The sequence below is a fragment of the Mesoplodon densirostris genome, chromosome 2 (genome assembly GCF_025265405.1).
Source record: "Mesoplodon densirostris isolate mMesDen1 chromosome 2, mMesDen1 primary haplotype, whole genome shotgun sequence".
Classification (NCBI taxonomy): domain Eukaryota; kingdom Metazoa; phylum Chordata; class Mammalia; order Artiodactyla; family Ziphiidae; genus Mesoplodon; species Mesoplodon densirostris.
This window is the reverse complement of record NC_082662.1, coordinates 143,111,140-143,181,004: the sequence shown is the minus strand read 5'-3', so window position 1 is coordinate 143,181,004 and position 69,865 is coordinate 143,111,140. Positions and strand designations below refer to the sequence as shown.

The window sequence follows — 69,865 nt, the reverse complement described above, 5'->3', positions numbered from 1 at the left end:
TTAATCTACCCACAGTCACACCCTGCTAAGTGGCAGACCCCAAGTGAAATCCCAGATCTCCGAATCTGGGCCCAGGTCTTCTTGCTCTGCTGTAAGAAGCAAACATAAAGACAATCTTGTGACTTTTTAATAAAGCCAAATTAATTCAATCTAAAGGATTGTCCTTCAGTCTGACATTCTGTCCTCTCTCTTCTTCTCTCCTTTAGTGTTAGAATGTCCTTCATCTTAAGAAATTATTGTTGTATTTTTTTATCCTCACTTGAAAAGAAGCCAGCTACACACACTATTACAAAACTGCCTCAAATATGCCATGTAGGCAGCCCCTCACTCCCCTCTGGCAGAGGCGTTCGATGGGGCTGAAAGGGATAGTTTGGTTGGAGGGAGGGGGGTTAGGAATTGAGTCGAAGCTCGTTGCTATTAACTGTGGTTTGGAAAGATTAACGGAGATTTCAAGAAGTTAGAGTCCCACCCCAGCCACCCTCTGTGACTGCGGTGTCATGCTTACACAGGCACAGACTCTTCTGAGAAGGAGCACCAAGCTGCTTGGATGTGCTGCACCCTCCCTGTAGTCCTCCTTCCCTGGCTGGTCCTAGAATGGTCTCTTCCTTTTTCCTCTGAATGTTTTCCAGCCTGTCCCATGGGGAAAATTTTGGATTTGGATGAGGAGCATAAAAATGGAGTCAGCATATTGGCCCTGGTATTTTATTTTCTTTATTCCAAGCAACTGACCCCCGGAGGTGACTGACAAGTTGGGCAAAGTGCACGGAAAGCCCGGTCTCTGTGAGCCCATAACTCCTGAGCCGCACAGACCCCTGAGGACCCCACAAGACGGCAGAGAGCCATAAATCCAGCAAGCTGCAGGCTGGGAGCTCACTGATTGCACTGGGGAAAAAGCAGCCCTATCTGATTGCTACGTGAGCTGGAGAGAGAAAAGGTGGTAACTGGAGTGCTGGAAATACAACCCCTTTGGAACAAAATGAAGCAACAGAGGGATGGCAGGGGGGACTGTGGTTTTTTCATCTGCACAACAAAGGGGCTGCATTAGACTACATCTAAGGCACCTTCATCACAGAAATTCTGGGTCCCACTTTGTAACCAAGGTCAAGTGTGATCAAGCAGATGTAGGAGAGGTCAGGGCAGGAAAGCAGGATTGGGGGACCCAGAGAGGCCAGAAGGAGGCAAGGAGGAAGAGGAGACATTGTTAACCAATTGCTATCACTTTTAATCCCCCAGATAACAAAGAAGTTAGATACAGTTATCCCCACTTTGCAGGGAAGAACCCTGAGGCACAGAGGCTTAATTAATTTTCCAGGGTCACATTGCCAAGTGCTCGGGCTGGGATTCTAGCCCAGCCAGTCTGACCCAGAGCCTCTCCTCTTGGGCATGGAGCTGTCTTGCCCGAGTATGTGGTGTGACCAGGAGAACACTGGAAGAAGCGTGTCATAACCCCTGCTTCTCCACTCTGCAAAAGAGGAATGGAAAACAGATGGCCATCAAGGAGTGGACTGTCCAAAATGTGTGCTTGTCTTCTAGAGGACAGGAGTGTGAACGTGTGTGTGTGTGTCTGTCTATTTGTCTATGAGGGATATGGCAGATAGAACCACAAATGATACAGGTGAAAATATTCAATAGGGATGAATGTAAACTTCTGTCCCTGGGCACAGAATCCCGATTCTATAAGAATAGGATGGGGACGTTAGGACCAAAAAACATCAAGTTAGGGGTTTCACCTGGCAGTGATCTCAAAATGAGTCACCAGTGTGGTAATGCTTCCAGAAAAGCCTACCATAGGGCTGCATCAACAGGACAGTGTCTTGAACCAGAGAGGTGAGAGCCCCCGTGCTGGGCTGAGTCCCAGACCCCTTGCTGTAAGAAGGGCGGGGATGGGCTGTGGAGGATGCAGAAAAGAGCAACGGGGACCAAGATGGATGCCTAAGGAAGTGGTAAAACACCCACCAGTTGAAAGAGCTAAGTGACCTTGTGCAAGTTATGCAATATATAACAGTCCCAGTTTTCTTTTTTTTTTAATTTATTTATTTTATTTATATTTATTTTTGGCTGCATTAGGTCTTCGTTGCTGCGCGTGGGCTTTCTCTAGTTGCGGTGAGCGGGGCCTACGCTTTGTTGCGGTGCGTGGGCTTCTCATTGCGGTGGCTTCTCTTGTTGTGGAGCACAGGCTCTAGGTGCACAGGCTTCAGTAGTTATGGCACACGGGCTTAGTTGCTCCGCGGCATGTGGGATCTTCCTGGACCAGGGCTTGAACCCGTGTCCCCTGCACTGGCAGGTGGATTCTTAACCACTGCACCACCATGGAAGCGCAGTCCCAGTTTTCTTATCTGTAAAGGGGTTTAAGAGTAGGAGTGGCATAAAGAATAAGTGAGGTAATACATGTAAAGTGCTTAGCTCAGGGCCTGACACAATAAACGTTAGCTGCAGGAGCTGTTACTAAACACTGGACATGCTCATCTCAGACAAGGGGAACCATCAGAGACAGGCTGGAGGGTCAAGGACAGGGGTCTCCATGTCATCAGTGAGTTCAGAGACACTAGCTTTGTGGAGTAGATGAGGCTATCCAAAGGCCTGGGGTCTTGTTGCTCATCCTCTGACATTAGCCCTGTTAAACCTCAACAGCCCATTCTTCTTTGTGGCCTGGTGAGCCCTCGTGGTGATTAAAGCAGAGAGGTGTCTAGGTAGCAGTGTTCCCTGTTTCCAGGCAGCCTGTTTGGGTGGGAAGGGCAGTGGGAGGGCATGAGACCAGCAGGCAGCCAGTTACTTCCAGGGTCTGAGTGCACCTCCTGTTTGCCCACTCAGCCCTTCCCACCCTGGTCTCTCCCCATCCCCAGCCCACTGCCCCATCTCATCCTCAACCCCGCCCTCCCCACTTTCTTGCTGGCAGCAAGGACAATGTTGCTAGTCTACTCTTTGGCTAGTCCCCTGAGCCCTGGCTGAGCTTCAAGTCTCCTACATTGGCAAGAGCGAGGCACACAGTAGGCTCATAATGGCTAGGAAGATAAAGACTGAATGCTTAGGAGATGGAGATGTATGTCACAGGCTGTCACATTGGAAACACCTATGGGATCACCTAGTTTCCTCCTTAGTCTGGATGGTTTTCTAACTTTACAGAGCATAGGATTCTTTGAAAATATTGTTAAAATGCAGATGCATGGCCCCCACCTGCCTCCTCTACTGAAATACAATCTCTTGGGTGGCTACCTGGGAAGGTCATTTGTAACCAGCTCCAGCAGGAGGTAGTCCGTGCAGGTGGTCTGGGTGGATACTCTGAGAATCACTGCTCTGATTCATGACTCCTCTCTGTATTTCTACTACATACCTGGACCCATGGGGAAACCATAGCAGCTACAAAAGGCACCAGCCCCAAATGGTTCACAGTCCAGCTGGATAAAGAAGACAGCCACAGGAGCAATCAGTGCTAAGGTCCTGACTGATGGCAACTGCTGTGAGAGTTTAGAGGAGGCAAGGTTTGAGTGGGGCAAGGACAACCAGGTACAGTTTCCTTCCCCAAGCAGCTAAGATGTGTTCCACCGTGGAGGTGCTCAGCTAGCCACACTCATGAATTCCGTATATCTAGCCTGACTTCCATGGGCTTCCCCTCCTCCCTTCAGATGGGACCCGCTGCTCCTTGGGACATAATTACAACATCCAGCCTGTTTTCTTCAGGTCTTTTGGTTTTTTTCAGGCCGCACCTTGGGGCATGTGGGATCTTTGTTCCCCCTGACCAGGGATGGAACCCGCGCCCCCTGCCTTGGAAGCACAGAGCCTTAACTACTGGACTGCCAGGGAATTCCCTATCTGGCCTGTTTTAATGAAAGCAAACATATTCAGTATCTGTATGTGGCTTCTCCTGTGTTGGAGAGGGTGGGAGGGGGCGGGGCAGGCAGTTCTTTGGGAGAACGAGAGACTGATAACCCCACCTGACACTTCCATCAAGCATCTCAGTTCACGAGCCCCATTCACATATATCTTCTTCTTTTTTCTTTTTTTAACTTTTCATTTTGAAATAATCATGGATTACAGAAAAGTTGTAAAAATAGTACAGAGAGTTCCTGCATAATCTTCACTCAGCTTCCCCTACTGCTAATAAATTACATCACTACAGTATAATTATCAAAACCCAGAATTTAACATTGGTGCAATAACTAAAAAGCTATAGACTTATGGAGAATTTTACTAGTTTTCCCACAAATGTCTTCCTGTCTTGGGATTCAATCTAGCACCCCACATTGCATTTAGTAGCCATATCTCCTTAGTCTCCTCCATCTGTGACATTTCCTCAATCTTTTCTTGTTTTTCATGATCTTGATACTTTTGAAAAATAACAGCAAGTTGTTTTGTGAAATGTCCCACTGTTTTCTTTCTTTTTTTTTAACATCTTTTTTGGAGTATAATTGCTTTACAATGTTATGTTAGTTTCTGCTGTATGACAAAGTGAATCAGTTATGGATATATGTGAATCAGCTATGTATACATACAGCTGCTTCATATATATCTTCTCATCCACTCCCCCACCCTATCACTGTGGCCAACCATTTTAGAGCCATTTATGCCAGCAACATGTGCCCACATGGTTTTTACAATGATGTCGAAGTTATGTCAGTTGAAGTAAATCAGTATTTCCATCTCAATTAACTTTTTTAGCTGGGAGTTCACATACCAGGACATGGGTTAACTCACATGACCCCACCATCAAAAATAAGTCATTGGGCTTCCCTGGTGACGCAGTGGTTGAGAGTCCGCCTGCCGATGCAGGGGACACGGGTTCATGTCCCAGTGCCCCGGTCCGGGAAGATCCCACATGCCGCGGAGTGGCTGGGCCCGTGAGCCATGGCCGCTGAGCCTGCGTGTCTGGAGCCTGTGCTCCGCAACGGGAGAGGCCACAGCAGTGAGAGGCCCGCGTACCGCAAAAAAAAAAAAAAAAAAAAAAAAGTCATTAAGGAGTCTGTTTTGTTTTTGTTTTTTTTGGCTGTGTTGGGTCTTTGTTGCTGTGTGTGGGTTTTCTCTAGTTGCAGTGAGCGGGGCTACTCTTGGTTGCGGTGTGCGGGCTTCTCATTGCGGTGACTTCTCTTGCTGCAGAGCACGGGCTCTAGGCGCCCGGGCTTCAGGAGTTGTGACTCGCAGGCTCTGGAGTGCAGGCTCAGTAGTTGTGGCACACGAGCTTAGTTGTTCAGCGGCATGTGGGATCTTCCTGGAAGGAAGGGCTCAAACCCGTGTCCTCTGCATTGGCAGGCGGATTCTTAACCACGGTGCCACCAGGGAAGCCCAAGGAGTCTGTTTTTACTTCTCTTATTGTTCATAGTGATATTCACCAACCTCTGCCTAGCATACTATGCAAACCTTGGACCACTGATTGTAATGAACACAATTATTTTACAAACCACCAAGAAAATAAATAGCACTGCCAATTACTACACAACTACTGGTTGTATGGTGCGTGTTGATCTCAAAGATACTAAAATCTGAAAAATAATGAATGTTAAGACCAGTGAAATGGAATGAATGACAGAGAACACAACAGTATACATCAGTCCATCCAGCCTTGGCATATAGAGATTTTTATTGACCATGTATCCCAAATTCAATAGCAAATGGGTAATGGGTACAGGAAGAGAGAAATGAGAGGCGGTGCTTCCCTGGTGACACAGTGGTTAAGAATCTCCCTGCCAATGCAGGGAACAAGGTTTTGAGCCCTGGCCCAGGAAGATCCCACATGCCGCGTGCTCCGCAACAAAAGAAGCCACAATAATGAGAAGCCCGCGCACCGCAAAAAAAGACCCCACACAGTCAAAAATAAATAAATAAATAAATTTATAAAAACAAGAAAAAAGAAATGAGAGGCAGTTTCCGATTTTTCAAGCTAAAGGACCAGCTCATTTTTCTTATCCTCTGAAAGGGCATGAGAGATTTAAATATTTACAGTTCCATTTTACAGGTGAAATTGTCAGGCTCAAAGACATTCCATGGCTGCTTAAGGCCACACAGGTAGGAGTGGTGTGGGACTCAGTGCAAGGGCTTCTGCTTCAAAATTCAGTGCCTAAACAACCCGTGTCCATCAGCTGATAAACAAAATGTGGTATAACCATATGGTGGAATATTATTTAGCCAGAAAAAAGAATGATGCACTGTTACATGCTCAACATGGATGAACCTTGAAAATATGCTAAGTGAAAGAAGTCAGATACAAAAAGGCACATATTGTACGATTTTATTCATATGAAATGTCCAGAATAGCAAATCTATAGACACAGAAACCAGATTAATCATTGCCGGGGGCTGGGGGGAGGGCAGAGAGACTGTTAATGAGTAACTAGTGGTGATGGTGCACAATCTTGTGAATGTACTAAAGGTCTCTAATGACAAATTTTTATGTTATGTGTATTTTACCACATTAAGAAAGAAAGAGAGAGAGGGAGGGAGGGAGGGAGGAAGAAAGAGGTACAATCAGGCAAAAAAAAAAAATATCCGTTCCCTTTCTTCCCTGGAACTGCTGTAGCCACAGTCTATAGGCTGACATGGCTAGTGCCTAGCACATAGTGGGCACTCAGTAAATTGTGATAAAATGGGGAGAGGGGGTGGCTTCTATTTAGAGAGTTGCCAGGGGACAGGAAACCCCAGAGAGAGAACCGCACGCTGTTCTGGAAGCCACAGTCGGAGAGGCTGGGGATGGAGGAGGCAAAGAAAGAGAGAAGGGAGAAGGAAGAGCTGCAGAGAGATGAGCAAAGGGAGAAAAGGGGAAGAGAGAGGAAGGAAAAGTGGAGGAAGGGGAAAGGGACTTGTCCCAAGAGTAAGGAGGGGGCAGGAAGGAGAGGAAGAAGGACTAAGGTGAGAGGAGGGCAGGGACAGGGGGATGGCAGAGAAGGAGAGAGGATGGGGTGCTACGGGCTAGCCACAGCACCAGAGCAGAGCGTCTCCCCCGCTCTCCCCAGGGCACTTGGCAAGCCCTCCCACCCCCTTCCCCCCACCTGGTTGTAACTCTCCCTCCTCCAGCAGGAAGATGAGCTGAGCTGGCCTGGGATCATCTGTCTTCATTACACCATCCCCACCAGCTCCATCACTTCTTGCCAGAAAGCTCATCAATATTCCCTTGTGGCTTGGCAGACTCAGCCCCCTCCTCTCCTGCCCCGACTCTGGTTCCTCCTCCCCCTCCCAGGCTGTGTGTCTGGACCAGCTGAGGAGCACACCCCAGTCTTCCACTCTGGGGTCCCTCTGCCTCCTCGGAGATCCAGCTGTGCCCTCCCTCCAGCTGCGAGGTCCCTGGATACATTCTCTGGAGGCGGGGAGGGGGGTTCCGGGAGCCAGGCTGAGAAAGCTGTCTCAGTGTTATCAGCCCCTTCAGAAGCCATACTGACCCTTCTACTTGAAATATCTAAGCCCCCCAGCACTCTGTATTCCTTGTGTCCACTTTTCCCCGTAGTCTAAAACCTTGATCATTTTCTAATGTTATATGTTTATAACTTATAGTACATATTTATGTTGTTTACTTGTCTCCTCCTATTAGAATGTATGCTTCGTGAGGGCAGAGCTTAGGTCAGATGTTCACTGATGCATACTCAGCGCCTAGACCAATGCCAGGAACTAATAAGTGAATGAATGAATGTTTGGGGACTGGGTTTGAATGCCCAGCAGTAGGTGTTAGCACCTCTGGGAGCCTAACAGGCTCACTAAATGTTGGGTTACGCAGTTTCAATACTTCTGGAACCCAATGGCTTTGATAGAAAGAAACAAGTGTAAATTAGATCAGAATTCTCCTGCTCTCACCCATTCAGTGGCCTCCGTTAAGCCTTAGGACAAAATCCAAAATTCTTTTCCAGTTTGGCCCCCGGCTGTATTTCTGTTTTTTCCTACTGCTCTCTGTCTGCCTCGTTCACTCTGAATCTCTTGCTGTTCCTCCAGCACGTCAAGATTATTCCCCGCTCAGGGGTTGAACACTTGTTGATCCCACAGTCCAGATTCCAATGCTCTTTCCACCAGACATTTAACTGGCCTCCAGATAGCCTGTCCCTTGCTTCATTCAGGTGTCAGCTGAAATCTCTTCTCCTCTGAGATGTCTGTCCTGACCACCTGAGCTGACACAGCTATCTTCATCCCCCTCCATCCCCTTACCCTGCTTTATTCCCCTTATGGTGCTACCTGGGTACTACATATATCTGTTAATATCTCTCTCATTGAAGGGTAAGCTCCGTGAGGGCCGGAACTTTGGTTCGCCCAAGGGGCAGGTGTTGTCGATGCCCCTTCTTCCCTACCACCGTCACTGGCCAACAGGCTTGACTCCAGCTGCCAGCATCTGCATTTCTTTGCTTTCTCCTGCTGCACTTGCTTTGCTTGCTTCTGCATCGAGCAAAGGGGAATTGACAGGAAATTCACACACACACACACACACACACACACACACACACACACACACTCAACCAAGGCTGCTGGGAAGTGGTGTATACATACCCTTTCCCCCTTGCTCCTCAGGTGGGATGACTCTAAAGTGCTAGTTCTGTACTGACTCCCAGACTTACTTGAAATGGTCTTAAGCTTCAATTACTCTCAGTGGTAATTTGCTTTATAATGATCCTTTATTGGCTGCCTTCCTTCCTTTTTTTCTCCCTTCCCTTTTTTCCTACTGGTGTTTCCTGGGACCACTTTCCAAATAAAATCTTATCTCAGGTTGGAATGCTCATGCATTGATGTTGGGGGTGTAAAATGGTACAGCTGCTTTAGAAAACAGTTTAGCAGTTTCTCAAAATGTTGAACATGGAGTTACCATATAACCCAGAAATTCCATTCCTAGGTAGATACCTAAAAGAACTGAAAACGTGTCCACACAAAAACTTGTACACAAATGTTCATAGCAGCATAATATGTAATAGCCAAAAAGTGGAAACAACCTAAATGACCATCAACTGACGAATGGACAAGGAAAATGTGGTCTATCCATACAAAAGAATGGTATTCAGCCACAAAAAGGAATGAAATGCTGACATATGCTACAACATGGGTGAACCTTGAAAACATTATGCTAAGTGAAAGAAACCAGTCTCAGGACTTCCCTGGTGGTTCAGCGGTAAAAAATCCGCCTTCCAATGCAGGGGACGTGGGTTTGATCCCTGGTCGGGGAACTATGATCCCACATGCCACGGGATAAGTAAGCCCATGCACCATAACTAGAGAGAGAGAAAACCTGCATGCCACAACTAGAGAGAAGCTCGAGTGGACCACGTGCTGTAATGAAAAGATCCCACCTGCCTCAACAAAGGTCCTGTGTGCTTCCGCTAAGACAAAACACAGTCAAAAAAAAAAAAAAAGGAAAATAAATTTTTTTTAAAAAAAGCCAGTCTCAAAATACCACATACTGTATGATTCCATTTATATGAAATATCCAGAATAGGTAAATCTATAGACAAAAAGTAGATTCATGGCTGCCATGGAGCAGGGAAAGAGGAAAATGGGGAATGACTGCTGATTGGTATAGGGTTTCTTTATGGGGTGATGAAAATGTTCAAAAATTGATTGTGGTGATAGTTGCACAACTCTGTGAATACACTAAAAATCACCAAATTATTCCCTTTAAATGGATGAGTTGTATGGTATGTTAATGATATCTCAATAAAGCATTTTTATTTTTTAAAGCCCTTGTCTCAATATCTACCTCTTGGGACAACCAGCTGAGGTCCCCAGAACGTAGAATTGTGCCTAGTACATAGTAGGCATTCAGTCAATATGGAAATACATATTGAGTGATTAAATGAATGGAAAACAATTGCAAACACAGGCTGGATGATAGTCACACAAACAACTTCAAACAGAACTACAGCCACCATTCCCTCAAGCTTGTCCTCGGCTATCACTTCATTCCCCACTGGAAACAAGCTCAAATCTCAAAGGCATGTCTGGAATTGTCTCAGCATGTGAAGGGGGCAGAGTGGTGTGTGTATGTGTGTCCACGAGACGGTGAGGGTGGGAAAGGGGTGTGTGTGCATGCGTTTGTGTATGTGAGTGGAGGTGTGTGCGTGTATGTGCATATGTGACTGTGTAAGTGTGTGTGTGTGAGAGTGTGTGTGTTTGCATTACAGTGTGGGGGGGTGTTTATGTGTGTATCTGTGTGTACGTGCATGTGTGTGGTGATGCAGGAGTAGTCATCGTAGCGTAGAAGTTGCCAACAGAACCATGGATGGTGGTGAAGGAAATCTCTGAGCGGCAGGAGACCACTTCCTGATGCCTTAAAGTCAGCCAGTGCCCTCCAAGCCCCCTTCTTGTCTCCCTCTGACCCATGAATTGCCTCCTATTGGAGTCCCTGCCCACTGGGGTGTTCAGCAGGTCACTGTCACTTCTGCAGGATGTTCCCAGCCAAACAGGGGCTTAGCCAACATTCCCAGCTGTTCATTGCTTGGCTGGTCCCATCTATAAGGGTCGAGGACTAAGACGAGAAAAAGGATCCCAACTCTGAGCAGGTTTAGTGAGCAGAGGGACACCCCCGCTCCACCCAGAACCCAACACTTCAGGCCTTTTCTTGCCCACTAGCAATAAAACTAGTTCTTAATCGATTAAGAACATAATCTCCATTAGAATGTGCTTCCGATTATCTGTGACTCATCATCCCACTCAGCTGAGTGAGGCTGTCAGGGTCCCCTGCTCCACCTGTCCAGGGCTCTGCTGAGCTTCAAGGGCTAAGGTCCAAGAGGCCCGTGTGCATTCTGCAAGGCTGTGAGGTGGGTTGGAGCACACCAGTGACCGGAGTGTGAGCCCTGGCCCTGCACTGAGCCCTGGGAGGCACGGAGCTGCCCCCAGTTTCCCTACAGTGTGGTCAGGGCATGGGGCTGGGCATCTGCTGACCATTCCTGTCTGACACAGGACAGCTCTCCCTTCCATCTTGGTGGCAGACAAATAGCACACATCAAGGTAAAAGCAAAGATAATGCTCCTAAAACACGGAGAGCTTAGCAGGTGCAATCACTGTTTGTTTTTCTGTGATTACAGTTTTAAGCACTTTACATGGCGGTGGTCTTTCCTCACACCCTTGGCCACTTCAGGGGTGCCCCATCCATTCTGCAGGGCCACGTGGACTCCCTCTAACTGTCCTTGGTCCAGGAGCTCAGTGGCAGAAGTGTCAATCCTCTAGGCTGGCTCCAGACTCGACCTCCCTGGGCACCTGCCCTTCCTGCCCCCAGCAGATGGTCACAGCACCCTTGGGAGCTGCGAGCAGGAAAAGAAGAATCATAGCACCCGGACCAGGCGTCCCCTGACGTTGCCTCCTGTGACTCCAGCAACTTCCCTCAGGCCCCTCCCCAGACAGAGAGCCCCGCCCCTTCCTGGCAGCTTAGTCTCTCTACTCAGCCCGTCCCAGCACTCCTACTGACCTTTTAGTCAGTCGTCACTCTACAAATATTTTTGGCCTGTCTGTTCTGAGCCAGGCGCTGTGCCAGGTCCTGGGGATACCAGGATGAATGAGGAAGTCAGAGGCTCCCTGCCCTCAAAGGCTTCGGGAGAGGCAGACAAATAGCACACATCATGGTAAAAGCAAAGATAATGCTCATAAAACATGGAGAGCTTATCAGGTGCAATCATTGTTTGTTTGTTTTTCTGTGAGTACAGTTTTAAGCACTTTACATATATTGTCATGTCATCTTACATGTGTGGATGTTACAAATACAAAAGCTGAGGCTCAGAGAGGTTAGGTAACTTATCCAAGGTCACCCAGCTCGTAGTAAAGTGGGTGAGGAGGGATTCAAACCCAGGCAATCCAGCTCCAGAGTGGAGCTTTTGAACAATGCTAGATTGCTTCTGGACGAGTCCAGAATGGAGAAGCACAGGACCCGGGGTGTCCCAGCTGCCTGGAGGGGTAGTGAAGGATTGTGGATGGTCTACCTTCTCTTCCAGCCATCTTGAACTACCTTAAACTCGGGTCTAAACACAAGGGCCTGGAAGGAGACTTTGAGCTTCACAATGTTAAGTCCTAAAAGGTCAAAGCTCTTTCATGCCCTGAAGGGCAGCAATGTCAGTCCTTGGCATGGGAGGGCAGGGAGGCAGTAGGATTATCGTGCCAGAAGCCTGTGACCACAAGAGACCACAAGACCCCATGTCTCTGGCACTGGTTACCACCAAGTGAGCAGAGCAGTCCGGGGGGCCCTAACGAGGCCTGCCCCCATTTATTTCATTCCTTCCTGTTATACTCTATTTCTCAGTCATAACTCGCCGCACTTCAACTTCGTGGTTTCACCGTCTGTTTCATAACTCTCCAAGTTCCCCGGGAGCAGGAACTGCGCGTGTCTTAAGCAAGGTTGCGTCCCCCACAACCAGTGCCATGCCTGGCATGGAAAATATTTATTAAAGTTATTGAATGGCTGGCTGGCTGGCTGGCTGGCTGGCTGAATAATAGGTGAGTGGATGAATCTGAGCCATTCGATAGGGGGAAGGTGGAGTAGGTATTATTATCCCCATTTTATGGGGTTCAGGGCAGTGGCATGGCAGAGCCATGGGACCATCTCCTTGATCTGACTCCAGGAAAGGGAACTTCGTTGGGTCACACTAGGGGCAGGTCCCCAGGGTCACAAGAATCCCTGAAGACCCAAGGAAAGTTGGGGGGCAGCAGACTTCTCGCCACCTCATGTCCTGTTATCCTTTTTCTTTGCCTCTTCCCTCCGCTGGTCCCCTCCAGCAGCACATCTGTAGACCCCAGAAGGTTCCAGGCCCTTCCCCGGGCTTGGACCATCGTTGTGTTTTTGATGCCCATTACTGTGTAGTAGACGTGCCTGAGGGAGGGACACAGATATTGAGGTGTATCTCTGGGACCATGGTGAAGTCGCCATATCCCCCTACCTGAGCACCCCTCACTGCGATGAATACCCAGCACTCTAGGGGCGAACGTTTCATTCATTCAGTCAACACACGTTCCTTGGGGGCATGCTGGGTGCCATGCAGAGTTCTAGGCACCAGGGACCCAGGCCTGCCCTCAAGGGGCTCTCGGTGCAGCTGGGGAGACAGACAGGATATCAGGCAAACAAGCCAGCGAGACAAGCAACAGGCACGGTGGGCGCACTGAGGTGGGGAAGAGGAAGTCACCTGTTTGAAGTGCCCAGACGCTGAGATGAGAAATAGCAAGATTTGCTGGCGGAATTCTCGTAACTCATTCTACAAGAGCCCAGCTGCCAAAGCGAATGTGTGAGGCAGGGAAGGGCAGAGAGGAAGGCGGAGGAGGAGGTGGTAACCATCCCAGCTCTAACTGCTTTGCACAGAGAAATGCACTTCATCCTCACAAGTCTGTGAGGCGGGTACTCTTCACATTCTGATTTCATAGATAAGGAAATGGTGGCACACAGAAGTTTAGTAACTTGCCCTTGGTCACACAGCTAGAAAGTAGCAGGCAGGATTTGAACCCAGGAAGTCAGACTCTAGCAGCTGTGTTTCTGCACTGCTTTGGCAAGATGGAGTCAAACCACCTCCATCATTTTAGTCATGCTGAAGAGCCCAAGATGATCTCTCAGGGGATGGGGAGACCCTGGAGATTTAAATGGAAAAACTGCTCAGCCTGGCCCTTTAGGGGGACGGGCATGGAGGCCACATGGAGGATGGATTTTAGGGACGAGGCAGAGAGAGCTGTTAGGAGACTGTTACTTTGATCAGGTGAGAAGAGAGCAGAGGGGGCTGGTTGGAGAGCAGGGGGTGCTTTTGAGAAAAACCAAGAAGGCAAAAACGTGGTGACTGGCAGGAAGTGAAGAATTGGGAAGAGGGAGGCGTGAAGGCGGACCTCTTGATTTCTGGCTAGATACCTGGGGTGGTGCTTCACTGGCCAGGATACAGAGCCCAGGAGGAAGGTTGTCAGGGTGATGAGTGGGCTGGGACAAGTTACCTTTGACGTGACTGTGGGACACCCAGGTGGAGATGCACAGCAGTTACTTAAGAGCCCCACAGCCCTCTGCCTGCCTCTCAGGCGCCACTTCTCCCATCCACCCTGCCCTCTCCCCCTGCCGCCCACCGCCCAGCGCTGTCTTCCTCAACCACCTAGAGCCACCGGCTTGCTGGAAAGCCCCAGTGCTTACTCTGGGTTCCCAGGGCCCCCTCCCTGCGGCACAGACACTCCCCCATTTCCGGGGGCCCTCAGAGACTGGGATGGGACTTTTCCACTCTGGTTTCCCCTGGCAGCTGTGAACGTTACCTGCCTCCATGTGACATGACCATGGCCTGTGACTCCACCCCTATAAGTGAACCGGCGCCAAATTGAGAAAGACCCTGTGCCGGTCTACACCTGGGAGCTGCCAGTCACCCATCAGGGTTCCCAGAGGGCAGCCCCTAGGTCTGCAGTGGGAGATGGAGGAGAACTGAGTGTGAGGGGCAATGCTTGGGGTGGAAGGACCCCAAGGTGCACAGGAGTGAGCACTCACTGGGGGTCAGGAGACCTAGTGCTAATCCTGACCCTGCTACAGACCTGCCGTGAGACCTTGGGCCACTGACTCACTTGCATGGGGCTCCTCCTTACTATTTAGGCTGAAGGACAAAAGCTTCCAGCTGTGCACTTCGGCTCTCACCCTCCTGAAGGGCCGCCTCTCCCACCTTTAGGAGGAGAAAGCCCTCTGGCCCCAGAGTGCGGTTCTGGAGGGGAAGGGGCACGGGCAGAAAACTCTGCAAGGTGTTTATGTAACAAGCAGGACAATGGAGCGGCTTAGCGCTGGGAGCTTATTCTGCTTATTTTCCCGTCTGTGTGTCAGGACACGCCAGGGCTGGGTGTCTACATTTCGGTAAGCCCCTCGTTACAGTAGCAGTCTCGGCAGCTTCAGTCACTTAGACTGCAACGGTAATCCGCTCAGGAAGAGCCTGGCCCTGCCACAGGGGCCCCAGTGGGTGTTTGGGGCAGGGTGCCCTCCTTCCCCTGCAGCCACTCCTGCCTGCCTGCCTCCTCTCTCCCCGAGCCCTGTGTGTCACCTTCAGATGCCCTACAGATCCACCAACAAGCCCTGGTCAGTGGGAGGGCTGACGGGTCCTTCTCAACGGAAAGGAATTGACTTAGACACCAGGAAGAACTGTCCCAGTGTTGGCGTGGTTGAGTTAGGAGCCATGTGGTCTTTCTTTGTCTAAAGAGAGTTTAGAAAATATGAGATATTTTCTTGTCTGAGGTCAACGTTAGATGAATAGAGGTTTGGCATGAGGGCAGGGAAATGGCCATTAAATCTCCAGAACTTTCTGGAAAGGAGTGGGAGCTGGGGGGACTACACCAAAGCCATGGGTGGGGAAGACCCCTTGGAATAGCTCTCCAAGACATAGCTCCCCTTTCCCTCTTGAGGTAATGAATTGTGAAACCTGAGTCCTGGGTGTGGGTCTGACTACAGGAACCTCTGTGACCCACTGTTTCCTCTTCTGTCACACAGTTTTGGGTCAGTAAGACAACTCTGACCTGACACTCTCAGCATGTGATACTATTCACTTCTCCCTCCATTTTGAGGTCTTCTCCCTCAATTACCAAAAAGTGACTTTCTTCAGGTTTTCCTTCTTCCTTGGTAGGAGTTAGGAGTATTCCATTTGCAGGAAACAGAAAACTCCACCTCACAGAACAAAGGGCAGTTATTTGTTCACCCATGGTTCAGGCGAGGACTGATGGAGCAACTCAGGGATGTCACCCAGGGCTAAGTTTTTTTCCATCTCTGCCTCTGTCTTCCTCAGCCTAAGGCTGGCTCCTCTTGGGGACACAGAAACTGCTTCCTTGTTCATGTACTGATGGAAAGAGGTTTTTGTCCATCACATCCATCAAAAGTGCTGTAATTCTCTGACTGGCCTGAATTTAGGACAAATGTCCCCCCTCCACCACCCAATCTTGGTTGCTAGAGGGGTGCCACATGCTCCACTCCAGAGCCTCTGGGATGGGATAGGGGGTGCCCCAACATACACTCTTCCCCTGGGCCACCTCTTCTAGTTCCTCTCCCTCCCCGGCTGCCTCAGCCTCTCTTCAGCTGCTCACCTGGCACCCAGAGTCCCTCTCACGGCTTCAGAGATCATGTCCATGGGACTGATTCCCTCCTTTGCTGCGTCTTGAGCTCTGACTCTCTTCTAATATCTCATGCTGTATCCTGATGCATTCACAGAGCATTTCTACTTGATGTCCTCAAATTCATCCTCATAGCAAAAGAGTTAGCCATTTTTCCCTACCGTCACCCACTCTCACACATACACACCTTAAATCTCCAGTTACTGCCATCTTGGGCTAGTCCTTCTCCTTCAGCCTCCCACATTACATCAAGCTCGACACGCTGGCAGTTCTGGAACCCATGCCCTCTCCACTGTGTCTACAGTCACTCAAGCCTGGACCACAGAAACATCCTCTTCTGCTTCCTTCCCAAGGCACCCAGTCTCCTTAACACTTTCATATCAGCCTTCCTAAGACACCATTGCGAATTCCCTGGTGATCCAGTGGTTAGGACTCTGTGCTTCCACTGCAGGACTGCAGGGGGCACGGGGTTGATCCCTGGTCGGGGAACTAAGATCCCGCATGTTGCGGTACGGCCAAAAAAACAAAAGCTTTCTATGTCTCCCCATTGCCCACATGACTAAATCCACTTCCCTGAGCCTGGCATTCAAGGCTCCTTGTGAAGCAGCCTCCTCTAACTTTTGGGCTCACACTTTGCCCTCTACTCTGCCTGTACTTTGCCCTCTACTCTGTCTGGTACACACCCCTGTCTGGTTCCTGCTTACCCTGAAAGACCATGAGCATTCCTGCAGCTTCCCAAAGGCCATCCTCCCAGCAGTCTTCCCTGACTACTTCTGCCCAGCAACCTCTCTATCACTGTCCCCTGCCAGCACACATCTGCGTGTGTATGTGCCCATCTGCCCTTGTGTTCCTAAATGCATCAAAGCCCCTGGACAGAACAGTTGCTGCTGCCCTCGAATCCCCTGGGAGAGCCTGTTCTCCATAGAAATGAGCTCACGTGTGTGGAAGCACTTGGAACATTCCGAGTTCTGTTGGGTAGAGGTGTGCTTTGGTGTTTCACCAACCTGGAGGGCAGCGGCAGTGACACTGGAAGAAGCTGCAGAAGGTGGAGCCTCAGGGAGAGCGTGGCCATTAAGGACAGCCTGCCAATCCGGGGAGAGCCACAGCCGGCACCAGAAGATATGACATGAGCTACAAGCCCAGCTGGCCTGCTAACTAGCTGTGGGATTTTGGGCAACTCACTTAACCTCTCTGAGCTTCAGTTCCCTCACCAGAATGAGGGGCATTATTCCACAGCTCTGCCTGCATCCAGGGTCGTTGGAGGATGATGTGAGGTGATGTATGATAGACTGGAGAAGGAGTGTTTATCCAGTGAGTGACCTGGCCTCAGCCTGGCCTGCCTCTGAGGGACAAAGAAAAGGCTAGAAGTAGAAGGAAGCCTGGCCCCACCTCCCCCAGCGGGAAGCTCTGCAACAGTCTGGCCCTCAGCAGGCTGTGGGGAGAACAGGAGCAGATCAAAGGCCAGGGTTGTAAACAGCAGGGCAGGCACCTCTCCAACTCCATCTGACACCCTCCTGGCCGCCAGGAGGGCCTTCCTGCCCTCTAGTGGACACAGTTAGGAGGTGCATGCACTTATGAAGCCGAGCGCAACAAGGTCTTCAGAAAGTCACTGTGCACTGAGCTACAACCTTTGTCATCTTATAGAATTCTCAACAGTCCTTCAAGGTCTGCCTTATCATCCCCACCTTACAGATGGAGATCCTAAGGCATAGAGGTTATGGGATTGCACAAGTCCACACAGTTCATCATGGTGGAGCAGGGATTCCCAGGCCAGAAGGTATGTGGAGGGGTCTGGGACCCTCTAAGACCCACCCTGGGGAGAGCTGGCTAGCAGCTGGAAGATGCAGGTTTATTGTTGAGGAGTTTTGTCATGGGAAAATCGGGGCAGCTGCCTCTGCAGAGGCCTGAGAGGTGCCTCCGCTCCTTCGGCTCCTTGGTTGCCCCTCTGTCTGCGGCCTCAACTTCCCCCAGGCAGCTTCCTCTCCAATAGGGGGGCAGATCCTGTGACCCAGGGCCCTTTTTCTCTAAGGTAGGGGTCCACAAACTTTCTGTTAAGGGGCAAAGAGTAAATATTTTAAGCTTTGTGGGCCGCATGGTCTCTGTCAGGACCCATTCTGCTGCTGCAGCAAGAAGCAGTCATAGACGATACATAGTGAATGAGCGCGGCTGTGTCCCAATAAAACTTTATCTGTAGACACTGAGGTTTGAATTTCATGCAATTTTCAGGTGTAATGAAATATTGTTCTTCTTCTGAAGTTTTTCAACTATTTAAAAATGTAGAAAAACATTCTTAGCTTGCAGGCAGCACAAAAACAGGCAGCAGGGCCTTAACGATCCTGCCCCTGCTCTAAGATGAAAGTCTGTCTCTAGAGCATTCAGGCTTCAGCTCTTCCATCTGATCGCTCCTTCTTTGTCCATTGTTCCATTTCTCCTTCTGATCCCTCAGTGAGGCCAGAGCCCAGGAGCCCACCCCTCCTCCTGTTCTCTCTCTGTTCTCCTCTCCCACCCCTCCCCATGGACCCTCATTCTCCCCTCTTGTGTCTCCATCTCCCGAGTCCGGGGCAGGGAGTCCCGGCATCAACCCCTTTCCCCCCTCTCCTCAGCCACAAAGCCTTTGTCAAGCCACCCCGGATTGCTCAACTCCCTTCAGCTTCACACTTCCTTACCTGTATGTTTTAGAAGGCTTATCCCTTCTCCAAACCCCCAGCAGTGACATGGAATGCTCCAGAAAGCACCCCCCCGCCCCCCTGGGTATTGCTGCCGCCCTGACGTGGGTCTAAATCCTGACTCTGGCACCAGCCAGCACGTGATCTTTGTCTTGTCCTTCTCCAGGCCCTCATTTTGTCTGTGTTTTCTGCTGCCTTGTTGAAGAAACAGTGTGGTGCTGTGATGTGAGAACTGAGTCAGAAGCCGGGAGCCCTGGGTTCTAGTGCCAGCTCTGAACTTAGGGGAGTTACAGGGTGTTGGGGTACGAGAGCCATACATGTCAGAACACACAGACCTGGGTCTCAAAAGATAAAGATTTGGGCAGAGAGTTCTCACCACCAAAAAAACGTTAACTATGGGAAGTGTTAACTAAAGGTACTGTGGTAACCATTTCACTATATGTATGTGTATCAAATCATCACCTGTGTATGCCTTAAACTTACACAATAGTGATATATATATATATATATATATATACATATATATATGAATCATTTTGCTGTACACCTGAAACATTATAAATCAACTATACTTCAGTTAAAAATGGGGGAAAAAAGCTGGTGTTGACAAGGGTCTCTAGATTGTGTTTCAAGCTACGTTATGAATCAGTAAAAATAATCCAACCTTTAAAAAAAACGTACACAGTGTTATATGTCAGTTACATCTCAATAAAGCTGGAAAAAATCTGGAATAACAAAAAATATATATATTTGGGAATCAACAGCTGAAAAACACCCACAGGGGCTGTCTTAATACTCTGTGGCCAGAAGGTGGCAGCATAGGCCACTAAGGGGTGTTCTGAAGGGCAGGAAAGAGGGGCTCGAAGAGAGAAATAGCTCCCCCAACTGTAGATTTACCTCCTGGTTGGACAACAGTGCCTGGCACCCAGGTGTGGGAGGAAAGAGGAGCTGAATCAGAGGGTAAATGTATATGTAAATACAAATATACATAGTTTTTTCTAACTAAAACCCTACTGGATGGGGATCAAGCAGGTGTTACACTGCCAAGAGCCCTGAACTAGGAGCCCAAAGGTAGCACTCATTTGGGGAGTGATGGAGGAGCACAGGCTACCCACTCCCAGGCTGCCTAGGTTCAAATCCCAGCTTTACTGTTTACTAGCTTTGTGACCTTGGGCAAGTTACTTAACCTCTCTGTGTTTCAGTTTCTTCAACTTTAAAATAGGGACAATAATGGGACTTCCCTGGTGGCACAGTGGTTGAGAATCCACCTGCCAATGCAGGGGACACGGGTTCGAGCCCTGGTCCAGGAAGATCCCACATGCCGCGGAGCAACTAAGCCCGTGTGCCACAACTACTGAGCCCACATGCCTAGAGCCCACGCTCCACAACAAGAGAAGCCACTGCAATGAGAAGCCTGCGCACCACAACGAAGAGTAGCCCCCGCTCGCCGCAACTAGAGAAAGCCCGCGTGCAGCAATGAAGACCCAACGCAGCCAAAAGTTAATAAATAAAATAAATAAATTTTAAAAATAAAAAGGGACAATGAGAGTATCTATCTCCATAGGGTTGTATAAGTATTAGGTGAATTGATACATGAAAATCTCTTAGAATGGTGCCGGCATATATAAAGTGCTTAATATATATTAGCACTTAATGTTATTATCTTTTTTTTTTCTTTTTTCTTTTTTTTGCGGTACATGGGCCTCTCACTGCTGTGGCCTCTCCCGTTGCGGAGCACAGGCTCTGGACATGCAAGCTCAGCGGCCATGGCTCACGGGCCCAGCCGCTCCGCGGCATGTGGGATCTTCCCAGACCGGGACACGAACCCGTGTCCCCTGCATCGGCAGGCGGAGTCCCAACCACTGCGCCACCAGGGAAGCCCCAATGTTATTATCTTTAAAACCCACACTAAATGGGAAACTTTCCTGGTCCTTCCTTCCCATGAAGAGGCCCCAAGATCTCAGCCTGGGGACTCAGAAAGGTAGCAACCTTGTCAGATCAGCCACCGGGATAAGGGTCCTGGCAGAAGCATAGCACATCATGCCACCCCAAAGCCTCAGATTCAAGAGGCCATGCCAATGGTACGGAGAGAGGGCACGTACCTCCCTACACCGATGCCCTTTTTACCTGACCAGGGTCTAGCACCTCCCTTTACCAGTCTCCAGGAGGAATTAGTGTTTGTTTGTGAATATATCTGTGTGTGTACAGAAGATGAGGGGAGCTGTCTCTTTTTTTCTCTCACTACCCCAATTTGTTTCTGAATCTGAAGACAAATGATGTCATGGAAAGATCCCGGGCTGGGCATTAGGAGACCCAGGTTCCAGTCCTCACTGTGTGACTTTGGGTGACTTACTTTCCCTCTCTGAACTCAGTTTCTCAAAGGTCCCTTCTGACTCTGATATTTCACGGTCTTTGGGTGGGCTTACGATTCCTCTCCCTGGTTGTGCAGCTGCACCCCAGACTCCTCTTCCACGATCTTCTCCCTCATCTTCCCTCACCCTGCTCCAGCGTTCTTGTAAAAGGCTCCTAGACCTAGAAATGGGGTAAGTCTTCTGAGAGCGAATGAGAGAAGACAGAGCCTCACAGCCGATCAGTTTCTACTTCCCCTGCAGGATGCTTCTCAGAGTTCAGAAGGTGGGCCCAGGCTGCCAATTTAGCAAACGGCTGGGCCCCTGGGAACTGGAGTCTAAAAACAGCTAAGGGGTAGAGCCTGGGAGGTCAGAAGCCTCGGAGCAGTCTGCACCGAGGGAGGGTGGCCTCTGGCTCCACCTCGGGTTCCAGTCCTGGGAACTGCCGTGTCTGGAGGCCTGCCCTGCCCATCATTTCCTGACATTGCTCAGAGCTCTGCTTCTGCCAGGACCAGCGGCCCTCGCCCCAGGAGCTGGGTAGGGGATTAAAGCTCCCAATCTTGCGGAGCTTTAATCCTAACAGGGCTGCTGGCATCAGGGAGACGATGCTGATTCCCAGGAGCCCAGGCTCACGGTCCTCCTCAGAACGAGGAGGGGGTGACCTTCTCCCACCACCCTAACGGTGCTGGAAACCAAAGTGAGACACGGTTCTGTCTGCTGTCTCTGAATTTCTTGTAAGCAACAGCACGGGCAGAAAGGGTAGGCAGAGAAATACTTCCCTGGGCCTAGAAAACCATGAAATGATGAAACGGAATCTTGTTCCAGAGTGTGGGATCCAGGAAACTGAACCCAGACCAATAAGCAGGATTGGGGGACCCAATAAAACATGAAAATGCTGGGCCCCTTATTCAAAAAGTATTAAAAATTTCAAGAAGGCAACAATAAAGCATTATACCAAGCCTCCTAAGCGTGGGGCCATTCTGAGCACAGGGCCCCATGTGATGCATGATTACATGCCCGAGAAGTCAGCCCTGACAGAAACGCTATCATTTATTAAGCACCTACTATGTGCTAGACTCTTTATATCCAGGATCTCATTTAATTCTCAAATAGCCCTATGAGGTAGCCATGATTAGGTCCTCTTCATGGATGAGAAAATTTAGGCTGAGAAGTTAAACCACTTGCCCAAGGGCAGAGGCTAATGAGTGGCATCGGAATCAGATTTTTCTGAGGCCAGAACCTGTGTTCTTCTCTTGAGTGGTGCTGCCTCTGATGTACAGCCTCTGGGGGCTGCCGGGGTCACGACATCTGCGCGTGGGCACTCTGAGGTGTGGCAGAGACTCCCTCCCCTGGTTTGACCTGCCCTGTTCTGGGCTGTGTTATCTGGAGGGGGCCTGGAGCCTGGCTTGAGTATCAGGGCATTGCAGAAAGCACACATGCTCTGGACTCAGTCAGACCTGGATTTGTATTCAGCTATGCCTCTCACTAGGTAACTAGGAAAATCACTCCAACTCTCGTAAGCTTCAGTTTCCTCATCTGTAAAACGGGATAACAATATCTACTTAACGTTATCATGAGGATTAACTATGATCTACATAAAGTGCCTGACACACAACAGGCACCCAGTAAAGTCAGTTCCCATCAGCAAAACACACTGGCTGCCACCCCTACCCCCACCTTTTCTTTCTTCAGCAAGCCCCCCACCCCGACCTCGCCCCCCTCCTCGCCCTCTTTGAAGCAGCCTAAATTCACTCTTATCTCTAGGGCTTCTCCTCCAGGCCTGGCCACTGAGGGAGAGGAGCTTTAAGAAGTTCTTTAAGAAAGAGGAGCCAGAGGGCTTCGCTGGTGGCGCAGTGGTTGAGAGTCCGCCTGCCGATGCAGGGGACACGGGTTTGTGCCCCGGTCCGGGAAGATCCCACATGCCGTGGAGCGGCTGGACCCGTGAGCCATGGCCGCTGAGCCTGCATGTCTGGAGCCTGTGCTCAGAGGCCACAGCAGTGAGAGGCCCGCGTACCGCCAAAAAAAAAAAAAAAAAAAAAAAAAGAACATGGCAGTTTACATCAGGTTTCGAGGTTTATTGCTAATCATGCCAGGGAGAATTACAATGCCGGGAAATTACCAAGTTTCTGGATTCTTAGAGTCTCGGTGGGTCTGACCTTTCTGGGGCGGCAGCCCAGCCCTGTTGCTCAGGCACCACCTACTTTCATTCCTCAGAGAGGCCTCACCCCAGTCCCCCACTTTCCTCTTCCCCGTCCCCTTTCAGGGAAAAGCAGGCTGACCATTTCCTGCAGGGAGGCCTCCTTCCATGGAAGCCTCCCACTGGGTCCTGGGCAGGACCTGGGGGCTTTCTTATCTCAAGGGAGAGGATTGGGTTTCTGACAGCTTCTGGCTGAGGTCCCTCATCTACTCAACTTTCACCCTCTTAGGGACATTTCCCTGGGGACAAAGTCCCCTTCCAGTCCCTCCCAGCCCATGCCAGGAAGAGGAGGGAGATGGTTGCCTGGGGGCACACCTGAGGTCTGAGAAACCCTCTGGTACCCAAGAAAAGAGAGCACATCCTCCCTTCCCCTCCCCTTCCCTCCCCCAGAACCCAGCCAACTGCAGCTTCAGCTGCCTAGGGTGACGCCTGCCCTTTTGCCCTCTCTCCAGGAATAAATATTGGATCAGGTTCAGTCACCAGCTGTTTAAGAGCGCAGCCGTGGGTTCATAAATGGCTGGGATCCTGAGGAAGAAATGCTGAGTGGTATTAAGGTCTCAGAGGGACCAGGGGCAAGCTCACTGGGGCAAACTGTATGCCTGGGGGTCCGGACTGCTCACCATCCCTTCCTTCCCCTGGCTGCACCAGACACTGCCAGATACCAACCTATGAGTCTGGGCTGTCACCTGGAGTAGCTGGTTCCCTGGAATGGGTCTTTCTTGCCAGGTCATTTGGCACTCAGGTCTGATTTGGGGCAGCCTGGTATATTCAGGTATTGTACCCAGTCACACCTGTTCACAAGGAGAGACTTACCACCACTGCCTGGCCACTCAGGTGCATTTTCACCTGGTAGTACCTGGCACAGTCAGATGTATTTTGATCAGACATTCCCGTTCATTCAGATGTAGGGGCCCTGGACCTAGCTGATCATTCAGGTATACCTGAGCTGAGCAGGCCTAGTGTCTGCTCCATCACTCAGACAGGGTGTGTTCCTGGGAGGCCCTGCTAATCCACACCATTCTGGTCATGGGCTCACCCCAGAGAAAAAGGGATTGTGGGTATAACTCCCTACTTCTTCCTCACTCCTCTAGGCGTGCCCCCCAACCCGGGGCCTGTCCAGATTACTTCTGGTTCCTGACCCATGCTGACCCTTCCTGTCTGCCTGGCTCCCCTCCCACCCCTCAGGCCACACCTGGCTGCTCTGGAGCTCCAGCCCCTCCCAGGCTGCAAGAAAAGGGGAAGCTGGCCTGGGAGGAGCCCCCAGGAAAATGAGCTGTGGCTCCAGGGAACAATGGTCACCGGTCTGGGTTCACAAGGTGTGGTGGCAAAGGGCTCCCAGCTGGTCCTGGCAGAATAGGCTGGGTTGGGAAACGCGGTTCCTCCAGGCTGAGGTGGGAATGGGGCAGCTGCTTTCCCTCTGCCCTGGGCACCTGCCCCAAGCCTGGCCCAGGGCTGCTGATGTGCTGGGATTCTGAGAGGGGGTGAGAGGAGCACAGCCTGCCTTGGCATTTCTCTGGGCTGTGCCAGCCTCAGAGGCCAGCACTGTGAGTCACCACTGCAAGGCTGTCCGCACCCTCCTGCCGTCCCCAGACTGTGGAGGGCTGGAGGGGCAGCAGCCTTGGTCTGGGGCCAGTCAGAGCCAGGAGAACCACCACGGGGGAGGGGCCGGCCCGGGGTTTCTGTGCACTCTTCTGACTCTCAGCAGAGTTAGTTCCCTGGGCTCTAGCTGGGCACTGGCCACCAATCCAGCTGCCCAGTTTAACATGAAATGCCTTGTAGATGTATGCCAAGTGGCACCTACCTCTATTCATGCCCCAGTTTCAGCAGCTCTGGCCTCTGGGTCTCCCTGTCTCTGGCCCCAGTGAGCTGGCCATCTTGCCTGTGCTGAATGTTTTCTCTGTGGCTCTGTCCTTCTCCATCAGGATCCAGCTGCCAGAGCTGGAGCTTGGAACATCACACCATCCAGGCCCAAGCCGCTCAGGCAGGGGGAGAGGGGAGAGAACTCTAGGGGGCGTGGGCCTCCCCTCCCCAGGCCCCAGGCAGCTGCCTCCTCTCCATCTCCTCTCTCCTGCCCCATCCTCACTCTGGGCCCTGCACAGCAGTGTGGAAAGAAGTGCTACAGGAGCCTTGGAGCGTCTTCTCCATGCTTCAGCTGGTGGTCGTGGTTGGCTGGAGACGTGTGGGTGTCCAGGGCAGGCCGGTCACCTGGCACCCCTTCATGAGGATATCTCTTCACGTGTTCACAGTGGATTTAGAAGAGAGGCCAGGGGCTCTGTGGGGGTGGGAAGAGAAGAACTGCTGGGACCACCCTTGGCCCCTCTTGCCTTCCCAGTTGGTCTGTGCTCCCCACTCAGCAAAGCAAAAGCTCTGCTGTTTGGCCCACCCCACTCTCTTGTTACTAGAGCCTTCTTGACGGTGAAGGGTACTCACCTGTGCCCTAAGTGGCTTGTCAAATGATTTCTCCTACACATATCTTGTTATATTTCCATCTTGTGCACCTGTCTGCTGGCCCAGCCCTTACTCCAGTTCTGGCTACAAGGGCCTCTGGGGGCCGTATTGTCCCACCCCCTGAGTCCTCCCCTGCCCAGCTACCATCCCCATCAGTCCCTGGATGACTGAGAACCAATGGTGTGTGTGTGTGTGTGTGTGTGTGTGTGTGCTGTGTATGTGTGTGGTGTGTGTGTGTGGTGCGTGTGTGTGTGGTGCATGTGTGTGGTGCGTGTGTGGTGTGTGTCGTGTGTGTGTCATGTGTGATGTGTGTGGTGTGTGTGTCGTGTGTGTGTCGTGTGTGTGGTGCGTGTGTGTGTGGTGTGTGTGTGATGTGTATATGTGTGGTGTGTGTGTGGTGTGTGTGGTGTGTGTGGTGTGTGGTGTGTGTATGTGTGTGGTGTGTGGTGTGTGGTGTGTGTGTGGTGTGTGTGCGGTGTGTGTGCGGTGTGGTGTGTGTGGTGTGTGTGTGGTGTGTGGTGTGTGTGTGGTGTGTGTATGTGTGTGTGTGGTGTGTGTGCGGTGTGTGAGGTGTAGTGTGTGTGTGGTGTGTGCGGTGTAGTGTGTGTGGTGTGTGTGGCGTGTGTGTGGCATATGTGTGGTGTGTGTGTGGTGTATGTGTGTGGTGTGTGTGTGGTGTGCGTGTGGTGTGTGTGTGTTGGGTGGTGGGGTGCTTAGATGTTTTCAGGCACACCTGGATGTTTTCACGGCCACCCCCCACTCCCCACCTTTCCCAGACTTCCCTTCCAGAAGTCCAACTCAGAATCTCCTGGGAAGCCAGTTTGGCCCATTTGCTCTTGGTCCTGGGTGTCCAGGTAGAAGGTGGGGTCCCTTCCCTTGTTCCATGCCCTTTCACTTCCTTTCCCTGAGGACTTCCCAGATCTCCTCCCAAGGTCATGGGAGGGACTGGGACTCCCCACTCACAACTCACGCCCCTCTAGTTTCCCTTCCCCTGAGCAGGGCCTATAGCCAGGTCTTGCCCTTGCCCTTGCCCTGCCCTGTCCACTGCCTCCCTATCTCCCAGGAGGGGCGGGCAGGTGCCCTGAAGAAACTGGGATTTTGTGTTTAATTATGGAGCAGGCACTTGGCAATGAGTCGGCTCCCGGCAGGGCGTGCAGCGTCTCTGGCACCCTGGCTAATGAGATAGTGCCGAGCCAGCTGACAGAGGAACACTCTGTAATTTACGGGGGCCTAATTGCTGTGGAGGCTATTGCTTTTTAATGTGATCAGGAGCAAAGGCCTTCTTCTTTTTTTATTCCCCCTTTAATCCGTCCAACTGGGAGAAAGGAGTTCTGGTCTCTCCTCACATGTTGTTCCAACCTGAACATGCTACTCAATGGCCACAAGGGGGTCCATTCAAAGTCTTTACTCCTGAGCCATTGTTTAGAGCAGGGTCCTGAGCCGCTTGGTGCTTCGGAGATGCAGAGAGGAAGTTCAAGGTGCCGTGACTGCCCCTCAGACTAATGCCCCTTTAGCACCCGTTACAGCATGCCCACACAGGTCAGCACACAGGTCAGCCTCACCCACTGGACCACTCGCTCTTGGTCTTTTCTGGATCATAGAACCCTTTGAGAGTCTCACAAATGCTTCTCTAGCTCTCTTTCAAAAAGAATAATAGCTAACACTAATTGTCCTCTTATTCTGTTCCAAGCACCGTGCTAAGTTATTTACATACATTTCCCATTAATCCCTCAGTAGGACCGTATGAGAAGCGTACTCTCTGATCACCACCTCACAGATTAGGGAATTGAGGCACAGAGTGGAGAATAATTTGCCATATCCCACAGTTAAGACTTGAATCCAGCAGATTGACTCCACTTGAATACATTCGTTTGTAGAGTCTCTCTCTTTAAAACCATGCAGTCTCTGTCTCTGACACACACACACACACACACACACACACACACACACACAGAGAGAGAGAGTCAATATCAGCCTATAACAGTATGGATTTTCAGACTCTCTGAAGCTCTCCGCTGCTCCAGGGTTTAAAATTCCCCACATTCAGGAGCCCTGAACCCAGACTGTGAGACCCCTGAGAGCAGGAGCTGTACCCATCATCATGACTGCTGGATAGGTAGCACTTAATTAGCGTTTACTGAAGGAAGGAAAGGGGGAGGCAAGGGAGGCAGGGAGGGAGGACGTGATCCCTGCCTTCGAGAAGTTCAGGATCTAATTAGTTGGACAAGATACCCAAACTCAAAGAAGACTTCTAAATAACAACTCAGAAGAAGAAGAGAGGAGCCCCGACCCATCCATGTAGGACTCATTGTGCTCACTGGACAAAATACACAGACACAGAGAATGGGAAGCTGCTGGTGCTGCAGGGATCTCAGGGTGGTGGGAGGAACAGCTGGGTGACAGAGGTGGCAGGCTCGGAGCCGCTCAGGAAGAAGTCACCCAGATGCCCACAGTGCTCCTGACACCAGCTTTGTTTGCTTTCTCTCCAGAGTGGCGGCCACCAGGAGAGCCCCCCAGGCCTCCCCCGCTCCCCACTCCTGCACAGCCTACCAGCCCAGCAATCGGCAGTACCCCCAATCTCCCTTCCCTACCTTCCAGTCACCCCTCGGCCCTCCACGTCAGGCTTCTGCCCACCCCATCCTCCAGAACTGCCCTCGTCAAGGTCAGCAATGTTGGGTGACCAACCACCTCCATTTGCCCAGAACTTTTCATCCTAGAACTAGACGAGTCCCAGGAAAACTGGGACTGTTCGCTTCCTAGTTGCCGAATTCAATGATGCCTTTCAGTCCTTAACTACCTTGACCTCCAGGCTCCTCCTGACGCCTCTTTCCTTCTTGACACCCTCTCTGCTCCTGACTCCTGGCTTGTTCTCCACCTCCTTTGTCAGCTCTGTTTCCTCTGCCAATTCAGTCCCGCCGTTTTGGTTCTCCAGGCTTATTATACACTAGGTACTGGGAATACAAAGGCTAAAGATGTGATCCTTGGCCTCAGGAAGCTCATACCTCAGTAAAGAAGACAGACACAGAGTCCCCATGTATTGGGGGGCACTCATCGAGAGAAGTGTGTAGACAGAACAGAAGTGCTTCAGGGCTTCCCTGGTGGTGCAGTGGTTGAGAGTCCGCCTGCCGACGCAGGGGACACAGGTTCGTGCCCCGGTCTGGGAAGATCCCACATGCTGTGGAGCGGCTAGGCCCGTGAGCCACGGCCGCTGAGCCTGCGCGTCCGGAGCCTGTGCTCCGCAACGGGAGAGGCCACAGCGGTGAGAAGCCCGCGTACCACAAAAAAAAAAAAAAAAAAAAAGAAGAAGCGCTTCAGACTGCTGAGTGATTAAGCCTGTCTGGACAGCATCGAGGACCCTGTCAAGGAGGTGGTGACTCCTGAGCTGGGCTTTGAAGAATGAATAGGAGTTAACTAGATACCAGGAGGAAGACCCTGTAGTTGGTGAGAACAACATATGAAAGTCATGAAGCAGTGAAACACAGTAGGTGTGCAAGGGAAGCACATGCAGTCTGATGTGGCCGGGTATAAATCGGGGGGGAGGTCGAGATGAGCTGACAAGGCAGGCAGAGGCCAGGTCACAGGGGCCTCATAGGCCAAGCCTCCACAAGCAACTCCATGAATGAGATTGAAGGGGCCCAGAGCTCCCAAACATGAATGAAAAATAGTGCGCATATGTGCTTTTGATTCTAGGAAGGAAGTTCCTCAGCGTTCGTCAGATTCTGAAGGATGTCTTAGGGGCCCAAAGGTCCACTGTTGGGGCGCTATCAGATGCAGCTGGGCAGAGGAGCCCATTGTCAGCTTTTCCTTTTTAACTACGATAAAAGCTCTGGTAGCTGAAAGGAGGATTCTGGGGTATGGAAGCGAGAAGCCAGTTTAGCAGTGGAGCACACAGTGTTCAAGCCTCAGCTTTCTCGTTGGCCCTGAGCAGAGTCTCCCTAAGGCGGTCTGCCATCCCTACCAGCACCTGCCTCCAGGCCCACCCAACGGGTCTCCTGGACTTCCAGACTTCTCCACCAACATGCTCTGCAGGCCTCTCAAACTCCACCTGGCCATAGCCAAAGTCAGCATCTGTGCCTGGCAAACGGTAGATACCAAGTAAGTGTTTTCAAGTTGAACTGAGTTCCAACTCTATAATCTACTCATGAGCTGAATTTTAGGGTTTGATTTTAGGTCTTTCTGGGGACCAATCAACTTTCTTTTTCTCAGAAGATTCAAAATTCTTCAGGTTTTCTGAAAAGAAAATCTATAGTTCCCATCCTTATTTATTAGTTGAAAAGTAATCACATGCTCTGAGCACATACTATAATACAAGCAGGAGCCTCTGACCCCATCTATAGATGAGCAAACTGAGGCCCATGTCTAAAAAAAAAGCTATTTAGAAAGCCTAGCTTTTTTCTGCCTCTCTTCTCCCACATCCTGCATGGGGACCCTACTCAGTGACCTAACCCCAGCCAGTGTTGCCTGCATTCTCACCCCAGTGACTGTCAGTCTCATTGCTGAGGGCCACTTTCCCATTTTCTCAGTTCTGTGTTGTGGTTACGTTGTCGTGGTAATGCAGCGACCTGAAGGCTGTGTGTGTGTGTGTGTGTGTGTGTGTGTGTGTGTGTGTGTGTGCGCGCGCGCGCGCGGTATGTTTGGGAGGCAGTGCTGGATACAGGGTGGGGTTCTAATTGGTTTGATGGTTGCTAGGGTCAACAGGGCTGTGATTGGCTGACTCTGTTTATGTGTCTACCCTGTCCTAGAACCCTCTAGGGATGCAGCTGTTGCCCGATCTGAGGTCTGGAGTGGTCGTGCATGGGGGGCAGTGTGCGTGTGTACGTGTGTACACACATGCACAAGTACACATGTGCCTGTACATTTGGCACAAACAGTGAGGAGAGGATGCTTGGTGCAGTGATAAAGTGGAAACTTCCAGGCTCTCTACCGGAATTACAATGGAATTAGGTAGATGATATTTTTCTCCTACTCATCCCCACTCTCCACATATCATTGGAAAACAATGGCCTGGGTTTCTTCAGTGGAGGAGTAAGAACTGGCTGAGTCCATCCACATCCTACTTTTCCAACTGACTAGGACAGCCTAAGGAGCTAGGCCATAGGGGGATTGGTCCATGGGCTCAGGTCTCTGCTGTCACTTTCCCTCCTCCCTGCCAAGGACATACATGCCCTTGGGGAGAGCTTCTCTCTGTTTTTACTTAGTTTCTCATTTCTCTTCTCTTCACTTTTCTCCTAGAACCCTAAGAAGGGCCCTTTGGTCAAACACTAATGATCTCACACACATGCAGATCTTTTTATAGTTTACAAAGCACTTTGACATTCACACTCTCATTGAATCCTCCTGAGAGGCAGGCATTCACGTTATTCCCATTTTGCAGGGGAGTAAAACTGAGGCCCAGATAAAGAAATGACTCCTGTACCTTAGGGGCAGAGTCAGGTCTCTGGGCCTTCCAAGGGTTCCTGCAGTGCTTCTGGAGACTATGCCTGCCTGGGTGGGGGAGGGGCCAGAAAGGAGGAGAGCCTGCTGCAGAGCTGAAGGAAGGAGATCCTCTGTTGGCTGAACTCTCCCTGTCTGGATGCTGCGCCTCCCAGGAGAAAGTGGGGCGGGCTTGAACTTTGGTTTTTCAGAAGCTATTCAAATGCGCTGCCCACACAGTCTGTGAGGGAGAGCTGTTTCCAGCTTCCCCACTCAGCCCTCAGGCACCCAGGGATGCCTGTCCTAACTGCAGAGCAGCAGCATGTCACTGGCAGTGGGGAGGAGGGACAGGATCAGAAGGAAGAGTGGGTTGGGCTGCCCCTGGGGCCCCCATTGTCATGCTGCTCAGGCCTGCCAGCCTGTTGTGCTAGGGCCACCAGAGCCTCCCAGGAATGCAGCAGACCCTTTAGGCTAGCAGAGGGGAGGGGCCTGCAGGGGAGAGGCCCCAGGAGCTGGGGCACCAGGGGAAACCCCCAGCTGAGACAGTCTTGTCTGACCCTCTGCAAGCAGGCAGTTATTGGGCTGCAGAGAAGGGAAACAAGCATTGATAGGCGCTAGGTTTACATCTCATGAAAACCTCACAACAGCCCCAAGAGAGAGAGACTATTACCATCTCCATGTTACAGACGGGCAAACCGGAGGTGTGAGTAACTGCCCAAGGTCATACCGTCTATGTGACTTTAAAGCCTGAGGTTTTGGTTGGTGGGGCAGCAGCGTGGGCGTCCCTCCTTAGTGGAGGACACAGGTAGTGCTGCTTCTACTAAGCTGGGCTTCTTGAGAGATGTATGGAAAGAAAATTGGCATGGGAGAAGGGTGGGGTCACCAAAGGATTTGGAGGCAATTTTCCGAAGGGCAGAGAAAGGGAGCAGAAAAATTAGGATGAGCCAAACACACACACACACACACACACACGTAGGCTCTTTATCCTGCTAGCAAGCTCCACCTGTATGCCTATGGTCACTCTTATCTGGCTCCCCCTTCTACCTGTCCATTTGCTCATGCCCTTCCCTGGGGCGCCCAAGGCTCATTTGCCATACAGACTCCATATAGACACCCATCTGCAGCCCGTCCCCCTCCCCCAGCCCCAAGGAGTAAGGTCTTGCCTTCAAAACTGAAGATTTCAAAGATTCTGAAATGCAATCCCATGTCAGGGGGTGGGGGGCTGATGTGATAGTCTCTGAGCAGGTAGCTGACCCTACATCATTTAAGGTGTCACCTCTCCTCTGTGAAGTTGTCCCTGATTCTCTTGGGGACAGTTAAGGGATTCCTCCTGGAGTTACCTTTGCCTTGCTAGGTAACTCTTCCTCTGCACATCTCTCTCCCTGGGATGCTGACCTGCATAAGAATGGGGACTGAGATTTAAAGCCCAAGGATCCATCCGGTACAGACCCTGGCACGTAGCAGGTGCTCAGTAAACGTTTGTTGAATGGATAAACAACAGTAATTACATCTACTATTTATTGAGCTCCTGTTACAAGCCAAGCCCTCTGCCTTGGCATACATTATCTTTAATATGCACAACAAGCACACACATCGATTTTAGTACCTTTGTTTACAGATTGCAAAACTTGGCTCAGAAAGTTTAAGTCACTTGCCCAAGGGCACACAGCCAATACAAGGAAGTTCTGGGAATCAAGGCATCCCTAAGGAGCTCCCAGCTTGGCCTATCACACCAGTGGTTCCAATCTTGACACTCTCCACTCCCTTAACTTCTAGGTGCGAAGTTCCGTGATCCTGTCTCCTAATTATCTCTCCTCCTCTCCTCCCTGCTGCCACTGCACTAGTCTAAGCTTGCATGATGTTTCACCACATTCAGCCTTGAAATTGGGGTTCGCATGTCCGGATTTGACCCCACCATCAATCCTCCACTTGACTGCCAGAAGGATAGTCCTAAATCACAGACCTGGTAATACCTCTTTCCTCTGAAATGCTCCAGGTTGCCTTGTATTGTCAGGAGAGGGTCCTGGCTCGTTAGCCATGGTGTACGTAAAAGGGTCTTCAAAATCCAGCACCTGCCTCCCTTTACAAAGTCACCTCCAGCCCCACCAACTCTAAGCTCTGGCCTCACAGAGTTGTGTAGCCGTATTTTCTCACCCCTGCACTGTGTACATCTTATCCCTGCTGGAAAAACAGAAAAGCCCTTCCTCCCCTCCATTGTCCTCTCATCCTGTAACCCTCAGTTCAAGCAGCAGAACCACCCCTCCAGGCAGCCACAGATCTAACCTTGGCCCTGCAGCCCTGGAACTGGTCACTTACTGCCCCATGAGACAGTGAGCTTTCTGAGGGGGAGGACTGCATTTCATTCTTCTTTCGTGCCCAGTAAATTGGCCGTTATTTGGCATATAAGAGATGTTCAGAAAACTTTTGTTGAAACCTCTTGACCTCATCCATCCCCCTGGTTCCTTTGGCTTCATTTTCTCTAATCCTCTAAAATACAGTTGCTTAGCATAGCTCTTTCCCTGCCTCTGCATGGACTCCTCCCTGCACCCCTAGTATTCTTATCACACATGTGGATTATGGAGCCAAGAAGGTTGCTTCCTGTCCTGAAAGCCTGGAGGCTCTGGATCCATCCGCTCTTTGCAATCCTTCAACACTCAGCAGTGTTATTCTTAGAGTGCATGTGCCCAGGAAACCTGCATGCCCTGGCAGGGAAAACATAGGTAGCAAAGAGTTGGGAGGCCCTTTGTCAGGTGGCCCTGCAGACTACCCACAAGTCACTCTCCTGATGGGCCCAGTGTCTTCCTTCTCCCTCCCAAGTCCAAGCCCTGCGGAGTTGCGAGAGATCTTGTGCTACAGGTTGGATGCAGGCTGGTGTTGGAGGGCAAACCTCAGGCCCATGTCTTCCAGAAAGAAAATTTTCCTATCCTCAACAACTCATTCTCTCTCTCTAGGGAAAGGGCCCCAGGCTCAAAGCCTAGGACTTAAGAAGCAGCATTACTTTTGATCAATCATCAGAAAGTGTTCAACAGAAACACATCCCCACTGTAGACTACCCTTCCTCAAGAGACCCCTGACAGGGCCCCCAGACTGCAGAGGCCATGTCCACTGGCAGGGCAGAGGCCACAGACCTTCCTGATTTGGTGCCCATCTCTTCTTCAGGAGGAAGCAGGGCTGGGAGGGGCCCAGATGGGGCCACTTCATTCCATCCCAGTTTTCCTTTGATGGGGCCACTTCATTCCATCCCAGTTTTCCTTTGACCCCTGAAGTCTGATGGTGGAGGGGGAGGAGGAGAGGCCACTGGCCTGGGTCCTAATCACGGCTTGCCCCTAACCTTGTGGGACTTTGGGCCAATCCAATATCCTTTCTGGGTCTCAGTTTCTCCTTCTCTAAAATGAAAGCACTAGCTCTTCTGTAAGGCTTCTTGGATGATTCTCAGTTGGCCTGCGGGGTTTAATTCCAAAAGGACAAACTGCATTACTCATCAGGGGAGGAAGTGGGAGTGATGATTACCTTTACTTACCTAAAGATAAGTGACAAGTTCCACTGGACAGGACAGAGGGACAGCCCTGCCAGGAATACTGTTGTCAAGAACTCTAAGGGCGAAAATGACCAACAGGACCTGGCCATGCACATTAGCTCCTGCGGTGCCAGATGCTGGGATCCAGGTTCAGACTCAGAAGGTTGGAAGGGCTACACCTACGGGTGGACACTCAGCAAATCACCCTGTGCCCTGGCCCCAGTCCTGTGTGAGTCCGGAGGGCTTCATCCCCTAGTGAAGGCTCTCAGGGCCAGTCCCAGAGGGCTGGTAGAAGCCAGGCCTAGGAACGAAACCGGAAGAGGCACTTGGACCCTGGTTCCCAGAGTGGGAGAAAGGGGTGGGCACCCGGGCAGAGGGAGCCCTGGGGATTGGCAGCGGCAGTGGGCAGGGCGGGAGGGACGGGGGAGGAGTCAACTTGTACGTGTGAAAAACTCTGGCGGGGGCCGGGCTCTTCCCTTCCTCTTCCTCCTCCCCCTCCCTCCTCTTCCCCACCTTCCTCCACCCCTTCCCTTCCCCTCCCCTTCTCCCTCCTCCCTCCTCCTCCTCCTCTTCTAGCTCAGGTTGCAGCTTCTCTGGGGAGCAGCTCACCTTTCCGGAGCTGGGGAAGCCGCCCCGAGCCCGGGCAGGGACCCCAGCAGGGCGCAGGGCACGGCGCCCAGACCCGCCGCACCCCGGCCGTCGCGGGCTGGAGCTGGCGCGCCGCGGACCCCAGGACACGCGCGGTGAGTCCCGCGGGCGGCGCGCTGTGTCCGGCCGGCTGGGCGAGCGGCACGCCGCGGGGAGGAAGGGGAGGTCGGAGGAGGGGGTACCGCGGCGCCGGGTGAACGGAGCAAAGGTAAGCGGAGCGGCTCTTAAAGGCGCCGTTCTGCTTTTGCCCTGGGGCGAGAGGTTGGAGGGAAATACCGGAGCGACATGGAGAGGTCCGAGATCACGAGGCGAGTGGACAAGAGTGTTGGGGGGTGGGCGATGCCCTGCAAAGGCCGGTCCCAGGTTCCAGGTGCTTAGGAGGGAGGACTGTTTTGCCTTCTCAGATCCTCCGCCCACCCCAACCCCAACCCCCCCACTCCCGGGAGTCTCCACCGGTACTCACTTTGGCCCCCGGGCTCCTAGGAAGCAAAGTTTTCCACCCCATCGGGAACCAGGCGCTTTCTCAGTTCCCTTCCTTCTGGGAAGGGCAAGTGTCAGGAGTCTCCGGTAACGGGAGAATCCGCCAGTGTGGGACCAGATCCCGCCTTGAAGGGCTTTCTGGGCTCCAGTGAACTTTCCAGAGAGGCAGGCTGTGGCTGGGTGGGAGGCCAGGGCCCTGGGGTGAAGGTGGAAGGACAGGACACGTGAAGCCCTGCAGGTTCCAGCGCCGAGGGGTGTGGGGGGGGGTTGAGTGGGGGCCTCTGGGGGTTACTGCGCCTCTTCTCTCCCTGCCCACCCGGGAGCCCAAAGGGGCAGTGCCACCTCCCCACCCAGCAGCAGCGGGCAAAGGGTTAATGCAGCGGTGGGAAAGGGTGGGTGGCCTGTTGGGAGATGTGGCTTGAGGATTCTTCTGTCTCTGGGGGAGATGATGAGGAATCAGAAATCTGAGGTCCGCTCTGGCTGGAGGCCTCTGTTCTCTCCTTGTTAGGGGCCGGGGGTTTCTGGAGCTGTCTGCAGGCCTTGTGGTGGGAGTCCGGTTGTTGAGACAGTAACTGATCTTCTGTGCTTGGGGTCAACGCCCTGCTAGGCACCAGTGACCTCTTTCTGATTCTCTCTGAACCCCTTCCCGCAAGCAAGGGTGGGAGAGTTGGGGCTGTGAGGAGTGGGGGTCAGCTTCCCAGAACCTCAGCCTCACCCCCAGCCCAGCCCTCAGCAGTTCCCCGACTGTGTCCTGGGCCCTGTGACTCACTGACACCACTAGCCTGCCTCTCCTGTGTCAGCACCCTGTGAGATTCGACATGTTCGTGTGGTGTTTTCCACTGGGCATGGGCACACAACACATTCCTGGACACTGGCCTGAGGGAGTAGAATCCTCGAGGACGAGGATGCCTGGAATGTCTGGCTGACAGACATGTCCTCAGAGATCCCCTGCCTTCCCTCTGCCTTGGGCAGGGGGCTGGGACCACCTTGGCTCAACGCTGGCTCCTGGGTTTGGGTCTGCATCTTGAAGGTGCTCTGGAGAGGGGGTCACCTTGCCACAGCACAGCTACTGTCTCGGTTTACCCTGCCCCGGTCAACCTCCTGTGCAGCTGATGAGCCTGTGAGGCTGACCTCCCCCCAGCCCTCAACCTCATTGCCCACTGGGACTCTCCCCGCTGGCTGCCCATGCCCCACCAGGAGCCTCCATTCTTCCCAAACTTGCTGGGGTTTCCAGAGCCAGAGTAGACTTCAGTAAGTTGCATCCGATTTCTGAATGCCTCAGTGGCGACCATTTTTTGATTTTATGTTTGACTGGGCGTTTATTATTGATTGGGTGCCAAGTAGTGTGTCACACAGCTGTATGAAGTAGGTATTATTATCTTCATTTTATGGTGAGGAAACAAAGACTCTGAGATACCAACCTTCCCCAAATCCACAAAGGTGGGATCCAGCCCACTTCATCTGACCTCAAGTCCCCTGGCTCTTAGTTCCTGCCCCATCAAGGGAGATGCCAGCCTACTCTGGAGTTGTCTGGTTCTATAGCAGTCCTTGGAGAAGGAAGGATGGGGCTGGTGCTGTGAGTAAGGAGGCTCCCCCTTGTCCTGTGCCAGGCAGGACCAAGCTTCTCCATGGATCGCAGGAGAGAGGGTACCTGGTCTGAGGAACAAGTAGGTTTTTGGTCTAAGATCTCGTGGGACTGATCGAGCTGCCTGCCTTGGAAGCCTCCCCATCGGGCCTTGAGGAGATGAAGCTGCCTTTATGGCTGCATTTGTTTTCTCGACAGACCCAGACTGTCCTCTGCCAAGTTGGCCTTCCTGTGCCCACGCAAACAAGCCCCATACTATAGGGCAGAGCCTCGCTTGGCTTCTCCCAGCTCCTACTCCAGCTGTGCCTCTACTTTCTGGGGTCACCCTGTTTTGGATTTTTGTCCAGCATCTCCATCCATCCCTCAGTGGATTTCTTCTTTCCTTCCCTGAGTTTGAGGCCTAAAGGAGAGGGCCAGCCCAGCTCCTGCAAGTATCAATACCAGCTGTGTGACTTCTCTCTCCCCAGCAAACTCTTGAGCTTCTCCCAGCCTCAGTTTCCTCATCTATGAAATGGGGATCATAATAAGGAGGTTTGTTGCATGAATTAAATGAAGTAATGCATTGGCACACGGCAAATGCTAAATAACCGGTAGCTGTATTTGTTATTTGGAAGGGAATTCCTAGTTATCGCACTGTGCCTGGCTTTCAGTAGAGACTGGAGGCAGGCTTTCCTAATCCCACCAGGCCAGGCCCTTAGAGAGTATCTTTCCTGTTCCTCCAGGTTGGGGAGGAGGGCTCTGTGTAAGAGAATGGCAGGTGGGGTGGGATACCAATTGGATGAGAACCTGCCAGGAGGGGACCAGGAATCTGTGCTGTGGGACTGTACCTTCCCCTCTATCCCAGTTTCTAGGATGAGTGAGGTAGGCACTGGGACCTGGAAACCCAGCAGCTCCCTTCTCTGAGGGCCTCTGGCAGGGCCTCCTTTCCCTGGGGTAAGAAGACCCTCCCCCAGTACTTAATTAATTGCAGTCCCTGTTCTGCTCTGTTGTCCGGGAGGGAGTGGCTGGCCTGGATCCAGACTCACCTGATTAGCTTCACCCCGTTGGGTGTGAGTCACATTCCTCTTCCCCCGTCCACCCTGGACCCTTCGCCCTCCTGGCATTAGCTGCTGAGTAGGCATTTTCCCATCTCCAGGGGGTGGGAGCAAACCAAGATCTTGTCCTGGTCCCCACAGCGCATGTGTGCGCACACACGGAACCCAGCTCTGAGGCTGGACTCCTGGCAACTCAGGCAGAGGGTCTGGGACCCAGGATCATGACAGAGCCAGTGGCTGGGTCTGGCAGGAGCTGGCCAGTGGCGCAGCAGCAGATCAGGAAGAGGGAAGGCTGTAGGCGCATCTCAGCCAGACCTCCTGTCTGAAGGAGAGCACATCTGCTCCTGAAATCTCCCCGGTTCTGTCTGCAGAGGAGGAGCAATGAGGAGGCGGGTGTGAGAATTGCCTTTGAACTGAAAAGGGTCTTGAGGCTTCCTGACAGCATGAATTACCCTGGTGAGGCAGGACACGCTGGTCTTGGAGACATTGGCCCGAACTTTTTTTGTTTTGTTTTGTTTTTGCCGTACGCGGGCCTCTCACTGTTGCGTCCTCTCCCATTGCGGAGCACAGGCTCCGGACGCGCAGGCTCAGCGGCCGTGGCTCACGGGCCCAGCCGCTCCGCGGCATGTGGGATCTTCCCAGACCGGAGCACCTGTGTCCCCTGCATCGGCAGGCGGACTCTCAACCACTGCGCCACCAGGGAAGCCCTGGCCCGAACTTTTTTTTTTTTTTTTTTTTGCGGTACGCGGGCCTCTCACTGTTGTGGCCTCTCCCATTGCGGAGCACAAGCTCCGGACGCGCAGGCTCAGCGGCCATGGCTCACGGGCCCAGCTGCTCCGCGGCATGTGGGATCTTCCCAGACCGGGGCACCTGTGTCCCCTACATCGGCAGGCGGACTCTCAACCACTGCGCCACCAGGGAAGCCCCCTGGCCCGAACTTTTGAAGGGACAGTGGTGAGACCCTCTTTCTTGGAACTCTGGATAATGGTTTCACCCTGTGCTCCCACCCCACCCTTCTAACATGAAATAAAGTCTTCCCTGGAAATAGAGGGGTCAATGTAGACAGCATGACCCGACAATGGCCAGCTGGTGCATTCATCATTTTTGTGTGTGGAATGTGTGCCTCCTGCTCACCGTGGGTGGGGGCAGCGTATGGACTCCAGGGTCAGTGCAAATCCTGCCGCTGTCGCTCAGTAAGTGGTTGCCTTAGGTGAAGGAACTTGCTCACCCAAGTTTCAGTTTCCTCATTTAGAAAATGGAGAGAGTAATAGTATTACCTCATGTGGTTGTGAGAATTCCAATGAGATAATGTCCACAATATTCCTTGAATTTTGCCCTGCCTGGTGTCATTATCGAGGGTGGTGGCAGACGGAGTTAGTGGCCACATTTGACAGTTCTCAGGACCCTGGCCTCTCCTTGATCCCTGTAGAAACCAGGGCTCTGGCCCCCAGTTGGGCAGGAAACTCTGTTCTTAAAGCATTTCTACCCTCCCTTACCCTGAGCGCCCTCTCCGTTTTATCACTATTGTGGGAAGCTCTGGCAAAGCTCCAGAATGATTTTTGTCCTCACACCTTTTTTCCCTAAAGGAGCCTCCCCTTTCCTGCCTTTGGGGATCCCCTCAGGAACTGGGGCTCCTTCTCTCCTCTGGCCCTAGCCACCCAGCGAAGGAGATTCTTGCTGGGTGACCAGGCCCAGGAGGGGACGTGGCTGTCCTTCCCCACATCCTGGCAGAATCCAGTGCCTGGAAGCAGGTAGGCGGTAGGTCCTGCACCGAAGGGCATCACACTCATGACATCAGCGGTGCTGGGTCTCTAGACCCCCTCTGCCAGCAGGGCATAGGCTGAGGCCAGGAAAGGGGGCCCTGAGCCCTTCCCTGTTCCTGGCACGGAGCCCAGCTGGCAGCACCCCTTGCCACGACTAGGCTGGGTGCCACATTCTGGGCTGACGCCAGACCTGCCTGGCTCCTTCCCTGTGCAAGGCAGCCCTCCAGTGGGCTGCTGATTTCCCTGATAATGGTGCCCGGTGCGGGGAATGCCATCTCCGGCCAGGTCCTTGCCATCCCTTCCAACCCTGGGGGAGCAGAAAGGGCATAGAACTCAAAGTCACAAGCCCTCAGTTCTAGTCTCGCCTCTGCCCCATCAACCCAGTGGCCGTGGGCAGCTCGCTCCCCTTTCTGAGTCTTCCGTTCTTCACCCGAAAAACAAGGACACCGACTAGGAGATTTCTAGAGCTCCGTCCAGGACGGCTGGTTTGTGGTTCCAGATTTTGCCAATCCTGCTGGCAAGGTGAGCTGTGCTCGGAGACCCCAGGAGGGTCTCTGCCTCTGTTCCCCCAAACTCTGCAGCACAGGGCCTTCCCCCAGCTGAGACCAGGGCAGCTGGTCCTTGCCACAGCTTCAGTGGACGAGAAAGGCCTGGAAGACCTCCTCCTTAGCAGATAAGAGGAAAATAAGTACTTCCCAAAGGAGTGGGTGCCGGATTCAAAAGCCATCCAGGCACTGATGCCCAAGGGCAAGGCTTGGCGAACCATGGCTCTTGGCCAAATCCAGCCTATATTACTCTGACCCGTGAGCTAAGAATGATTTTTATAGTTTTAAGTAGTTGGGAAAAATTCAAAAGTTGAAAGTAATATTTTGTGACACTTGAAAATTACATAAAATGTGAATTTTCGTGTCCACAGTGAAGGTTTACTGGAACACAGCCACACATTCATTTACATCTTGTCTGTGGGTCCTTTATGGGGATAGAGCTGTATAATGGCAGAGACCATATGGCCACAAAGCCTAAAATACTGACAGTCTGGCCTTTTACTGAAAAGTTTGCCGACCCTGATCAAGAAAACCATAGTTCTCCCAAGGTTTGCACTAAATAGTTCTGGAATCTACCTAAAAATACTTTTTTTCATTTAAAAAGAAGCGTTAGTTCTTCTTCTTTTTTTTTTTTTTTTGCGGTACGCGGGCCTCTCACTGCTGTGGCCTCTCCCGTTGTGGAGCACAGGCTCCGGACACGCAGGCTCAGCAGCCATGACTCACAGGCCCAGCCGCTCCGTGGCATGTGGGATCTTCCCGGACCAGGGCACGAATCTGTGTCCCCTGCATCGGCAGGCGGACTCCCAACCACTGTACCACCAGGGAAGCCCGTTACTTCTTCTTCTAACATTAGCAGTGAATGTTCATTATGGAAATATTAGAAGATGCAAATGAGCAAAAAGAAGGTATTAAAATCATCCATAATTCTGCCACCCTGTTATATAACTACTGTTAGCATTTTAACTTAGATCCTTCTGAAATATATATATATGTGTGGGGGGGGATATATATATATACACACACACATATATTTATAACCTTCTGGATTATATACAGTGTATTTACATATATTTATATAGTGTACATGTATGATACATGTATATCTGGCACACATACAGCTTTTACAAGTTGTACACAAATGCCCTTTTCATTTAAATACACATCTCAAACTATTTGCTGTCTCGGGGACTGTCCTAGGCCTAGTGGGGTAATTCTAGGATCTCAGACCCTAGGGGAAGATCTAAACCGAAATGCCCTGCAGGCAGTTGGGCCTGTGTGTGTGAGGCTCAGGGGCTTGGTGGGGCCACAGCTGTGGATCTGGGAGTCATCAGTACATGGGTGGTGGTTTCCACCGCAGGAGAGCATGAGGTCACCAGGATGAGTGTAGATGGGGGGGAACAAAGGGCCAAAGAGGGAACTCTCAGGATCGCCGACATTCAGGGACAGGTAGAGAAAGTAAGTCCACCAGACAAGGGAGGGAGAAAGAAGCAGGAGAACCAGAAGGCTGGGGGAGGGGAAGACAAGCCAAGAGCCTGGGACAGTGCCTGGTGTGAGTGGGTACTTGTGAAGTGAGAGAGGGTCTAGGAGAAACCAGCGCCACCCCTGAGCCCTGGGTGGTGGGTGCCGCTGATGGGACGTTTAAAGGACAGTTGAACAATGGCAGGATGTTCAGAGGCATCCCAGAGGGGGCCTTGGAGACAGAGAGGAGCAGGGAGGTGGTCCAGGCCGAGGCGGCCACCTGGGCCCAGCCTGGTGAGAGGGAGGCCATGCTGAGTGTGAGGAAGCCAGCTTACCCTAAAGGATGGAGAATGTTGGCCAGGGTCCTTCAGAATGTGGGCCTGGCATTGTTGGGCCAAACTGGTGACGGTGGAGGCCTGGGAGTGGAGTATAAATAGAAATGTGGTCTGGAGGTGCTGGGAAACCCTCCCCTCCTGCCCTCCCTGCTCATGAGACTGAGCAGTCCCCCGGGATGCCAGAGCTGGAAGGCCCCTGCTGTTCCGTTGCTAAAGTTGGGCATGGGGTGAAAACCAAAGAGACGTTAACAAAGATCCCATGATAGGTTCTTCAGTCTGGACAAGGGAAGGCTGAAGGAGAGGTGACCTGGATGCTCTTTATTTCTCCTCCTACTGATTGTATAGAGGATGGTGGGCATCAGCATCTGTCCTTAAGCAAACAGAGGGGAAACGGTTGTGAGCTATTTCCATTGGGATTTAGGAAGGAAGACCTAAGAAGAGGTTCCAGACTCTGGAATTTTAAAAACACTGGGTAGTAGGTGAGGGACCTTCCTTGAGGGTCTTTAATGGATGCTGCTAAGAGGAGTGGAAAAGGGTCTTCTCTGTCTGGGAGATGAGGCAGGCCTAGTCTGGAAGCAGACATGGGAGACAGAGATCTTGCCTACGCTGGCTCCTTGCTCCAGCCTCTGGTCTGGGATGTTTTGCGTGGCCAGGACCAGAGCAGACAGAAGGGCACCTTGTCCCATCTTATCACTTAAAAATCCAGAGCCTCCGCAAAGATTACAGGCCAGCCTTAGCTGGGTCTCCAGAAAAGGCTAAAAAGAAAATACCAGAAGATGATATACGTGGCTTCATTCCTTGAGCCTCAGGCAGCCAAAAAGAGCAGAGTATCAGCAGGGCTGATGTGGGGCTCACACCAATGGGGGGGTGGTCAGGAGGGGTCATCTGTAGGGGTTGAGGCCAAGGTCTGAGCCTGGGTAGTGCACCTGACCTGTGAGGCCCTGGAAATCTTCCCCTAGGGGATGGGAGCCCATGAGGAGGGCCCCAAGGCCTGCCAAGCCCCTCTCCACAAGCCCTGGAGGCCCCAACTCGGTGCATGTTCAGTGGGTACCTCTCTTTAGGATCATTTCCATCCCCTGTCCATCCCTCACTGTGCTGTGGCACCTGCCAACCCTGAGGCCTCCCCAGACCTCACTGGGGGAGTCGCTGGTGGGCAGGAAGCTGCCCCCTCTGCCCCAGCCCACGCTCCCCCCACCACCATGGGGAAGAGTTGGCTAGAGAAGGAGGGCTAGGTTACAGATGAGGCTTGGAGTCCAGTGGGCAACTGACAGTCTCCTGGCAGCCCTCTTACCTCCAAACAGCTCCCAGAACCAGGAATTTTCAGCTTTCATAGATTTGCTCACTGATCATTTGAGGGTTTGCTTGCTGCCAGGCCCCATGTCAGGCACAAGGGGGTGTAATGATGAGTCAGACCCAGTTTTTGCCCTTAACAAGCCCGCAGGCAAACTAGGGAAACAGACAAGCAAGCAGTTACAGTACAGGGAGTCAAGGGTGCTTACTTGGGGACATCTAGAATGCCGTGGGAGCACAGATGAGGGACCCCCACCTGGCTGGGCCAGCAGGGTTTCAGGCTAGAGAGGACATGAGGGGCATCGTAGAAGGCGTCCAGGAAGAGGTCATGCCTGACTTGAGCCTTGAAGATGGGAACACTTTGCTGGCTTTCCCCTTGTCCCTGGCCCACAGGTGTCTGGGGTCCAGTTCCCACTGAGAGCCAGGAGAACCGAGGAGGAAAGATGTCACAGAGAGTCCAGGGCTGGTTGACGGACCCCCGGGCTTGCTCTAGTGAGCCCAGAAAGAGGGCAGGGCCAGGCCATCCCCGTGGGCTCAAGTCCCACCTGCTAAGAGTAGGGCTGGCCTGACAAGGAGAAGGTAAACGTAGAAACAGGTCCCTGGCCTGCCTGAGAGTGGAAGGGTCTGCACACAGACAGACAGAGTGTTCTGGGGGTTCAAGGTGCCAAAAGGTCTTTGTCTTCAATGGCCCTAATGTTTCAATGTCTATAGAGGAAAGAGGCTTGAATGAGTCGTTATGGTGCACTGGCTATGGTCTAGTTCAGCCGTGAGTTCATTCATTCTACAAACACGGGCTGAGCACCTGGTAGGTTCCTTCCACCGTGAGGCGCTGGGGAAGCAGAGCTGCCTGAGACCACGCTCTTGCCATGAAGACATCACCATCTAGTTACGAATGTGCACAGGCTGCTCTGGAAGCATCTCATTTTACCTTGTGGGAGGAGGGGTGGCCACATGCGGCTTCCCAGGGGAAGCAACACTTGAGTTGAGTTTGGCAGCGGTTTTACCTAGGGAAAAATGAGAAAGGGCATCCCAGGCCAAGTGAAGTTTCATGTGGGCCGTGAGTGTGGTTTATCCTGAGAACGCCAAGTACATTTCATAAAGCTGGACCCCCCCAGGGAGGGGTGAGAGCTGAGACAAGGAGACAGGGGTCAAAACACAGGAGGCCTAGTCTTCTGGCCACTGGAGTTTGGACTTTTTCCTGAGGGTGGTGTTAATATTGAAGGATTTAAAATAGGGAAGTGACATCATCAGAAAGCAACGGAGAAAGTTAGGTCTCGCAGCCAGTGGCAATTGGATAGGCGGTTAGGCATTATCCCCATTTGGCAGAAAAGGAAACTGAGGCATGGGTGTCTCCCCAGGCCATAGTGCTAGTAGGTGGGAGAGCTGGGACGTCTTCCATGACTCCAAACTACAGAGGATTTCGGAGAGCAGGGCTGGGCAGCACGTGGCCCTCACTGCGGGACTTTTGCGTCAGGTAGGACGCCGTGGAGGCTAGTGGTGCATGTGTCCAGGGCAGGGACCACTCTGAGCCCCAGACGCTTCGCCTCCTGACCGGCTTCTTGCAGGTTAGTCCTGCTTGCTCCTGGAAGGCCTTCCCCGCCTGCTTCCTGCATTCCAACAGGGGATGTGAGAATCTTCTCTGAGCTCTGTCCCTGTGTCCAGAGCATCTGTTCGCTGGTAGAATGACCACAGGCCTATCTGTCCCCTTGATTCTGACCACTCAGAAGGCCCCAGGCTGACAGCCTCTCTCATCCAGGCGAGAGCTCGCGGAATGAGGTGAGTGATGAGGGCTCCAGGGCTTCTGCTTCTGCTTCTGCCACTGCCTCTCAGCTCCAGCCAGTCTCCTGAGGTTTGTCGCAAACTAGGGAAACTAAAGCCTCAAGCTGTGCAAGGCAGCGTCCGCTAGAGGATGAAGGAAGAGATGGTATCTGCTGGCTCCCTGCAGGCACAGTTCTACTGGAAGGAGGGAGTGTCTCTGAAGTCTCAATTCATGACGTCTGCAGACTTGGTCAGCTGTGGCTTCTAGTTGTTTTGAAACCTGCCCAAAGGCCCAGAGTGACTGAGTGGCCAAGGTGGGGGTAGGAAATGGGCAGCAGAGAACGTCGTAAGGATCCTAGCTGGTGGTCAGCCTTTGGGACCAAGGGTCAGGCCCCCTGGGCTTCCGAAAGTGGGCAGTTGGAAGTTACATCCTTCCTCCCCTGTCCCTGAACTCAGAGACTGAGCGCTAAAAGAAAAGAAAACAAAGCAAAAAGAGGGACTTGGAAAAGTATCTAACGTGTGCCTGGAATGCAGTAGGTGCTCCATGTGCTGGTGAAACAGCCAGCCAGGCCTGCTATATGTGACCAGCACTAGGCTCAGGAATCAAGCACGCCTGGTGAGGGAGGCACCAGGAAAGTCCTCACTGTGATCCCGTGGATGATGTACTTTCATGGAGTGTGCCCATCAGATGGGCACCCTGCGGTCCTAGGGGGTCTGGGAAGCTTCTGAATACCCAGGACCTGAACTGCATGCTGTGTTGGGGAGTGGGCAGAGCAGAGCCCGAGAGGAACCAGTGGGGGCAGGTCTTGAAGGACCTTGGGTTGCAGGCTTTACTGTGAATGGGACTTTATTCAGGAGGGAGGCAAAGGGGCTTCTCATAAGGGTTCTCTGAGGAATCTCAGAGCCTGGCTCCCTGGAGGTTAGGAAGTGAAGCTGACCTCCTCCCTCTGCACCAGTCTGCAGCCAAACTTCTGTGAGAGGGAGGCTGTGGCCCAGCTTCCCTGGATGCTCTGTCAATCTCCTTTTCTGCCTCCATGGTCTCCCGGTCTGGGTCGCCCAGGTGTCCCAGCCTAGAGGCAGGTGTTAGTTCTGGGGCCTGGCAGAGGTCGTCCAGGGGGTGGGGAGCGGCAGGCCACCTCTGCACTACCTGGATGATGGGCCCGTGGGCCGGCCTGGCCTGCCCCGTGGATAAGAGCAGTCAGCTAGGAGGCGCAGGTCCCCTGCCCGGCGTGGCCCTCCCGAGTTGCGTCAATAATTGGGTGGGGGCTTCCCTGGTGGCGCAGTGGCTGAGAGTCCGCCTGCCGATGCAGGGGACACGGGTTCGTGCCCCGGTCCGGAAAGATCCCACATGCTGCAGAGCGGCTGGGCCCGTGAGCCATGGCCACTGAGCCTGCACGTCCAGAGCCTGTGCTCCGCAACGGGAGAGGCCACAACAGTGAGAGGCCCGCGTACCACACACACACAAAAAAACCCACAAACAAGCAAAAAAACAAATAATTGGGGGGACCCCTCCTGCCTGGCCTTTCCCTCTCCATCTGGTGGCTCAGGCCTGCCAATTGCCAACCATGTTCCCTGTTCCCTGGTCCTCTTCCATCCCAAGGCTTCAAAGTGCCTTATGGGCTATAAGAACGTCTGTGAGGGATGTGTTTGATGAGCTTTATATGGGCCTCTTTTCTGGTACATTTTTACATCTGTGCAGGAAGTTGAGAGAAAAAGAAAAGGAGAAAAGAGAGCTAACATTTTCTGGATGTCTTCCTTGTGTCAGCTCACTCAGCATCCCCACTCAGACATCCACTGGACATGAAACACATGCCTAAAACCCCACCCAGACCTCCAGTCCCAGCATACTCCATCCCCACTATGGCCACCCATCCTTCCAGTTGCTCAGGCCAAGCCCTTCAGAGTCCTGCTTGACTCCTTTCTCACACCCCATATACAATCTGTCCGCAAATCCCTCTGGCTCCACTTTCAAAGTATACCCAGAATCCAGCCACTTCTCCCCACCTCCACTGCTCTACGCTTCCCCCAGCCATCACCTCCTGACCGACCTCCCTGCTGCAGCCAGAGGGAGCCAATTATAACCTAAATGGGATCAAATCACTCATCTCCGAAAACCCTCCCAAATCCCGAGGGGCCCCAACATGATCAGCTCTCTTCTCCAGCCACACTGCTGTTCCCAGACCGTACCAAACTCACTTCTGCCTCAGGACCTTTGCACCTACTGTTCCCTTGCTGACCTGCTTCCCCCAGATTCTGTATGACTAGCTCCCTCCCCGGTGCCTACTCAGAATTTTTCCCAGAAGATGTCACCTTCTCAGGGAAGACTTCCTGACCACCCTATTTAAAACTGCAACATCCCACCTCTCACACCCCATCCCTCTTCCCTGTTTTATTTTTCTCTGTTGCTCTTGTCACCATCTAACATGCCATATATTTTATTTACTATTTTCCTTGTTGCCTCTCCCCACCCCCTTTAGAGTGTCAGGATTAATGAGGGCAGGATTAATGTCTGTTTTGTTCACAAGTGGATTCTCAGGGTTAACAACAGTGCCTGACACATAGTAGGTATTCAATAAATAATTGTTGAATGAAAGACTAGAGCCAAAGCTACGAGCGATGGTGTCACTGAATCGCCGTCATCAGCCTGCTAGTGGTGGCATGGGATTGGAAGCTGGGGTTGTCTGACTTTAATTCCGGGTGGCGGTGGAGGAGACCTGGAAGGTAGAAAACCACACTTACAGCCTAGGCCGCAGGGAGGGGCAGGGTGGGGGAGTTCCAGTTAGGAGAAGAAAGGAGCAATGTGGTCACTGAGTCTGTGTACTTGGCAACAGCCAGGAAATTGCTGCATGATTTTGAGCAAGTCAGTTCCCCTCTGGGAGCCGCGTTGTCCTCCACGGGCGAGCCAGGGAGGATTAGAATGGTGGCTCTGTGAGTGCCCGTTCCTGCTAACACTCCAGGAGTCGAGCCCTTTCTCGTGGGGCACACGGTGGCCTCTGGGCAAGTGTCAGTTTCCTCTCGGCCTGGCTCCTCCTTCCTCCTGAGCTACCTGCTTCTCTGGCACCAGCAGGAAGTGCTGGGCTGGCTGGTGTGTGCCCAGGAGGAGGTGATGGGAGGTAGGCCGAGAACTCTATGGACTCACCTGGGCAGGAGGGAAGGCCTGGTTGGGGGTCTGCCTGCCCACCCCTGCAGCTCCTGAGGGGGACTTCTCCTTCAGCATCCCCCCACCCCACCCGGCCAGGCCAGCGTCCTTGGACGCCCGTCTCCCTCTTCCCCTGGCACCAGTTGCACGGGGACAGCCCCAGATGGCTCCCTGGCCCTGGGGACAAAGGCCACACTGTGCCCAGCCCTGGGCTGGCTTCAGGCTGGGTCACACTGAGCCTTTCTGTCCCCAGATGGGGGTGAGGGGCAGACGGCACGAAGGTAACAGGCCTTTTTCCTGTCGCCCTTCCCCCGCTGACCCTCAAATCTGAGGAACTGACTCTCCCAAGAAAGAAGTCACAGAGGCATCTTGTGTCCTGAGGTAGGGAACAACAGACTATTCACTGCCCAGCCTGCCCTGTCACATCCAGACCCTGCTGGGTTCAAGGCCCCAATTGTCCCCGTCCGAGGGCAGCGTCCCCTCTCTGCGTGGTCACCACCCCTGCCGCCTGCTCCCCTGCCACCATCAGGAAGTCCATCCCTACATCTGACCGCCATCGCTCCCGCCACAGTGACAGCCACTTCCTCTCGGTCTCTTCTCAGGCCGGGTGCAGAGCAGATGGTTCCCATCGTCCGCACTGCTTGGTCCCCCATTCCTGCTCAAGTGAGCCGTCCCCAGTTTCACCGTCCACGTGCTTCCTGGTCCCACTTGTGTCTCCTTGCTGCTAACAGGGAGGGCAGGTGCAGTTCAAGCTGCTTCTCCTTTGTCTTGTAGAGATTGGGGGCCTCCCTCCCAGAAGGCTTTTGACGAGCTCCCCTCTCCCTCCCCTACAGGCAAATGCAAGGGCGTGAGATATATGGCAGCTACTGGTGGATTCCTGAGCCACAAACCCTATGTGCCATCCCATAAATCCCAGACTGTAGGATGGCTTTACGGGGAGGCCTGTTTTTAGAAGAGGGAGTGACTGGCCCCTCTTGGCAGAGCCCAGACCTCAGGGAGCCAAGTGCCCAGTCGCCGCCCCCCCTAGGATGAGCATGACTGAGCTTGGGGCATTGGTTTGTGCAGGGCAGACATCTTCTCCCTTCTGGTGCGTCTTCTCCTCCACTCAGCATTCCTCCACCTTCCTGTGCCTCCGCAGCTTCGAGGATTCCTCATCTCAGCACATGAGTGCAATATGGAAACCTGGGCAGATTACCATCCCTTACCTAGACCTCAGATGCTTCCCAACCATGGCTCTAGTGTTCAGATCATTGGGCGTGGGTTTTTTTCATTTGTTTGTTTGGTTTTGGCCACCCCGTGCAACTTGTGGGATGGGGGATGACTTTTAAAAATGCATTGTCCCAGGCACCATCCTCAGAGCCTCAGTTCCAGAAGCTGAGGGCGAAGCCCGGGAATCTGAATGTTTCCCAATACTCCCTGCTGAGGCTGATGTTCGGCCAACTTGTAAACAGTTGATCTGTACAATGGGGACATCTCCACTCTCCTGTCGTGTGGGAAATATGAGTCAACAGGCAGGGCATGTCGAGGTCCTCTTGTCACTGGAGCCTACACGCTGCCACCATCATGAAGCCCCCCTTATGCCCCCCATCCCCGGCTGGCTGCACACAAGAGTGAGGTGGGTGGCAGCCTCTAGGAGCTTCCTGTCCATGAGAATCCCGCAGACGACAGGCCCGGACATTGCACAGAGCCAGGAGGGGTGGCTGAGGTTGGCTGGCAGGAATGAGCTTGGAGATGGAGAAGAAGTAAGAAAGTTCCAGGCTGGTGGGCTTTGCAAGGAAGCTGGAAGAAGAAGAGCTTTCAGCTGCCTTCTCATCAAAGGAGGCCTCACAGCCCCCAAGTTCCTTGAGAAGAGGGACCAGGCTTTACTCACCACTAACCCCAGCGCCTAGTGTAAGGCTTGGCACTTCATTTGTTGAGCCGAACTGAGTGAGACTTCATGGCCCACTGACAGAGGTAGGCTCGGCTGGCAGTGCAGACCCAACGCCTGTGCTTTGAGAGGTGCCAGCCTGAGGAAGGAGTGCCTGGCCATACCCAGTCTCTGGGCTCAGAGGAGCTGGAGGGCCACAACTTAGCTGTATTTGGGGGCAGCCAGGGAAAGGACCCTTTCCAGGCTGGCTGAGTACAGAAGGATGTGATCCATAAGCAAAGTAAACATGCTACTGACCCATAATCCCTTAAACCAGGATTCAGGAGGGGCCTGGTTGCCTTGGCAACTGGTTACTGGCCAGTGACAGTGCTGAGAGCATCCTCTGGAAATGGGCTATGCTTGGTGCACGGGTAAAAGCTGGGAGAGGGTGCAGGGTGGCCCCCTCCCATCACAGGGCTAGCCCTGATGGCTTCATGGCAGGTGTGGGTGGAGGCCCTTGTGAGGCCTCTTGATCCCAGCCCCACTGTAGCTGAGGGGGAAGAAGGCAGAGTAGAAATGAGGGGGTGGCCACACTGGGAGCTTATGAAACCATGGAGGGGAGGGGAGGGGAAGGGGGGAAAGGGAAGGGAAGGCGTGACAGCCCCACTCTGAGTTTTCAGGGCAGAACAGAGAAGGAAAGGTCTATGGGAAGAAGCCGTTGCACAAGTCTCATTGGGAGGCCAGCGGGTGTCCCCTCACTCAGGGGGCAAGAGGGCTGAGGAGCCGCAGGGAGGGAACCTCTTCTCGCTGGGGAAGGGGCCCTGGGGTGAGCAGAGAAGCCCACCCCTCTCCTTCCTCATGTTCTCTGCAGTAGACACCCTGCCTGCTGGGGTTCTGGTGCAGAAGGGGCCAGCAGTGCTCAGCCTCCCCTCCCTGGGGGCCGTTTCCGGTAAATTTCTATCTTTCCCTTGAGACATTCAACTGCTCCTGACCTCCCATATTTCAGCAGGAGGCATGGGGCTGGGCCAGCTCAGATGCACACATCCTCTCCCTTGTCCCTTTCCTCTCTTTTCCTGTCTCCTGGGGACCCAGGACAAGCCAGAGAGGGACTCCCAAGTGTCAATATTAGGATGAAATGGGGTTTGGACCAGACTGCGTTACAAGGGTGTAGGCTAAGCTATGTTCAGCTTATGGGCATCAGTCAGTAAGGCTTACTGGCTGTTGACATATTCAGCCTCTTCCATGCAAGTTGGTAAAGAGCTGCTGGCCCTAGGGCCACTCAGTTCTGGTGTCTTCCCTTGCCACCCCTGGCCTCTTTCCAGAACTCTCTAGACCTCCAGCAGCTAAAAGGTTACCATCTGGTCCTCGGGAGGCCTTCAGGGTCCTATTGGCACATCAAGCTGCTATTATGAGCAGTACTTTGCTGTGCTGCTTAATATTCCCTGTGAATATCTCCCCAGGGACAGGGAATCCTGGGGGGATGAGATTCCCAAGGAGGAAGAGGGTCAGGAAGATGCAACCCTGGCCCCTGAGTGCGGGGCGACAGAGCTTGATGGGAAGCTGGTGTCGACCGGACCCATTGCCGTGTTCTCACCCACTCTTCTCACTTCTATCCCAGGACCCTGCGGCCTGCCGCCTGCTGATCATGAACAAAATGAAGAACTTTAAGCGCCGCTTCTCCCTGTCAGTGCCCCGCACCGAGACCATCGAGGAGTCCTTGGTTGAGTTCACAGAGCAGTTCAACCAGCTCCACAGCCGGCACAATGAGGGTGAGGGGTCTGGGGCCCTTCCCCCGGCATCCCCCTGCCCCTCCCCACCCTCCCTGACACAGCGCGGCTGGCCTTGGGGTTGGCCTTGGTCGGGGAAGGGCAGAGTGAAGTCTCCTCCCCACCCCCATGACGGGGCAGAGGCAGGGAGGGTGGCTGATGCCTCTCCCTCTCAGGCCTGCAGCTCCATCCTCTGGGCAGAGACCCCCAGCCAGAGTCCAGCACCTTCTCCCCCTCAGACAGAGGGGAGGACCCCGGGCAGCTGTCCCCTGGCATGCAGTACCGGCGGCAGAACCAGCGCCGCTTCTCCATGGAGGTGAGGGGCTCCAGGCTCTACGACACATCCACAGATGTATGCCCAGGAAGGTGGTTGCCTTGGAGCCAGACTTCATGGGTTCAAATCCCGGCTCTGCCATTGATTAGCTCTGTGACCTTGAGCAGGCTACGCAACCTCTGTGTACCACAGTCTCCTTGTGTTAAAATGGTCATCGAGAAGATTAAATGAGAATATATGCCACGTGCTCAGAACATTCATGGTACCTAGCAAGGGCGAGACAATTTGACTATTGGTCTTACGACCCATATACATGTGCCCAAGTGTATGAAAAATATGCTTACAGAATCACAGTGTCTGCAGGAATCTCATGCTACAGATGGTGACTCTGAGGTCCAGAGAGGGGAAGGGACCTCCTAAGGTCACACAGCAATCCCTGGATGTTCATGTATGTCTCAGCACATCTTTGAAGCCTCGCAGCCCATGGTTCAGTCCTGCTGGGGTTGTTCACAGGGAAAGCCAGGCCCAGGGCCAGAGGCGAGGGTCCCACAGCCCTAGCTACCCTGGAGCAAACACTGGCACCCCTGTCTCATCCTGGCCACTGCAGGACATCAGTAAGAGGCTCTCTCTGCCCATGGACATCCGTCTGCCCCAGGAATTCCTCCAGAAGCTGCAGCTGGAGAGCCCAGACCTGCCCAAACCACTCACCCGAATGTCCCGCCGTGCCTCCCTGGTGAGTCCCAAGAGGGTCAGAGGTCGCCTGGGTGGAACACCCTCTCCCCTGAAAGACATCAGTCCTGGTTTTGCCTGTCCCAGCTGAGGCCTACAGTAGTTTCCAGGGAGGTTTCTGGGCCTCTGGCGCCACCTGCCGGCTGAGAGGATTCCCATAGCTGGTCCTCTTGGTCCACCTCCCTTCCCTAGTTGAGTCCCACCAGCGCTGGAGCTGAGCTCCAAGCCTCCTCTGGGTTCCAGAGTCTTCACCGGGGTGAGGTCAATAAACCAGCTGGCCCGTGTTTCCAAGTCTTGGCTGCCTATCAGATTTCCCTGGGAGCATCTTACAAAACACAGATTCTGGTCCCCAGTCCAGATACGTACAGAAATCAAACTCTGGGTGGTGGGGCCCAGGAATCCGTATGGTTAAGGGTTGGGTTGTTAAGGGTTGAGCTGGAGCAAGTGTGCTGATGAGAGAGGCTGTAGCGAGGTGGGTTCTGAACTGGACCCCCAAGGTACAGTGGAGAAAAAGGCACAGTTCCTGCCCTTGAGGGGCTTCTGAGCAGGATGGAGACAGACAGGTGATAAAGGCCTGTGGCAATCCCAGGACTACAGCCCTGGGCTCTGCACCCACCACTGCCACGGGAGAAAGAAACTCACACTTCCAAGGCCTCCCTCCTTTATCACAGGGACAGGGAGAAGTGGAGAGGGAGGATTTGGGGCTGCCCTCACCCTGCTAGCCTCAGGCCCCCTGGGGGTCTCATTCCCTTTCCACCTGGAGGCTGGGGGTGAGGAGGTGTACCCTATGTGGGACTGCTGGGGCCTTCAAGCTCACAGGACCCTATGTCTCTCCCTCTCAGTCAGATATCGGCTTTGGGAAACTGGAAACATACGTGAAACTGGACAAACTGGGGGAGGTAAGAGGCTGGGTTGGGTTTTCTCCAGGCCGCCAGGCAGGATGGCTAGGAGGAGGAACAGGGTCTTCCCCAGCCTTCCCCAGTCTGCGGTCACACTACCCCTGTCCCACAGATCTCGCCATGCAGTCTGGCCCAGCCTTTGGCAGGTGTTAAGGTGGGCCCAGGTCCTGGAGGAGGGCATGAGGATGGAGTGGCTGATGGGCTCTGGGGCAGAATCCAGTCTTTTTTTTCCTGCAAATATTTCTTGTCGGGGATCAAATCCCAACTCCTCTGTTTACCAGCTCTGTGGCCTGGTGTGAGCTATGTGACCTCCCTCTGCGCCTTGGTTTCTTCCTCTGTCAAATGGAGATCCTAATTGCTGTACCTCATAGGGTGTTGTGAGGACTGAGTAGGTCACTGTAAGCTTTTGTGCTGTGTAATTATTAGCTATTTCCGTAAACACTGTGCTGGGCTTTGTGTTCCAGGCTGGGGGTGGGCAGTGGTTTACAGAGAGGAGGAGGATGTGGCCCTTTCCTTCCAGGAACCCGGAGGAGACGTACACATAAACATCAACAGAACATAAGGAAGAACAAAACTGGTGTTATAATAGAGGGACACCTTGCCTGCTGGGGGCTTACAGGAAAGACAGTTCCTTCTGACCGGGAAGGAGTTAGGGACAGCTTCACAGAGAAGTGGGCTTTGGAAGAAACAGAATTTCAGTGAAGGGGGGGTAGGGAAGGGTGGTCCTGCCAAAGTCACGGCCCAAGCAGAGGCACAAAGAGGAGGACGTTGGACAGAGGAGAGCGGGGCCTGAATGTGGCTGGGCTGCTGGGGTTCTTGTTCCCAGGGAACCTATGCCACAGTCTTCAAAGGGCGCAGCAAACTGACAGAGAACCTCGTGGCCCTGAAGGAGATCCGGCTGGAACATGAAGAAGGCGCGCCCTGCACTGCCATCCGAGAGGGTACAGCATCCTAGGGTCCTGTAGTCTTGGGGCTCCTGGGAGGAGGGGTTCCTGGCCTGAGCCCTGATGGCAGCCTGGGGGCCGAGTCATTGCTGGAATGGGGACTCCTGAGGCTGGTCCCAGGAGAAGAGAGTATGAGGGGCATATGGGGCCTAAGGGACCCAGGCAGGCCTGTCTCCCCATAGTGTCTTTACTGAGGAACCTGAAACATGCCAATATTGTGACCCTGCATGACCTCATCCACACGGAGCGCTCCCTCACTCTGGTGTTTGAGTACCTGGTGAGTTGGGGTAGGGGTGGAGAGGGTGGGGGTGGCCCAGGCCTTGTTCTGGAATCAGGTTCTCAGATGCTCCCATGCAGGAATGGCCCAAGGGCCCAGGCTTAGGGGCAGCTCAGATCCAGGGACCTGTCCCATTCCTCGGCTTGGGCCCTGCCCAGGGAAGGGCGCCTGGCCAGGCATCAGGTCACGGCGAGGGCTGAGCCAGGCACTGTGTTCCAGGACAGTGACCTGAAGCAGTATCTGGACCACTGTGGAAACCTCATGAGCATGCACAACGTCAAGGTAAGAGCCTCCGTGTCATGGACCCCCCCCCAACCCCCGCTCTAACGCAGAGCGTCAGGTTCCCTCTCTGTCAAATGGGAGCATGAGTTACCTGCCAGGATGAAGAGAGGCTTCGGGGAAATTCAGAGGGATGAATGACCTCTTCTGTGTGCATACGTCCCCACACAGGCAGGCTTCCTGGCCCAGTGTGGCACCTCTCAGCTCCCCGACTGGGGTACTTTCTCCTCCCCCACCCTCCTGCCTCCTCTGCACACCTGGTGCCCCGCCCTCTGGATGGGATTCCCTGGGGTGGATGGGGCCCAGGATGTGGCTTCCATGCGGGCAGGAGAACCAGGTAGCTCTCCAAGTACCTCACCTCCACCCAGTCTTGTCCCCGTCCCCGTCCCAGCCACGGGGAAGAGGCGCAGGGTTCCTCCCTTCGTCTCTCCCCTCCATGGGACATGCTCCCACCTTGCACTGCTTCCTTTCTTTTCCCTCCCCCAGATTTTCATGTTCCAGCTGCTCCGGGGCCTCGCCTACTGCCACCGCCGCAAGATCCTGCACCGGGACCTGAAACCCCAGAATCTGCTCATCAACGAGAGAGGGGAGCTGAAGCTGGCCGACTTCGGTGAGGGCCAGAGCCCACAGGGCTGGGGCGGGGTAGTGGAGGAATCTGACACAGTCTCCTCAGGATGTGGGCACTGTTGTGGGGGGGTGGGCGGTTCAGTGACGGGTCTGTCCCTAGGACTGGCCCGGGCCAAGTCAGTGCCCACGAAGACCTACTCTAATGAGGTGGTGACCCTGTGGTACAGGCCCCCCGACGTGCTGCTGGGGTCCACGGAGTACTCCACCCCCATCGATATGTGGTAAGCAAGCGCTGTGGGACTGGGCAGGGGGTTGGGGGCGTGGGGAAGGGGCTTCCGCACCTGCGACTGCTTTTGCTGCCCCCAAGGGCCTCTTCGAAGGACTGTCTAATCTCTTTTGAATAAAAGCCATGTGGCATCCTGCTGAACTGGATGTTAAAGAATTGAGGGCTTCCCTGGTGGTCCAGTGGTTAAGACTCTGTGCTTCCAATGCAGGGGATGCGGGTTCAGTCCCTGGTCGGCAAACTAAGACCCCACATGCTACATTGCGTGGCCAAAAAATAAAATAAAGAGAAGCAAGTTTAGGGGAAAAAAAAATAAAAGATGCTTTAAAAAAAATAGAATTAAGTCAGAGCTACATTGATGTTTCCCTGGCTCTAAATAGACTCTCCTAGGCTGTGCTTCTGAAATATTCACCCAGGGGTACATAGGGGGTTACCAGAGGGCACAGGAGGGCCCCCACAGTAAATATGATGAATCTTACCCAAGCATCAGTTCTACTGAAAAATTTAGAAGGGATACTTTTTTTCTTAAAATTAACACACATATGATTCAGTGTAGAAGGAAAAGATTGCCGAACTTTAAAGGTAAAACACAGTTTTCTGATGAATTGCTGCTGTGCCCTACACCAGGGGTTTCCTTGGAGAGTGGATTTGTGGACTTCTCTCTTCCAGAGGGGCACATGATGGAAAGTTAGACAACACTGCTTGAAGAGCTGCTTCACGGGTGCTGGCTATGTAGACCCAAATCCTCCAGAGTGAAAGGGGAGAGATCAAAGCGTCCTAGAGCCCTGAGAAGTCCCCAGAGGGAGGCTGCAGTGGGTGGCTGTGCTGTGCTAGGAGCCTCTGCAGCTGTGGGCCACCCACCCCGGTGCCATGACCCATTTGAGTCACCGTGGCAGGGCATCGTGGTGGAGCAGCGCTAGGAAGCGCGGGTGCAAGGAGGTCCAGCCTAACACCGCCCCTGCCCATTGCTCCCTGCAGGGGCGTGGGCTGCATCCATTACGAGATGGCCACAGGGAGGCCCCTCTTCCCCGGCTCCACGGTCAAGGAGGAGCTGCACCTCATCTTCCGACTCCTCGGTCAGTGTCCTGCCGCTCCCTCCCTCTCACCACTAGGGGGCGCCGGAATTCTGTCCAGCCCGGGCGCATATCCGGACTGGGAAGAGCAGCTCCCACCGGATCTCTACAGGGCGGGGCCCCCGGTGGACTCAGTCATTCTATGACCCCACCTCCTACCTTGCACCCCTCCAAGTCGCCCTCGGCCCTGGCCTCTCAGCCCTCGCCACCCCTTCTCATCTCCCCAGGGACCCCCACGGAAGAGACGTGGCCTGGTGTGATGGCCCTGTCCGAGTTCCGAGCGTACAACTTCCCCCGATACCTGCCTCAGCCTCTCATCAGTCATGCTCCCAGGTAGCCCCTCGTCCCCGCTCCTCCTCTCTGCCTGTGGGCCTGGCTGTCCCTCCCGGAGGTGGCTGTGAGCCCCACCCGTCCCACCCCACCCCCATAGAGCAGAACTGGGCCAGCTCCTTCCTCCCGCAGGTTGGACAGTGATGGCACCAACCTCCTGACCGGCCTCCTCCTGGTGAGTGTGCTCCCAAGCCGACCAGGGCCAGGCAGTCAGAGAGCTGAAGCCCCACGATCCCAGCCCAGCCCTCCGTCCCACCTGCATGCTGGCGTACCCCGCGTACCCTCCACCCACCAGGCCCGAGGGGAGTGCTGGCTTCCACAGACTTCAGAGTGGGTGCACTCCCAACTCAAACCCCAATTCAGACCCTAGCTGTGTAGCTGTGAGCAAGTTACAGAGCTTTTCTGTGACTCAGTTTCCTCAACTGCAAAGTAGAATGAATCATTCACATTTTGTAAGATGGTCTTGAGGATAAATTGAGGTTAGAATGGTGCCTGTCTTGAATAAGCACACGATAAAGGGTAGTTGTTAGCATTACATGTTAATATTACTATTAAAGTTGTGATCTTAGATGCTTCAGCATCTGTATTTCCGTCCCAAGAGGAGGTCATTCTCTGAAAGCCCCATTTCTAGTTTTCTCCTGGTGGCTGGAGACCTGAGACCCTGAGTTCTGAGACTGCCTTGGCTTGAGTGGGCAGCTGACCCCAGGGGCTTCTCAGGTTAGACTCTGGCCCTTCCCTTCTTGGTCATATAACTTAGCATGGGAATAGCATTGCCCAGAGGGGTCCCTGCAGTCCCCCACCCTCTGCTTTTCAGTACGAATCCAAGAATCGCGTGTCAGCAGAGGCGGCCCTGAGGCACCCCTACTTCCGGTCTCTGGGGGAGCGTGTGCACCAGCTCGAAGACAGTGAGTGTGTAGGGGAGGTTGGGGGAAGGGGGCAGGGCCAGCCCAGAACCAGAGAAAGGGAGCAGCTGGTGTGAGTGGAGGAGCCGGAATGAAGAGACCAGAGGCCCTGGGTCTAGCTGAGCAGCCTGGCTGCCGCTCCTTGGGTTTTCATTTGCAACGAGGGGAGGAAACCCTGTGGATCCAAGGTGCTTCCTGAAAGGCCAGTTAGGTGCTCCTGGGCCAGTCCTAACTAAGGGGGCGCTCGATGGGTGTGGGGGCCTCAGGCTCCAGGAACAGGGCCAGCTCCACTCAGCTCTCTCCTGGCCTTTTCCCTCTCTCACCCCAGCTGCTTCCATCTTCTCCCTGAAGGAGATCCAGCTCCAGAAGGACCCAGGCTACCGGGGCCTGGCCTTTCAGCAGCCAGGTAGGGGCTCGTGCCTCCCCCACCTCCTCCTCTTATTAGAGGAGGCCAGGGCAGGCGGCTCCACCCTCTTGAGGAACAGAGATAGGGCCCAGCAGCCCCTCCTGCTGTGGGAATCAGCGTGGCCTCCCTGACATTGGCCTGTCTTCCGGGGGCCCGTGGGGAGCAGGGAAGGGACTGGTTTCCCTATCTCCTTGCCAGGCTTCCTCCTCCTGCGTTTCCCTCCTCAACCCCCACCCTAGACAGAACACTGCATCTGACAGTAGCCCTGATGAAGGTGCACACTTTTCCTGGTTCATTCTCTCTGCAAATTCTGAGCTCTCTGGCCTCCATCCTGGGAGAGCTATACTTTGTTTCTAGACTAGCCGATGGCCTCAGACACGATAAGTGCTTTCCATGCAGTATCTCATTTAATCCTAAAATACCCCTTGAAATTGGTACTATTAGTTAATGCTCCCCATTTCACAGACAATGAGACTGAGGCTCTGGAAGGCTAAGGTACAATTTCACATAGCTAGTAAGTAGCAGAGATGGGATTTGAACCCAGGGCTGACCAGCTCCCAAGCACATGCTCTTGCTGGCTCTATCAGAGTAGCTCTGGAGGACGCCCATCCCTCCTGATGTCAGATGACCTTCGGCCCAGCCTTCTCCCTGCAGTCCCACATCTTTCCTTCCATTCTCCAGGGCGAGGGAAGAGCCGGCGGCAGAGCATCTTCTGAGCTATGCCCACCCTGCTGCGGCCCAAGGGATAAGAGGTCACACTGAGCACAATTGCGGCAGGATGGGGCCCGTGTGGCCTCGGAGGACTGAGGAGTGAGGGCTAACGGCTGGTCCAGAAGACCTCTCGGCAGCCCTGCTGGCCATGGCTGTTTCCTCTCCCTTCTTCCCACATGCCTCCCCAGTGGCCTTGGCCTGGACACCAACCCCTCCATCACCTTCCCTGGGGCTGGGCATGAGCTGCTTCCCTGGGAGGAGGTGAGGGGACAGGGAGAGATCTCAGACACTTTCCCACCCTAAAGTGCTCAGACACCAGCATGGAACCCACATGGACAGAAGAATCTAGAGGCCGGGCAGAGCGCTATGCCTTGAACATGGGCACCACCATGCCTCCCCACCCAGGGTACCTGCCTGCCTCACCAGTTTGGTTGAGTCCCTTTCAGGCCCCTTGGAGCCCACACGTCTTCCCCCTTTCCCGCCCCCCGAGAGCAGGAAGCAACATGGCACCTTGTCTGGGACCCTGGAATCCTGGGTGCCAACGTGTGTGCCAAAGCCCACCCCCACCTGAGGGGCGGGTGTCCCCAGAGCAACAGAGGGAGTTGTAACCCCACCCCCTCTTCTCATCATCCCCCACTTGTTCCCATTCCCCACTCCTTGCCAGAGGCCCCGTATGCTGCTGGACGCCCAGTTGAGTCCAGTGGTGGCCTGGTCCCACCAGCTGCACTCCTGCCAGCTCAGCCGGGCCCGCCCGTCTCCCCAGTCTGAATGGGATTGCCTTAAATTGGCAGATGGTAGAGCACGCACTGCCCTTAAATTGACCCAAGCTGCTATCTGTCCACCCTTTCCCGAGAGTGGTTCCTGCTTATCGTTCCTGAGTGCTGGTAAGCCGGCCCTGGGCCAGGGTCCCGAGGACGGTACCCAGATATGCAGGGTCACCCTGACACTGGTGCCAGCTCCCTGGGGCTGGCACAGCCTCCCTCGTCCCCTCCGTCCCAGCCCCCGTGGCTCTGTCCTTGCTCCACCCTATCTGGGCACCAGCCTCCCCATGCCCCTGGCCTCCCCAGAGGAGGATCAGCACCACAGTCTGAGGTACAGGAAGGTGGGACAGGACGGGATAGACTTTGATCCCGAGCCCCAGGCCCCAGGGGACTGGGAGTGTTAGGGCCCGTGGCCCCAGCAAGAAGGCCCGCCCCCCACCCCTATGGAGCACAGCTATTCTATTCCCGAAGTCTCCTCAACACTTGGCTGAATCTTGGATGGCGAGGCCAAGGGGAGGCCAGGTCCCCTGCGCACGCCTCTCAGCCTGAGGAGCAGCCCTGGAGGGTCGTGGCTTCCTCACAGGTCCCTCCACTCCTCCCCCACTGTACTGTGAATGTCCTGTGACTCAGCGCAAAGACAGATAATATATTTAATTCATGTTGTACAGAAAGGAGTGAGCAGTCTCATGCTGAAAAGCTGATTTTGACAGATTGATGCCAAAGATGGAGGACAGAAGGCCCTCTCCGGGCCTTCTGAGTGCAGGTGGGGCTTGCTTGTATGTGTACATAAGGTGGAGAGAGAGTTTGGTGTGTGTGTGTCCCTGACCCCACCCTGGGCTATGGGCATGGTGCCCTGCACCCTCCCTGCTGTATTCCGGATGCTGCTGCATTCAGAGCTGGAAGTCAGCTCTGGGTGACCTGGGGTGGGAGCAGAAGAGGCCTGGGACTCTGTGCTCAGGGTCCCAGCCGTGGCCCAAGTTGGTGCCTGAGGGGTGAGGCCAGCCAGGAGTCCTGGGGAAGGTTCTGGGGTTCTGGCTGCTGTCGCTGACCCTTGTGCTCCCCCAACCAAGTGGCTCTCTGACTTCTTAGGGGGGCAAGGAGGAAAGTTCAAGAGAGGCCTGACATGGGGGATGGTCAAGGCCAGGGCAGCAGAACTAGGATACAAACCTCCCTATGATTCTGGCCCAGCAGTAACTGCACAGACCTGACTCCCCTTCCCGCTGCCCAGATGGCCTCTTACCTTGGGTCTGTCCATACCTCCTTTCACACACATCTCCCAGAGTTCTCAGTATCCTGCTCCGTTTTCCATTTCAGTGTCCAGGTTTGTTCTCCCCAAGACCACCCTGAGAATGTCGGGCCCCAAACCTCCTGGCCTTACCTGACCAGTGGCCTTATGTCTGGCCATAAGAACTTTCCAGTTTGCTGGCACACTTGAGGAGGCTTATGCTGAGAGGTTGGGTGATGTCCCCCAAGATCATGGAAGTAAAGAGTGGATCAGGGCCTGATTCTCAGCATGGATTCTGCCAGCTTAGACCTCCTCACCTCTTAAAGGCAGCCAGTCACTAGACTGGAGGACAGTGAGGGCAGGGGCCAGGAGACACACTGGTGGGCATCTGAGTCCGGCCTTTTAGTTGAATTTGGGAGGAGGCTAGCCAAGACCTAAGGTTTGCTAAGCTCCCTACTATGTGCCAGGCACTATGCCTCTCATTTAATCCTCACAACAACCCCCTTTCTCCCCACTTTGCAGGTGAGGACAGTAAGATTCTCAGGGGTTAGAGGACTTGCCTGGGGTCATGTAGCAAATTAGAATCCCAGGTCTGTCTGCCACTCACTCCAGTCCGTGGTCTTCAAAGAGGAGAAGGAGTGAGGAAGGGAGGTGTAGACCAGGCAGAGCCCGAGGAGCCAGAGAAACACACAGCAGGGAAGGCCCCAGAGCAGACACTGCTTTGCTGGAGTGCCTCTTGACACCAGAGACCACCGTTGTATCACAGACAGCAGCACCCACCAGTTTACAGAGGCTTCTGCCCCTTTAAGAGTCTTGGGGGGCAGGGCAGCTGATCTTGCTCAGCTTCTGTCAGGGAGGCTCACTTTGGTGGGGGGACTTTGGAGGTCTCTGTGGAGACATTAAGCTTCTTCTCTGAGCTTCTGCCCTAGAAAGCTTGGGGGTGTTCAGCTGGACAGGCTCCTACCAACCCTTGTATGTTGTTAGTGCTCAAGGAAAAATGATGTTTCTGGAGAAGGAAGCTGGAGGGGTGGAGTAACTGGTTATGAGCTGCTGGGGCAGGAGGGCTTCGAGGGTTGCCGTCGGGCTCTCCGGTGGCCAGACTGCCGCCACACAGGGCACGTGTCCTGGAGCCCTCAGTTTCCTGGGCACCCCCAGCTTCATTCCCACATGCCTTATGGCTGGCTCTCACAAACAGCAGCCTGCCTCATATGCTGGAGTCCCTGGCCAAACCCCCCAGCCAGTCATTTCCCCCCCTGGCCTCACTTTTGCCATGGGCTCCTGGGATGGGTCAGGAGTGCCTGGGGCCCCCGACTGGGCCCACTCGGCGGGGTCGTTTGTACTTTGCAGCAGCCCTGCAGCTGCCGGACAAAAGGTCCTATTAGAGGGTGAGAGCAGCTCTCATGCCGGGCTCTGCCCCAGTCCTCTCCCACCCTGGTGGGACCTGGGGCTGGCTCTCCCCTGCCCCACCCTTCCTGTGGGCTCTCAGTCACCCTGTCCCTCTGGTCTGGGCCCAGTGGTCAGGGCTGTTTGCCCCACAGGCCACCGGTCTCTTTGTCCTGCTAGGCTACGTGGGCCAGCCAGGTGTGGGACACTTGCCAGACCCTTTCCTTCCTCCTCAAAGCAGCTCAGCTCCTTTTTTTTTTTTTTTTTTTTTTTTTTTTTTTTTTGCGGTATGCGGGCCTCTCACTGCTGTGGCCTCCCCCGTTGCGGAGCACAGGCTCCGGACGCGCAGGCTCCGGACGCGCAGGCTCAGCGGCCATGGCTCACGGGCCCAGCCGCTCCGCGGCATATGGGATCCTCCCAGACCGGGGCACGAACCCGTATCCCCTGCCTCGGCAGGCGGACTCTCAACCACTTGCGCCACCAGGGAGGCCCAGCTCAGCTCCTTTTGGGCTACCTTTCCACCTTCATCTTTGCTTAGACCCCTGCTTCCAGTCTTGACACTCCACAGCACCCCTTGAGCCCCTGTCTCCAGAGCAAATCATCAGCCCCATGAATTGGTCACAGCCTGGCCCTGTGCTGGGTGCCAGGACACCGAGGTGCAAGACTCTCCACCCTTGCTTTCCAGCAGTGGGAGCTCAGACCTCCTGGCGTTGATGGCCTTTCTCTCAGCAGATTTTTATCAAGCACCCACTGTGTGCCAGGCACTGTGCTGGGCACTGAGGATGAGGCAAGATCGCCATGTCCTTGCCCTCACAGAGCTTGCATTCTAGTGAAGGAGAAAGCACCACCCAAATGAATGTGGCACATCAGGGGTCAAATGTGATGAAGCAGAATCAAGCAGAGTCAGGGGAGATGTGAGGGCACAGGGTGGGGGGCTGGCACACGGTATGGTCAGGGGCCTCACTGATAAGATTGGGGAGCAGTGACTTGTAAGGGGGGAGCCATGTGGACCTCCAAGGACAGAGTATTCCAGCAGAGGTCCTGAAAGGAGGGTGTTTGAGGATGAACAAGGAGGAAGCCACGTTGGAGCACAGCATCTGGGCGGTGTGACAGGAAGGCTGGCTCACGTGGAGCAGTGGTCCTGCGCGTTAGGTCCACCAGGGAGCATTTAAGAAGTACGGATGCCGGGCTTCCCTGGTGGCGCAGTGGTTGAGAGTCTGCCTGCCGATGCAGGGGACACGGGTTCGTGCCCCGGTCCGGGAAGATCCCACGTGCCGTGGAGCGGCTGGGCCCGTGAGCCATGGCCGCTGAGCCTGCGCGTCCGGAGCCTGTGCTCCGCAACGGGAGAGGCCACAGTAGTGAGAGGCCCGCGTACAGCAAAAAAAAAAAAAAAGAAGTACGGATGCCCGGCTCCAGCTCCAGTGATTCACACGGATTTTCCAGTGGTGGGGCTAGGCATCAGTAGTTTTTTAAAAGCTCCGCAGGTGACCCCAACGAGTAGCCAGGGTTGAGAAGCACTCACGTGGGGTGCTGTGGGGCACGGAAAGGACTCTGGATCTCGTTCTGAATTGCGAAGCCACTGACCTCTGTTTTTAAAGGCTCAGAGAGACGAATAGGAGAAGTCGGCCCCCGAGAGGAGGGTGCTATGGGCGGAAGAGGGAAGGACCCCCACCACCACCACATACAGGCAGTAGGAGGAGGCTGCAGCTGAGGGGCGCAGGAGAGGAGGAGGAGCCTCTTCTCGGGGGCGGTGCCCTGAGATGGGGGCTGTCGTCGCCCTTACCGTGAGGCGCCTGAAGCTCTGGGCAAGGTAGCTTGCTGGGCCACACAAAGCAAGGCAGACTGTCAGAATTCAAACCCAAGTCTGCCTACCTGAGCAGTGCAGTGCTCGCACGATACCATCTGCCTCCCAGGTGGGTGTGGGCGGGCACAGGAGGCGCCACCTCACTGCCTGCTGGGTCCCCGGGAACTGGGAACAGCACCCTCACCCTCCGGGGTCACCTACAGGCATGGCTGAGAGGCGACCAGTAGGTCCCAGTGAGTTAGCTGAAAGTCACTGTGCCCCACCCCACTACGTGTGCCCTGCCATCGCCCAGCCCCTCCTCGGGACCCTCCGGACCTCCCCACCACTTCAAAAGGCAGCGTTGAGCACCGGGGGCCCCAGTTCCTGCGCCAGAGCTGTGACCGGCGTCCTTTCTGATGGTCGGTGCCCAGCTCCGGAGAGCCGGCGCCAGCTCTCCTCAACAGGATGGACGGGGTCGGTGGGCGGGCGGATCCAGAGGGATCGCAGATGCCTCTTAGCCACTTCCTTCTCTCTCCTGTCCCCCCTTTCCTTCTGCTACCCCCTCTTTCTGCCCCTCACCTGCCCCTTCCTCTTGCTGGGGTTGCCCTGAGTAACTCAAATGCAGAGATCGATCATCTGACCGGGCCTCTTCCCGAGGGAAGCCTCTCCTAGCTGTCCACCCCAGCCCCAAATCCCTGAGAAGCTCTCTTGATGCCAAGCGGCATCTCTGTCTCCTGCACCCTTGTCCATCTCATCCTGGTGATGTCAACACGAGGCAAGGCGGTGCTGTGGCAGCATCTGTGTGAGCAAGCGGATCCAGCCAGAGTGGTGGATACAGGGCTCGGCCCTCCGTGCTCAAAGCGCCCCTCCCTGCTCAAAGCTTCTAGCCCAGGCCCTCATCTTCCCAGTCTCCTTCTGAGCTCCTCCCTCCCACATTCACTCATTATTCATCTGAGACTTCCTGGCTACATGCCAGTCTCTCTTTCCAGCACCTGGGATACAAACTTGACCCTTAGACCCCACTTGCAGGAGCTCAGAGCCTCAGCGTCAGATAGGATGCGATCTTTGCTTCCCTCTCATGAGGTCTCAGTTTCTTGGGGGAAGGGGAGTTGTCCAGTAGTGATTTTTTTCAAATTTACCAAGGATTTTTGTCTTTTACTTTTTTTTTTTTTTTCAGACACAACAAAGACTTTTTATACCATCCATGTTTTCCCTGGAGGAGAGATCAGCTGGGTACCAGGTCCCTGGGGAGGCATCTTGCACATCCAAGGCTCCAAAATCCATGAATCTGGATTCAAATCCTAGCTCTGCTGTTTGCAAGCTGTGTCACCTTGGGCATGTTTCTTAACCTCTCTGTGCCTCAGTTTCCTTCTCTGTAAAATGGAGTTGGTGGCAACACCTTTTCCATGGGATTGTAAGGATTCATGAGAGAATTCCCGTGAGGGGCCTGACACGAGTGCTCAGTGAGCGGTAGCATGAATATCACTCTGCACATGCCCAGCCCCTTCTCCACCAGCAGAAATTCCATCTCCCTCCTTCCCCCAGGGATCCTAGTCTTGGCATTTAAATTAGATCATACTTTTTCTTGTCTTGCATCCTTCACCCTTGATAAGATCTCAATTAGCAAGAATGTATTAAGCACATTCTACCTAAAAGATTTTGCAAGACTTTAAGTTTACCTCATCCCAGAGCTTTGTTTCCACAGAGTTTAAAATGTAGCTGGGGAAGTAAACATGGAAAGAGAGTTTAGGATAAAAAGCACTGGGTCACAGGTATCACTCAGTGGATCAGCTGCCTTCTGAAGCAGTGAGCTCTCTGTCCCTAGAAGCATCCAAGCAGAGGCTGGGAGACCACTTGTTGGGAATTCCAGGGGCATGCACTGTTTCTGGTAAGTCCTACCAGGTTGCAGAGGAAAGAGCCGTCTTGGGATAGGCCAGATCTGCCCCTGGTCTGACCATGTTCCTTGGGTCTCTACTTTGCTAAGCAGGGCAGCAAGATACAGCCCACAGGTAAGAAGCATTCCTCAGAGATGCCAAGAGGAATGTGGCCAACCGTGGTTGCAGGCTTGCAAACACTCTTCCACCTGGGTTGCAGGATGCCTGGAGCATCCGATTGGGCCATTTGCTTTGAGGCCAGACTGCCTTGGCCTTTCAAGACCTGGGGCTGACTCTGGGGTGTGGGAATTCCTAAAGCTGGAGCTGATGAGGACAGGAGGGAGGGCTGCCTTGGAGCAGGGGGATGGGCCCAGTACCGTTTCATGCGTTGAGGTGATGACTTGAAGTTTACCCTCAACCACCTGTGATTCTACACCTCTGGCTAAACGTTTCTACTCAGTAATGGAATTGACTGCCCAGCTTTAGGGTACCAGAGGAGGGGGAAAGGTTGGAATTTCCAAGCAATAGCGGCAGTGCCGTGTGGAGGTCAAGAGCAGAGCTCTAGTGCCTTGGCTCGAATCCTGGCTCCATCACTTCCTAATTGTGGGATCACATAAAATGGCTTCTCTGTGCCTCAGTTTCCCCATACGTAGAATGGGGGTGATCATAGGATTAGTGTGAAGATTAGATGAGTTAATACATGGAAAGCGCTCAGAATGTATTGGCCACGTAGAAAAGCACCGCCTAAGTGTTGGCTGTTGTTTTGTTGCCTGTCCTCTAGGGTGGAAGCAGGCATCACTCTCTCGACGGGGGAAGGGTTGTAGGGGACACAAGAGTGAATAAAACCCCTCTGTCCAGGGGAACCCACCCATCCTCCCAAACTGCCACCAGAGTTTCAGAATTCTGATGTCCCTTATCCTAACAGATATATGTTAGGCAAGGTACTGTGAACATAACAAACATTATTTGAATTAAAAAAAATTTTTTTTTAATTTAACAGACTTTTTTTTTTAATGAACACACCATTTTACTCCAAATTAATTTAAAGAAATAGTAAGAGGTTTACAACAGTTGGGGACAGAGATTGTCACAGTGGCACTGTTATACACAGGAAAAAGATGGAAGCAACATAAATATCTCACAAGAGAAGTATAAATACATGTTTTTCCATCCATTACATAGCTAGTATGGAAACATTTGTATCTCACTTTCTTCTCAAAGCCTATTTCAACTCATGGGAAACTGCTTTTGACATTCTTATGAAAATTATTTACAACATAATTATGTTATGACATAGGTGAAATACACTGGTTGTAAAAATACACAGTATGTAAAAGTATGTAAAATATATAGTCCTAATTTTGTATTTATACAAGTATTCATGACAAAACAACTAGAAGTATGTATACAGATGAGTGATTATCACTTTCTCCGTCATGAATTTCTCCATTTTTTCAATTTTTCACAATGAACATGGGTTATCTTTATGGTCAATGAAAAGGACAACAAAAGCCATTATTATGATTATATTGTTGCTATCAGTTGGGTTTCCATGGCTCTAGAGTTTTTACTCCCATTTCCCTGATATACATGTCTGGAGAGATGCTCACAGAGAGGATGACTCTGTGTTCCCACGACCAGGGCTGGTCCCTCCTGGTCACTGCCCACTGCGAGGAGGATCCATGCGGACCACATTGGCTCTGGGCTTGGAGGGGCCCCTAACAGACATTTATTAAAAATCTCCTTGGTCCAAATCACTCTGTGAAGCACTAAAGATTCAGAATTAAGTAAACAGTTCTCTTTCCTCAAGGAACTCACCGGCTGGTCAGGGAGAGAGAAGCCGATTGCAGAAATGTTGACAGTAATGGGCTGTTATCTGCATCTGCATCTGCGAGATGCAGATAATCCCAGAGGGTGTGAGCAGCCTGCCCAGGGAGCTTGTCACTTGCCTGCCTCCCCGCCCCTTCCTCAACCTCTGCCTATCAGTCTTGCAAGCCTCAGAAAGTGAGTTGGACCTCTAGGCTTCATAGTTCATATTAGTGAATGAAAATGAATGAACATAGAAATGAAACCTCTGATATGTTAGGAACCTGCTGGAACCCACCTCTGCAAGTTCTTCCCTTCCTTGCCTGCATCAGTGAGCACCCCCAGGTGATGCTCTACTTTGAGCTTAGACCTCTCTAGACACAGTGCCATTTAGTCACGTGGTAAAGCCAGTCTTGTTTCTAGGTGTTTCTATACTCCGCCAACCCCCATTCCCACCCCCCGAATACTCAAAAGAATGTGACCCTGGGCTGCAGAGGAGCTCCTAGAGGCCTTAAGACATCCTGTTGACTGTCCCACTGTCATCTCTAAGGGGCTGTGCCCATCCCCTCTGTGTCCCAGCCCTGACCCTCCCCTCTCTCTCCAGTCCCATACCTGACCACCCATTGCACACTCCTCGCTCCTGCTAGCAGACCAAGGACCACCTTTCCCCGAAGGTGCCTCTTCCTTCAAGCCTTCGTACCTCTGCCCAGACATTCCCTCCTACCGCCTGCAGCAGCTCAGTCAGACTCTGGGCCTCGGGCAGGTGGTGGGACTCAGTGCTCCTGTCCCTACAGTGATGGGGTTGGGGGGGTGCAGATGCCCTCAGAGTGTCCTCCCTGCTCCCGATTTTACATCAACTTGTCTGTTGTCACTTTAGGGCTTTGTGGGAGCCATTTTCCTCTCTCCTCCTTTCAAGCGTGCCTCAAACCCTCCTCCAGGAAGCCTTCCCTGATCAACTCCCTGAGCACTATGTGCTCAGTTCTGTTGGCACCAAATAGGCGTACGCCAATGCTGATGCAAGGGCTTCATGGGGGCCTTAGCCCCTCATAACCTCCATTTCCCAAAAGGCCACCCAAATATACACAACCTAAGGAAAAACAGAGAGTCTAGTATGGAAGTGTGACCTCCAGGTAAGTTTTCCAATAACTG

General features: G+C 53.3%; 1 protein-coding gene across 3 annotated transcripts; it reads left to right on the top strand.

Moving 5' to 3' along the window:
• Positions 1–35,104: 35,104 nt before the first annotated feature.
• Positions 35,105–61,281, top strand: CDK18 (cyclin dependent kinase 18). 3 transcript variants are annotated; one of them, XM_060091051.1, is made up of 16 exons: positions 35,105–35,306; positions 52,063–52,213; positions 52,387–52,526; positions 53,092–53,217; positions 54,056–54,112; positions 54,939–55,053; positions 55,239–55,333; positions 55,553–55,615; positions 56,099–56,222; positions 56,340–56,460; positions 57,441–57,538; positions 57,763–57,868; positions 57,998–58,040; positions 58,680–58,770; positions 59,119–59,173; positions 59,855–61,281. In XM_060091051.1, exons 2-16 carry the CDS (start codon positions 52,090–52,092, stop codon positions 59,985–59,987), a joined length of 1,491 nt encoding a protein of 496 aa, XP_059947034.1. In that variant the 5' UTR covers positions 35,105–35,306; positions 52,063–52,089; the 3' UTR covers positions 59,988–61,281. The 3 variants fall into 3 exon arrangements, with proteins under 3 accessions (XP_059947034.1, XP_059947035.1, XP_059947032.1); XM_060091052.1 differs by having other exon boundaries at positions 59,096–59,173; positions 59,855–59,977; XM_060091049.1 differs by lacking the exons at positions 35,105–35,306; positions 52,387–52,526 and having other exon boundaries at positions 52,133–52,213.
• Positions 61,282–69,865: the final 8,584 nt, after the last annotated feature.

Bases quoted from the DNA above. Each gene is read 5' to 3' on its own strand.
- CDK18 (XM_060091051.1), top strand. From the start codon at position 52,090: ATGAACAAAATGAAGAACTTTAAGCGCCGCTTCTCCCTGTCAGTGCCC. The intron at 52,527-53,091 runs GTGAGGGGCTCC...TGGCCACTGCAG, and splicing joins AGCGCCGCTTCTCCATGGAG to GACATCAGTAAGAGGCTCTC. The intron at 57,539-57,762 runs GTCAGTGTCCTG...TCATCTCCCCAG, and splicing joins CCTCATCTTCCGACTCCTCG to GGACCCCCACGGAAGAGACG.